Below are 72,089 nucleotides of genomic sequence, written 5' to 3' on the forward strand. Positions count from 1 at the left end.
AAGATGTTTGTAGAAAACAATTTAATGTGGAAAGCCTAAGCGTTTGAGGAAATTGTTTAATAAAATATACTTAAATGCATAAAGGATAATATTCAAGAAATAAACCCGCAAATATTAAATTCGTAAAAATCAGTTCGGAAGCCAAAAGACATATGGAATATATGTATGCACGTTATTGCAATATACGTATTTTTATGTGTTTATGGACTTTTCGAAGCTTTACTAAGTTAACTAAGTTAAGTTAACGTTCGAAACAAACAACAAACCGGCAAACGGTTCGTTATGTATCGGTAGAGCAACACGGCCCAGGAAGGTCTTGAGGGTAGCTCAAGCCGTTCGGCGGTACTCTGATCTCTCTTCAAATGTCGAATAAATCTTTCGCCTTTTACTAAAGATTTCCGTGGAGAGGGATACTCTAAGGAGTCTAAAGCCAATTTTTGTTCGCCTCGATTCCGATTACGGGATCGAGCCATAATCATCTCTACAAATCGAATGAAACAACCACCTTATCGAATGGCATTATAAAGTGCCGACGATGTAAACTGGAACGCAAACTGTGCTTTAATTTAAAAAATTGTTCTCAAGTTTAGCTTAAACGATGTTTGTTTAATTCTACTATTTTTTATAACTGTTTTGTCTAAACGTAAATTTTCCTACATTTATACATTATTTGTCGGTACGCAAACGTGAACAAAACTCGTACATGAAAGTTTATTCAAAATGATAGACTCTTGTTTCACATAATAATCTGGTGACATAATAACCTAATGTCAAAAATCAACCAAGTAAATAGGAAAAGAAAGTTATGAAAGTTTAAGTAGAGTCTCTTTCTAATTTTGTTTCTACGAATGATTAACTAAAAGGAAATAAATTTAATTTTTTCAAGAGACAATTTTTAACTTAACAGATGAATTTCAACAAAATTGGATTTGGCCCAAAAAGAGAGTACATTTCATCATACGAGTACAATCGAACGCAATAAGCCCAGAGCCCATTCTGCAAGAATACTCACACGTTATAATTGATTGCGCAATTTAAGATCAACCACTTGCTGCGAAACGTAATTAATCACATCATAACCAGACCACCAAGGCTCCGGGGATCAGAAATAAATTGCGACGCACAATGCAAAGACGGTAACACTTTGGCTCTGGTTAGAATTAGAAGCTTTCAACCTAAACTTTAGGCATCAAAACTACTGGCTTGGCTTAAAATCCCTCAAAAGCATAAGCCATAAGCTGCTTTGGCATAGCTAAAAGCAGCTCACTCCGTCAACTCTGCGTCAAGAGAAGATTGATGTTTCAAAAGCCCGCCACTGGTTCGTCATGCGATCCCAGACCGACCCATTGCTCGCTGCTCGTCTCCGGAAGGCCAGCACGGATTGAAAAATTAAACGGATTAACATGTACACGCAGAGCATAGCACAGCATAAATTCCCCAGCACGGAAGAGGATCAATAGCGCCAGCGCATATCGGCGACACGCTGCAATGGGAATTGTTTTTCATTTGTTTTTAATTAACTTTTCAACCCGTCGGCTGATTCGTGTGGTTTCTATCGAACCATGGCCGGCGATCGATTTGGCCAATTCGATTCATATGTGGCCGGGTGCATAATTTCATATTGATATCGTTACGATTTATGCAAATGGTGCTTCTCGGCCCGAGGTAATGATGCATTTTAATGGAATTAAAATCATTTTGCACGTACTCCGCCTTTGGGAAGCTGGGCCCAGATACTGCGAGCCATTCGATTAACTTACTACTGGGCATGCTCAATATTTAATGGTTTCGTGTTTTCATTAAACAATTAAAAAATGTGTTAATCAGTTCATTAAATTAGCCCATATTATATAAATTCTCAGTGTACATTTGAACTGAGAGTTTGTTTAACATACCAACACACGTCGAAATCGTTCTTTAATCGTTTTTATCTACTATTGGCACTGTTGGCACTGTTGTAGGAGCAAAGGATTTTCGAAGAATTCATCATTCACATACGTGAAATGGATTTTACTTTTCATTCAACAATCAAAAGGTTTAACAAATATTCGTTCGAACATTCTTTTATTGTAAACCAACGAAATAATAAGCTAGTGCGTTGTACTCGAAAATTAAGAAAAAAAAACACAGGTAAAAGAAGTATGGTAATTGCACTGCGCTTTAAAGCTTTTCCATTCGAAAACAATGATGCTCAATTCTTATCACTTAAAGTTTACGCAATAAATTCGTTTTATTCTTTTGAAATTCGATTCCACGTGTGGTATTTCTCTAAAGCAATAAAACCATTTCGTAGGCGAAAACAAGATTCGAACGCTCCCTATCGGAAAAGGGATAGCATTAGGCAAGGATCGATTTGAATTCCGACACCCAAGCCAGATGCACTTTGTTTCAACAAAATAGAAAAGGAAAACCTGAAGAATGCATTTTTACGACTTTCTACTGACTCTGGAACCGACATTCTAACAACGCGTTCCAGCTGGAATTGAAATAGTACCGCGGTGTGAATCATTCAGCAGTTGAAATTTACATCGGTGGGGTAGCAGGCACAAAGTCCAGCATGAAGTGCAAAGTTCGCCGTTGCTTTGAACTTGGGATGTTAATATAGGACCAGCGGCATTCGCACATTATGTACGAGATGTCAATCAATGGAAGATTTTTCTTGCAGTTAATTCCGCTACCGCATGACAAAGAATGAAGGTTACAAACAGTGCGATTAGTTGTGTTGCGCCTACAAGGCATTCAGAAAAAACGACTCTAGCTAAATTTTCTTCTCAATCAAATATTCCGATCAACAATCAATTCAATTCACAGTCCGTCAAAACATCATTCGTGAACGTGCAGCAACAACATATCCAGTCAGCTAAAGGTCACAACAAGGTCCGAAAGCCTATAGGCTGGGACATTTTCTTCAAACCTCTTCACTGCACCAGGATGGTCGTTGTTTTGAAGGGAAATTGAGTTTTGGAAATTTAAATCATTACTAAAGTTGTGCCGAAACGAACTCTTCTTTGTATTCACTACTGGAGAATGTTCACCTGTTCACCATAAGCTTCCACAAGCAACATAATGTTCTTCGGCCTCCTTTTTCCAATGAAAAAGCGAAAGTAGCGAATTCCGTGAATACGTGAACTTTCTTCGGTGCAAAATCGAAAGTCCAAAAACCCTGAAAAGTAAGTTTAAAATTAATAAAACCCTGCTTCTTTTTCTTCTGCTTTGCAGCTTCACAATTGAAATAACAATCAATTCAAAATTCAAAGCCACGAAAACTTTCAACGTAACTTTAAAAGCAAATTTAAATATCTAAAAGACGAACACCTCACTAGTGCCATTCAGCACAGAGTGGCGAAATCATAAAGCTAACTGAAACATGCCCGAGAAACCAACCCTTGTTTCAGATTGTGCGAATTGCTCACCAGATGGCTCTTAACGATTCTGAGGCAGGCGCTGAGGAGCAAAACTCGGCTACAGGACCTCTTTTTAATAGGACTGAGCAAAGAAAGAAGGCGTTTTCAGGAATATTGGTAAATTTAGAAGTTTATCGATAAAAATTAATTGAAGGAAAATATGTTTATTGAACTAATGCCGCAGGATCTCAGGATGAGGATTAATAGGATCTGCCGCATGCTGAAAATCTGATCAATTGTAGAATTTGCTCTTCGGAATCCATCGAATAGTTACTGTTCACCGTACTAGTCTTTCCTACACAACGAGGGAGAAGATCTTAGCACCGGGGATCACTGGGGGAGATGTGGGTCCCGCACATCTGGAGTTTTAGTCGGTAGGAATCCGGCATACGTCCGGCACTGCCCCACGCATCTCGCCGCTACCGAAACCGAGCGAAGTTCATCAACCTTAGATATCTTTGTTTGTTTCTACTTGCGTTCGCAACACTGTTATGAATTTAATAACATTTTACTCAATGATAGAAAAACTCTTGTCGATTCTGCAGGAAAGAATTAAAAGTAAAACGGTCCAAACGGTGGAAGCTGATTTTACCGACAAAATGTGTTTGCAAGCAGTTAACGTTCAGAATGTCAAACCAATGATTGCTACTTGGTTAGAAATGGTCATTATGAAGTAGAATTCAGTTTATTGTATGACTCGGAGCAAAAGAACCTTCAAATTAGCTTCAACATTGAAGCCACTCAAATATTGTTTGTATTTCTTCGAACTTCGAAGAACTTCTAAAATATATTCAACGGCGTTTTACGCCTTTAGCAGCAATTTCCGCTCAAAAATTTCGTTTCCTTGTCGCTCTGTATAGCAAGGACGTGTTTAGCAGGACTAGCGGAAGAGAGCCTAAGACCCTATAGTATCCTTCAAGAGGCATCGGAATCCTACCCCATTACAGAGCAAGTGGTAATTTCAGTATTGATGAGTAGTAGTTTAAAAAAGGCGCGGACTTCATAGAGATACTGAATTTAGAATGCAACGCAGGGCAGTTATGGTTGGGGCTGGAAAAAGGCCGTTTTTACCTCTTTTCCGTTTGTCCACATCATGTTTGAAAAAAAGTACGCTGCGGTTGATAAAAATGTTAATAGCTTAAACCACATGCGGTGTTATTTTTTCCTAATTTCCAGTAAACACGGATTGTACAGCTCATAAAGCATTTTCACACATGCTCTTTACGATTCTGAGAATAGCTCCCCTCTTTAGCTGCTTATGTTCCCTTTTAGATACGGATGTGAAACGTGGAAATAAAATCAGGAGCTCGCGTGATCACGTGTTCAAACTCCAAGTAAGATAGCTTCCCATCACCATCCACATCCGCTTCTTCGATCACTTTTTCCGCGATTTGTTGATGCTCTTCAACCGTCAGCTCGTTGCGGGTCAGCGCCGTGATAACGTTCAGCAGGTCCGACTGGCCAATAAACCCATCTCGATCATAATCTAAAACCGGCACAGAAGCTTTTAAGGAACGCATCGGAATGATGTATTCGAAAGTCTGCAAAACAGCGTACCGTATATTTTGAATGCGTAGTACACTTTTATGTCTCTCGGGGCGTGCTCGCTGAAAACTGACAACAGGTCCAGAAAGTCTTCGAACGTGAGATTCCCGTCACCGTCGCGCGAAAACGCCTCACACATACGCCCTTTGAATGGGTTTTCCACCAACTCCGGCAATCGTTCGATGCGCTCCCGTGGCACTTGTATCGAGGACGCCTGACCTTCGGTCATTATTTGTGGCACCAGATCCGGACTAGCTTCGTGGAAGCGTTGGTGAACGCGAAGGATTTCTTTCCTCGTGAAAAACGTACAATCCTGATAGTCCTCCAACTGCTGATCGGTAAACGTCACAATCTTATTGCCCATTGCGTACTTCTTTTCACCGATGTTCCAACCTGTTAGCCGTTGAGATAACAACTAAAGTCCAATGGTGCGCCAGTCTGCTTACGAAGCTTGCAAAACGCTCACGTCACATCAAACATCACACTCTTCTTCCGGTGGTGCCACTCCTTGTTGGCGTGCCAATGCAAAGGATTGTAATGTCCTAATGACTTGTTGCTATTATGTTAGCCCCCTGCAGGAGTAAAAGGAAAAGATGTTCTCCAAGGTCCTTTTCCTACTGCACTCCGCTCCCATAGAAAAGCATGTCTCTGCCGCCCACTACAGCTCGACAGGCAGCGCTAACCCCCAGCTGGGTGTGGCGGGTGTTTCCGTGTTACTTCACAAGCGAAAACGAATTTATCGTCACGCAAAAGATAACAACCAAAAGGGGGCGAAAGGCGCTTTGACTGAAACCTTTTCCATGCATTCCTGGAACGAACGTTTTCTTTGATGGCCACAAACACACAGAGAGAACCGAACTCCGTAGGTAACAAGCTTTGGAACTGGTGTTCCAATAATGCCTATCTATCGAAATACTATCAAGACACTTTCTATTCGGAGGTTACGTCACAGTCACTTTATGACTTAATTTATGGCCACCCTGTTGCGGTGCTTACATTATTGGCAATTAAAGTTCCATCACTTATGCTGATAACATACAATGATTCCAAATGAATAGTATTTTACAGTTGCAGTTCGGATCATTGAACTAAGGATAGCCATTTTCAGGATTCCTCCGATCTTATTCCATTTATATTTTTAGAAAAATGATATAAAACAGTTTTAAAAATGCTGCTATCCTTCTATTCACTTCTCTAATAAAAAGGTTTTGTGGTTGTGGAAACAATGGTTGTCAAATATGTGAATTAAAAACCGACCTTAAAGTTACATGTTTCATGAATTTTTTCTAACAAAATGTTAAAAACAAGACCAGAAACAAAAAGGCACATTATGTGATTGACAAAACTATAAATATTAAAACTAAAATTCGCATAAATTCGAACTGGAAAAAATAACTGCTAGAAACGAATCATACTCATCAGTGGAAACTTGAAAACCACCGTACCGTCTGCTCAGAAAATTGTTTTGTATGAAATTTGTTGTGTTGTTGGTGTTGACACTGATACAGACTTTTTGGCTTAACTGATTAATCAGTCGTAGAAATGCACAAATGCTTACACTCACATGTATACCGTGTCTATCTAATACTCAGATGAACTACAAATGCTTTCAAACAAAGTATAAACGTTGGTTAAAACAATGGTGCCCGTTGCTGAATATTATGATTTGCTCTGTAATCTTATCCTTCTTCGATCTATCACGCCACTGCAAATGTCTATTTTCTTACATAAAATACACCGAGTCTTTCCAGGAGTATCCGAGAATAAGGAACATCGAGCTCGCTTCCATTTTCAACCCTTCCTATGTGTGGTGTCTGCTTTCAGCTAAACCATCTTTCCTACAATACATTCCGAAGATACCGGTAATTTTATGGGTTGAAGTTGTTTTACAAAGAACACTGATAATACACAGAGTTTCACGTCTTCTTCCTTATCGCTAGTAGAGAGTTTTCAGAAGAGTTTTCTTCTTGGCTGCATTAGGAATCCATTATTGCTTTGTGACGAGGTTCGATCTGTTTCCTGTTTTATAAGTTACAAAGATACGGATGGACGTCAAACACGGTAATTCGTCTCGCTTAGCGCTTTGCTAGCTTGCTCATATAGTCACGATAGGCCGAAACCGATTCCGCCAATTGAACCAAATACTTTTCACGATGTTTGTGCGATTTCGGATCCAAATCGGTGATCGTAACTTTAACTAAAAACTTCATTCCTTCGATAACGACTATGTGCTTGCGAGCTTCAGGACTCAATCTGCAAGAGAAAAAATCAAGTGAGTCAAAATGTTTCAATTGTAATTTTCAGAACTTTCTACATGCAAAAGGTATGTTATAATATAAAGCCCCTCAAAATTAAACTAAGGGTAGTAATACATACATTCATACATTTTCATACATTTTTCGAAATCTTCAACACTCCCATGTGATTAAGGTGATAAAAAAGCCAAGATATTTGAAGATATAAATTCGTAGAAAACCCGAAACGATAAAAACAAATACCAATACAACTAATTGCAGAAGCAATGAAAAAGGATCCGAAACTCTAGAAAACCAAATATCGGCTTTCGTAAATCCCTTCAGGAAACTATTATCCGTTGCCAGCCCTCTCATTCATTGATAGTTTTCGGGCAACAGACAACACCGAATATGCCAAGGTATAACACAAATGTATGTGTGCATTTCTTTTCTCTGTGTAGTTGGTTGAAAATACCGTAGAAATACCATAATGAACGAGAAAAGCAGACAAAAAAGGCATTTGTCACACAGACCTTGAAAAAGCTTTCAAAAACGTTTGAGGCTTTTATTCCGTCGTTCTGCGGATGAGCACAGGTAACGAAACTCGAAGGCATCGTTCTCGACGTTCTTTGCTGCCCAAATACCGTGTTCTCGTCCATACCTGTCTTCTTCTGTCCGATCTCCCATCAGTCGCCGAAAAGTGATCATGACCGAGCAATCTAACGCCGTCGCCCCGAACTGATACTTTTCTTCGGTGGACAGGTATTCGCTGCAGAACGACCCGGACATCATTGAGGCGTCGCTGTAGCCGACATCGTCTCTGTAATCGAGATACTTCTCGTACATATCGTCCACGTATCTGCATGGGCTAACACTGGATGAGGCCAATTTGGATGGGTCGAACGACATAAAATTTGACTGTAAAGGCAGCACCGAAAAAATAGAGCAAAATAGTCGACAATGCGAGGATCAATGTTGGTGTCCAGTTTTAATCTGAATGACTTTTAATTTGTCTTACCTTTACCAGCAACTGCACATCGAGGATCTCACGCAGTACACATCTGTTTGGAAGAAAATGTTGCTCGTTGAAAATGAAAGCATTGCAGCTACGTTCGTGGAGTTGATTCTTATCCTTCTGCAATGATCAAGGTTAATCAAAGAACGCTCGTGCTAAACGGAACGGACATGTGGTTTACGATTGTTCACCTTCTTGCGATCTTTTCTTATGGTCAATAGTTTTTGGTCACAGGTTTCGTCATTGCTGGAAAAGTCCGTCAGCAATACTTCTTTGATCAGATTGAGGAAGAATGTTTTTCGCCTACGGAAAGAGTTAAGATGTTATTAATTTCATCCATTTGGAAATCACTAGCATTTCAGTAACACAGAACATACTCTTCCTTCGTGCGTCCGTCGCGGGGAAACATTTCCTTCAGAATTCGATTAAACACGGACTTTTCGCGTGTCTCGTCGTACACGATCTTGCCGTTTTTGAGAAGTTTGAAATTGTTCTGCGGCGCACCGATAAGGCCCTTAACGGCGTGAAGAACACGGATTGGTTTTCTGCACCATATGAAGGGGAATGAAGGATTTACACGAATAAAACAAATTGTATTATTATTAATAAACGAGGTAATTATTTGATATTGTCCGGCATCCTTAACACTACACAACGTAGTTGCTCTTACACCTTTCAAGCATAAATTGTGCCGTATTACAGTTGAAATCGTTTCATCACCCTGCGGTGCAATGGACCTATTGCAGTTGCATCTGCAATTTCATTCTTACACCCCAGACGCCTTCTCACACAACAACATGTTCATCCTTCTCGGCCCCACCTTCCATCGGTCTTGTGCAGCAAGTCCTAAAAATATCCCGAAAAACGTTTTTCGAAATCGTCAATCCCGATTTCACTGTCTGCGGTACGTTCGGACCACCGTGGTTTTGTCTTCGACTGGGGGTGTACCGACTATCAAAACAGTAAGATATTGAAAATAAAGATTCGAAAGTGCGAGGATCACGTAAATGCAGCAGCAAAAAGGAATGCATTGCCCAACGACAAAACTCGCAACACGGATCGGGAGACCGGTTGCTCGGCGGATCTCGCTCGGCGGTGTTGAAAGCCAGCGCCAAAGAGTACCGAGGCCAAGATTTACTTGAAGGTGTATTTTAGTGTTCGCCCAAAGGCGAACTAATAATTGAAATTTATTTATAACCTTACCCTGCGGGGCGACTGGTGATGCGTGGATCACGCATACGCCGCAGAGCTAACGCACCGCGAAAAACGATGCAACACGCGGCACAGAAAGTGCATCTCATGTCCGTACCTCGACCCGTAGGTAGATGCCAGATAGACGCTCGGACCAAAACGGGAAGGCTGGTGGAGTACGAAAAATGCGACGCGAAAATATCACATCACACACAAGAGAGTGTCAGGGGTCAACCACACTCTTTCCAGACAAATTGAACTAGACCGCAATTGCAATACTGACATTTATTGGGCAAATTCATTTTTATTATATGTTACATGTACGACGTTTGCATGCCAAAGACTGATCTTTTCGTAGTCATTGAAGTAATATTAAAATTACGATTCACACAACTCGCTCGAATTGTACACCGTCGAGACTAACCTTTCATTATAACCAGAAAAAGAAACATACCTATGAACAGAAATCACATGCCTACTACCAAAATTACAAAACCATATCGATGAAATGAATGATTAAATACAGATAAATTTGTAAAGTTCATTCACTGTCAATTCACAACGCAACCGAAACATGCGAGGCGAAAGAAAAAATAAACTATTGGTGGATAGTCCGGATCGGAACCGATACCGCTCTCTCCTTGAACGGGCGATCGGTCATATTTTGTTAACGACCCCACGAATTCGTCACCCGGGCTCTCCCACCCGGGTCCGATGATGTGTGTAATAAATTGTTCTTATTTTAGGCCCTCCCGCCCCGCTTCGGTTGGCCACGGTTTTGACCCAACGGCGAGAGTGACATTCGAAAGTCCATCCGAAAGTCGTCGATACAGTGCGTCGTAAAACTACACACTGCTGCCCCGGCGACCGACCACACCATTTAGCAACAATGCTCGACCGGGCACTGCGCGTGGTTTTCTGCTGTTGATCGCTATTTTTGGTCACCCTGAAAACGAATCGATTTGCTTGCTATCGTGTCGCGAACGGAGTGTCGCGAACGATGAAGCGAAGCGCGCCCAAGGCAACGCACACGCGACAGGTTTGCGTTGCAAAAATATAGTTCGAAATAAGCAGATCTACGCCCGTTGCGCACTATTAGCAGGGGAGGACGCTTTCGACGCTGACCACGTTGCGGCGACGTGCTCTGTGCTGCGTGTGTGTGTGTCCACCAACTCAACATTCTCTAGTGTCCTGAAATAAACAGTTAACTACTCATCGCGGGACTTACCCAGAAAAGAGATCCAATGGGCAGTATTTACTAATTTTGGCTATCGATTTCTGTTGGAGCTGCGAACGGGAGACAAGATAGATGGTGGGAAACTTATTACCAACAGACCATTCCCACCGGACGCGCGTCGTGGGAGCATCAATCAACCCCTGCGCGACAGCTCACCTTTAAATATTGAAGAAAACAGTAACGGCACTTCCGAAGGTCCCCGGTCGCCAGGCCTGGGACGGGAATGTTATCACAGAGTTCGTACGAAAACCAACCTTGCTTCGGCTTGATTTCGACGCAGTATGTTTGATAGGGAGACAGCAGAGTGGACGCGTTCTTGTCCTAAAAAGAGAAACCAAAGGAAATGAGAACAAAGTTTGAGCACAGCCATGAAGAATGCTACATTGTTAAATGTTGTTTCGTCAAAGGCAAAACTATCTGAGCCTCTAATAGGTTACCGCTTATTATTAAGGCACGTTCACGTATACTGAGCAAAATGTGCAGCATCCTGCTCTTCGAGAAGCGAGAGATGATTGTGAATGTTTTAGCTTTCAATGATAAACAGGATTATTTTTCTAACGCATTTCCTGGTGGTTACTAACTTTATATATTACCTGATTCATGTCTTGATATCTAGTTAGATAGAGCCAGTTCGGCAGGAACGCCACGTCCGGGTAGATGATGCCATCCAGTTCTCGGATTTCCTTGTCTCGTCTAGCAACTGATAAGCGATAGGGTACGGTGAGTTTAACATACAGCGCGGTATTATAACCCACTGAAAGCCCCTATTTCTAAGGCCCCTTTCCGTACCTACCGGGTCGTGTTTTATTCAAGCGCTCGTTAAAAGCTTGTAGGTCCTGTGTGTTGAGATGGGCCAGTTTGAGCGTTGGCACGTAACAGCTGGAGAACAGGTTGGACATCACCTCAGAGTATTTGACGAAGCGCTCCAATTTAACATTACTCACGGCTGCAAGTAGCAAAAGGGGGAAACGATTAGTTTATTTCAAACCAGCAAATTAGCACAACGCCCAAAAAAGGTACCCTTGCCATCCCGCGTAGCGATGGCCGACTTGCGCAATCGCAGGACGTGTTTGTTGTCCGATAGGGATAGCACAATGTTTGCGTTGCCCTCGGCGCGATACACCAGACAGCCTTCGTCGATCTGCAGCAGAGTGCGCGCCAGAACGTCACTCGGTTCCTGGGGCTCCCTGTTACAAACGGTGGATTCTCGAGCGTTGAGAACCATTTCCTGCCGCAAGCCCGGAAGCTCAGGGTTCAAACGATGAGGAAACAATATTTTCCAATGGTTTCTGGCTTGCTGGTGATTGTTGCACCGCAACGTTGTGCTGTCGCAGCAGTAGTTGCTGTGGCTGGCATTTATCTTTCCCATGATGCACCGCTCGAGACAAATGCTATGCTGTAGCTGCGGTGAAGCAGATGCGGTCGCGATCCTACTTCCTGCGGTCCGTCGGCCCCTCTAGACACTTTGTATTCTCGCTTCGTCCTTGCACTCCGCGTTTCATGGTCATCAATCAACTAGCGATGGAGGCAGGATGGTTGGCTGGGAATCGTTGGTTGTTGATGCCAACCGTTCGATCGACGGCGCAGTGCCCACTGACGAGATTCATGTTTTATTCACGGCAATCGATGAAAATTCACGGCGTCGCGCCACCGTTAACCACCGCACTGGCTGGCTGGCTGGCTATCTGTAAAGGTAATTGAATGGAAACACAAAATGAAGTGCACGCACACACACACACGCCGCGCGATACCAACACACACCGCCACTTGGTCGTAAAATAGTCAAAGCCCATACTGGAACTGAACCCCGAAAGATTCCAAATTTCCGATCCGATTAACTTTCTTCTCACGCCACGTCAACTCAAAGAAACCTTGCGACAGTTTCTGGACCCAGCCAACGGTACATCCGCTGTTGAGGAGGAGCATCCTGCAGAGTTAAGTGCTCAACCCATTTTTTGGTTTGGCAACAGGTTCGTCGAGATTACTCATTGATACTGTCAACGGTAGACACAACCACTTTGGCAATTGGCGATAAATAGCTATAAGGCAAGGTTCAGTGATGCAGTGATTCCAAAATTCAGGCAGGGTAGTGATTCAGTCATTTTGGCTAACAATTTTATTCAATCGATGTTATGTTTTCATGGCAGAGCTTGTCTTCAGCTCTTCCTGTAAAGAGTTGCCCGTTTCATCGCCACCTTATCGGAGCCGAAAACTAGTACGAACTGGGAACCTCTGACTCCACGAAAGTCTCCTTGGGTGTCCCAAATAGGATGAGTCACGCTGACGCACTCGCAACCGTGTCTATATTGGTGGCATACCTTAAGCAAGGTTCTTATCGCTGAAATGCGATTGGTATCGCAACCACCACATCGACACAACGCCCAACGAGGTGGATTTACTAGATCGGGTGGTATAAAGCAATAAACAAAGCCCCTATCATCAGTCCCCCTCCATTTGATTTCATCTACAAATGAACGTGCTATCTCACTGGCTGGCGCCGTAGCAAGATTTAATAATGGTTCGCGTATCTTGTTTGCAAAGTTACACCGCGTCGCAACGATTCGATCCGTCCAAGTCACATGGGCTCCGTCATGGGTAATGGTTGATTTGCAAATAAAATTCAGTCCGTAAAATCCGTCCAGTGCGTGTTGCTCGCGAAAGTAACTCGCGCGATAAATACGATAACAATCGTACTAAAAACTTGACCAATTATCGAAATTGCTCGTACCTTTCTACAATGTTTTAAGGGCAAACTCTGCCTGACGGAAGAGCAGAGCGATATACTGGGTACTACTGGGTTGTTCATTAAGTTTTGACGTTCGCTAAGAAGGACACATTTTTATGGTTTGAAACACACTTTATTATTCAGTATGGTCTCCCTGAACATCAATAAATTTGTTCCAAAGAGACTCCAATTTATAAATTCCATCCTTGAAGTGAGAATCTGGAAGAGCATTATTTGATCAAAAACGCTTTCTGTGCATGATTTTTTTTGGGCTGGGAAACAGATGGAAGTCACTAGGGGCCAAAGCTAGCGAATACGGTGGATGCTTAGGCAATTCGAACATTAATTCATGGAGTTTTGCCATTTTCGAAATACTCTTGTGACTGGGTGCATTGTTCCATTGTTAGCGAATGTGGCACCCATTTTGCACAGAGCTTTCTGAAACCTTATACTTCAGTTAAAATATTGGTTATACCGCTCACTGGCTGGCTAGGACTTCTACTAAATCTCTTTCAGTGATTCGGCGATTTTTTTGCTTTTAAACCTTTCAAAAATAAAAATTCAATCACTGCGTTGTAAACAATTGTAATTTCATCAATTCGTTGTAAAAAAATACTGTGACTCGTCGATACTAAATGGCTTGTAAAAAAAATTTAATGACCGATTGAAATGAAACTTCAAATACGTTCATATGAAGAGTGTACCAATATAACCAAAAAATTAGGCTCGTAGCAGCGCCCTTTGTTATCGAGACTCCCAATTTAATGAACAACCCAGTACTATTATGACGTGGCTGACGCTGTAGTCACCAGATTCGTGCACATTATCTGTGGTACGACATGAAGCATCCAAAGGCAGCACTGTAAAGCTTGTTCAGCTAGAATCAGATACTGCACTGGACATGCACAACATGTGTGACTTTGACATCCAATTAAATCCATCAAACTTTGAATGTTTCACCATTTCAAGTAGCATTCTGGTGTCGTTCGTGGAACAGCGAAAGCATGTGGACCATCCTGATGGGTTATACGTTACTGTTTACGGTTGCTCATGTAGGTGGACCGCATCTTGTAGTAATAGTGCGCCCTGACTCAACTTTTGCGTCCATATATTCCACAGACCAAGTTCGTGATGGAGTTTAACAAGCTGTTTAAACCGTGCCCTCGCTCGAGCTCGAGCAAGCCTTTTCCGATCGATACGTCGAAGATGGAGATCTTTCTCTCGGAGGACGACGAACTGACACTGAACGGAGAGCTTGTTTTCGTCAGCGACTTGGTCTCGCCGGTCGGGGTAAGTGGGGTCGGTCCGTTGCTCCGTTGCGACCTTCAAAATTCAAAAATCGCTCTTCGCGGCAGTTTTCGTTCTACACGCAAAAGCTAGAACACGGCGAATGGGTGCCCAGACCGTACAGCAAACGGGTCCTGGACATGTGCTCCGTCGTAACGTCCCCGATGGAAATATGGTACAGCATTACGCGCCACATGAACCGAACTCGCTGCCCGTTCCCGAAAGGTGTAAGTGATTGAGGTGGCCGACTCTTCAAACGAATCACGGTGTTTTCTCCACGATCGTCGTTCTTCTTCCAGCACGTGGAGCGCTTCGATATGGTAAGCCTGGGAACGTTCGGTCTCGACGAATTTATGGAGCAAATGGTGGGCGAATGGAAAATCTTCGCCGAGATGACGCTCCCTTCACCGCTGTTTATGGAGGTTTCGTGTACAATGTGTCAAGTGTCAGTGGTAGAACACTAAGTGATCGTCCGACAGACGAAAGGCAAACCTAACCTGTATCCCCGTTTGTACCGGCACTATAAAGCATGCTGAGAGTAGATCCTGCCTTTGATGACACATTTATACGATCATTTTTTTTTTTCGCTTTCGGCCTGTCAAGATGGGTCCTCTACAGTCGGAGAGGCCCCGCCGTCAGTGGGTCTCGCAGATTAAAATCGTCATCTTTCGAGCGAACATGCACGGCACCATGCGACGTCCATTATTAGCAATCGGTTTCGACGTAAATGCATTTGCCTTGGTAAAAGTAGAACATTGACCACGGCGACGTCGACACGGGGCCGGGGCCTTCGCGCCCCGTACGCCGATCGGAACAATGACGCGCTGGACATATTCTGACGAGCGCTAGAATGGGGATGCGAGTTTTTTCTCCCATCCGCCGAGCTTTTCATCACCACCATTTTCCAGGTCGAGCAGCGCCATTAACGGTGTTTAACCAGTAATCGCACCGAGAAGAACGGTACGGTAATCTCGCTCCACCACCGTTCCGTTGGTCATTACCGACACAGAGAGTGCCCCTCCGTAATGGGTGCTAGGCCTCCAAAAAGTAGCTCGTACGCGAGAGAGGGATCCACGGAGATCCGCGGCGGCAGCATGGCATGACAGCCCCGGCCCCGTTTCGAGTGAGCCATGCGTAATCGCGATACTAAAAACCGTGAATATCCGGCTGCTGCGCCTGAGGAGTGCGAAGGTGCGCTTTGCTTTTGCTTTCTGCCCGTCAGCACACACCAACACCGGCCCGAATCGCCTAATTGCTGCAACGAGAAATTCGATTCCGGCGCTTCCATAATTCAATTACTACTCTCTGGCTCTCTCGATCACTCTGCCGCGCGATCGATCCGCGAAATCGGCATTGACCATTCGCACCACCACCGGGTCCTCGATATGCCGATTTCGAATCGAACCAACCAGAACACCAAGCCCTTTTGCGTACAGTTCTGGGCACTTGTTTCCGAATTTTCTATTTTTTTATTTAATACTAAATATAAACATTTTTCTAAATACAGCGTCAGTCGAAAAATGGTTACTACACGGTTTGACACAAAGTAATCAGGACTTTTTCAATAGGGTCATTTCTGGTGGTGCCATCTTGATGTGGGTATATTTGTTTGATAGGTACATCCTTTCCAGACTTCCAGTCAAAATTTCATTAAATTTGGTCCACTTGGTACAAAGTTATTGTGCCTAAAGTGACAGTATGTCTGTGGTGTCGGTACAAGAATGAGCACGAGCCAATATCAAGTGTTGTTTTAAACTCGCTAAAACGTTTACCGAAACGTTTAGATTGATGCAAAAAGTTATTACTTTGTGATCCGTGATTACTTAAGTGATTACTTTGTGTCAAACTGTGTAATAAAGATTTCCAGCGTTCGGACACGAAATTGTGCACATTTAATGCGGCCTTTAATGCTGCTAACTCTACTGCCGCAACCATCACTGTGTTTCCAATGGTTAACAATATTTGCCTAGAAAACACACAGCGGTAGCTGCGAAGCACCTCGGGACCGTGACGAGGTGCAACAAATTGCAAATAAGATCAATAACGATCGTTAAGGTAATACCTCGGTCTCGGTACCGCTGCAGAAGGCTACGCACTACAAAGCCCTCTATCGAGCGGTTTGACTGTACTGCAAGAGCTAGAAGATTAATGAAGATTTAGACAAACGGTAGTCCAAATGTAGTAAATAAAGCATGGTCCACTTAGAATCGGGAAAAGTTGTATGTCTTCTAGCAGTGCCTCTGGTGGTCGGATTTCAAATGTTTTGACAGCTATGGCTTTAGTAAACATTCGACTTTCAGTGCTGAAAGTTTCATCTTGGTTACGCTGAGTTTATAGAAAGTTATGCTCAATGGAACTCGAAAGAAGAAAATTAATTCTGCACACTCACGTCGAAAACCCCACGGGGTTGAAAATGACAAAAACACTTAAATTCGCAAAATCAACTGTATATGCTGTGCTTTAACGTTTCCGGCAACCCAATAGATCGTAGACCGAAAGATTCAGAGTAGGTGTCGTAGTGGAACATACGACCGGCAGCTGATCTGGAAGGTTTTGAGATCAATTAAGGCAAATCCTGGACTCTCGGTTCGGGATATTGCAAAAAAATATCTTGCCAGCCAAAGTACTGTTCAGAGCATCTGTCTACGAAGAGGCTACTGTTCTTTCCTTGCATGTAAGCATCCAAACAGGACACTTAAGCAAAACCTAGCCGCTAAAACACGCACTAGAAAGTTGTACGAGAAGGTTCTTACGAGGTAAAAAGGATGTTTGCTTATGGACGACGAAACGTTCGTGAAAATGGATTTTGGACAGCCTCCTAGACCAAAATCTTACCTCGCCACGGCACGGGGAGATGTCCCCTCTAAGTTCAAATTTGTATTTGCCAATAAATTTGCACGAAAACTAATGATCTGGCAAGGAGTTTGCACCTGTGGACGGAAACCAAGGTTTTCATCACAATCACGACGATGAACTCAACGCAAGGAAGAGTGTCTCAAAAAGCGAGTTATATCATTTATTAAGTCACACAAAGGTCCGGTTGAGTTTTGGCCTGATTTGGCAAGCTCCCACTACACCACGAATGTAGTTCAGTGGTACCGCGTGACAATAAGGTGGATTTCATCGCAAAGGATATCAACCCACCAAATTGCCCTGAACTCCGCCCAATCGAAAATTATTGGGCAATAATCAAATGGAAGTCAATATACGCATCTGAGACATGGACACTATCGAAAACTGACGAAACCCTCTTAGCCGCGTCCGAGAGGAAGATGCTCAGATTGATATTTGGCCCCGTATGTGAGGAGGGACAATGGAGGAGCCGCTACAACAGCGAGCTGTACGCAATGTACGACGACCTCACTGTCGTGCAGCGTGTGCGTCTCGCCAGGCTCCGGTGGGCTGGCCATGTTATGAGAATGGCGGACGACGAACCAGCCCGTAAAGTCCACTTAGGCCGTCCGGAGGGACAGAGGGGGCGTGGTAGGCCCCGTGTGAGATGAAGAGATTGCGTCGACCGGGACGCGATATCGGCCGGTATCCAGATATGGTGGACGAAGGCTCTCGACCGCGAGCGGTGGAAAGATTCCTTAAAGCAGGCAAAGACCGCTCGACGGTTGTAGCCGGATAAATAAAAAAAAAAAAATTCAAATGGAAGTTGAAGAAGACTGGAAAGGTGATGTAGGATGCTGCAGAGATGGCAATAAATTGGAACAAATTTGCCGCTGAGCTGGACCAAAAGACTGCGCAGAAAATAATGGCGCGCTCGCAGAATATTGAGAAATATTAAAGACTTATTTCCAATGCGGTGAGTCTTCGACTCAAACTGTTCGAAATTTTAAAAGCTCATTTCAATTAAGCTCATTTCCACCTTGGTGGTTATGTTAATAAGCAGAATGGTCGTATTTGGGGCTAGGAAACCCCACAAGTCGTCCAAGAGAAGCCACTGCAAAGAGGGACTGCCTGTTTGTTGTGGATTTGGGTCTGGCGGTCTCATCGGCCCATTTTTCTTCGAAAATTAAAAAGGAACCGCCGTAACCGTCGACGGGGCACGCTACCGAAAAATGTTGCCTAACTGGTTCTTCGGTGAAATTGAAGCTAAAAACTTGGACGACATTTGGTTTCAACAGGATGGCGCTACGTGCCGTACGGCAGCAGCCACAATCGATGTTTTGCGCCCCACCGTCGAAGTCCAAACACTAGATCGACCACCCTATAACTGTTATCTGGCTCATAAAAATGAGTAGCTTGGTACAGTCTAACTGTAGAATTTACATGAACGAAAGCATAGCATTTAAAGTCGTCAAATTGACCGTTTACTCGACTTTTAACAATGTTTTCATATTGATGTCAGACTGACTTCAGCGTCCCACCAGAAAGGGTATTCTGTTGTGATGGTTTCGCTCCAGGACCCTGTCCAGGTTATTGTTAAGTATTGACGTCACCGATAAATAAGGCAATTAGTTGTGTTACTACAATAGGACCGTACAGCAGCACCCCACACACAGTACGTACATTACAAACGAGTTGCACTGAGACATGCACCGGCGCAAGTACGGAAAGCGTGGCGACTTTGTTGGAAACCTTGAAGACAACCGTTCCCACTCACGTACTTGGCGCGGGTCTTCGAGCGTACTCAGTCCAATGTCGTTCACCGTACACACACGCACCTGTGCGGCTCCAGAACTCGTCGGCGTTGCACGTCTGCCGTAACCGAACCGGAAGCGGGAACCACAGAACCAACCCGTCAACAGCGTGTGTCCTCCAAACTCCCTGACCGGAAGAGCGCACAACGCGGAAGAAACGGGGTAACCCCTGTAGCACTCGGAGCAAGTGCCGGACGCGATCAGATTCACAAACTTCCGACCCACGAAACGGGGCAACAAAACTTTACGAAACGATTCCGCGAACTTTCCACCGCAACACAACGACCGCGACGACCGCGCAACGGAGCTCTACACACCAATCAAGATACGCTGCGAACTGCGGAAAGCGGAAAAGGTCTCTCTCGGCTGTCCGCGGGCTTCAAACCCGCGTTACGTCACCGTACTGTGGCCGCCTCCGGGCAACTGGACCGAGCGAGATTGCCTAACGGCGCCGGGTCCAGGTCTCCGCTGCCGCTGCGATGTGTCCACAGCTGCTACGAGGTGAGAAAGAAGTGCCCGAAGTGGCCAAGAAGTTTAGCAAAGTGTTACACGCGCCTTGCAAAAAGACGCTTCGCCGTGTGAGTCGTCGCTGGCCGCACGTCATCACACACGCGCTGTGAATGATGAATGTGGAGCACCCCAACGAACACCTGCCTGCCTGTAAATCAACGTTTTCTGTTTCATTCATTAAAAAGAAACCGGGGCGTAGGTGGTCGTCTAAGCGCCAATCGGGACACTATCGTCACTGCTGCTCCAAACAGCTCCTTTGTGCTGCACGCTTTGACGTAGGTTCACGACGACGACGACGACGACGAGTACCTAGAGCCACACATCCTGTATTAACCGGAACACTATTATCCCGGATATCCGTAACGGTTTTTGTGACAAGGCTTCCACCCTTCCGCCCTGCTGGGAAGCGACTCATTCGTCTGCTCCCCAGACGGAAGCCTGAAAACATAAGGTTGCTCAACGTACCTCGTAGTCGTAGATGAATTGCTGGCACGTCGATGGCGCCACTAGCAACGTGTCTAAATCGTCGTCAATATTTCCCTACGTCAGTCAATCGAGTTGGCGATAGAGTGCCTTCAACAAATAAAGGTCGCTGGGTCGCTCTTATGCATGCATATGGTTAGTTGGTACGTCGATTGGGAACGACAAATGAAGAATCGAACCACAGTCGGAGAGGAAAGACTGACAAAAAGGTGCTCTTTAAAAGTAGAGATTTATCACCGGGGACACATCCGACACATGGATTCCTAGTTGATGCCCAAAGTGTTGCGCCTATGGAAGGTACATGTACCACGGTGTCTAATCTCATACCTCGGTTATTTTTGCTAAAAGTAAAAAGACCAAACTACAGATTTGTGTGAAAGATAATATACGTTATATAAGGTTGGCTTAAAAGAGATCTATTATTTTCTCCGTAGGTGGCTTTAGTTAGTAGTCGTAGCATCGCCCAGGAGCTAAAGATTAACCCTCAAACAGTTTGGCTTACAATTAGTGTAAAGCTGGATTTAGAAAGAAGCTCCATGTTTGGGTGCCACACCAATTAACATTACCAAACGTGATGGATCGAATTTCCATCTGCGAAGTTTTGGTAAAATGGAATGAAATCGACCCTTTTCTTAAACGGATGGGTACTGAGGATGAGAAATGGGATACATACGACAATACTGTGCGAAAACGATCGATGGTCATAGCTTGGTGAAGCAGCTCAAATGGTGGCCAAACAATGACTAACGGCTAGGAAGGTTCTACTGGGTATATGGTGGGACTTGAAAAGAATCGTTTATTATGAGTTGCTTCCGTGTGGCCAAACACTAAATTCAGATCTTTTCTGCGAACAACTGAACCGTTTTAAGCTAGTGAATTGGCCAACAGAAGAGGTCCATCAAGATAACGTAATGCCATACACGTCTATAGTGTCAAAAGCTCCGGGAACTTGGTTGAGATGTTTTAATGCATCTACCACATAATCCGGATCTGCCTCCAAGCAGATACGACCGAGACTTCTACAGGGTGGTCAAAAACGCGTGCACATTTTGAACTACCCATTATTTCACGTTTAAAACGTCAAACTTGATTCTAAAAAGTGTAGACATTTAGTAAACACTTCCACATTTACGAAATGGGTCACTTTACGCTTGAAGAAAGCTGGGAAATATTTAAAACCTACTTCCAAAGTGGTAGGTCTAATCTCAAACTGTACGATATTTGAAAAGCACATTTCATGTAAGCTTATTCCCACCTCGGTGGTTATGTTAACAAGCAGAATTGTCGTTTTTGGGGTTGTGAAAACCAACACGTCGTGCAAAAGAAGCCAATGCACTCCCTACGAGTGACTGTTCGGTGCAGATTTTGGTCTTGCGGCATCATCGGCCGCCGTATGAAAGAATGAAGAAAGAGCCGTCGTAACCGTCGATTGCGAACGCCACCGAGAAATGTTGGTTAATTCTTTCTTTGGCGAAATTGGTGCTGAGAACTTGGTAGACATTTGGCTTCAACAGGATGGCGCTACGTGCCATACAACGACAGCCACGATCGATTGTTTGCGCCGCATCTTTAAAGATCGAACATTCAGCGGAAATGGTGATGTGAATTGGCCTCCAAGAAGCTGCGATTTGACGCATTTGGATTATTATCTTTGGGGAGCGGTGAACGATAAATGTAATGCGAACAAATCGGCAACTATTGACGACCTCAAGACCCAAATTCAAGTTGCTGTTGCCGAGATAGGACAACAGACAGTCGAAAATGTGCTCAAAAATTGAGTCGACCGAATGGGCTACTTTTAATATTTCCCAGCTTTCTTCAAGCGTAAAGCGATCCATTTCGTAAATGTGGAAGTGTTTACTAAATGTCTACACTTTTTAGAATCAAGTTTGACGTTTTAAAAGTGAAATAATGGATAGTTCAAAATGTGCACGCGTTTTTGACCACCCTGTATGTGAGGAGCATTATGAAGCTTTAAAATGGCAACAAATTTAACAACAAAACGGTGCACATTTGACGCCAATCGAACCATCGGAAGCATCCTAAATAAAGTTTTGAATTTCACGCAAAAATATAGTAATGGATTCCGTTTTTTGCAAACCCAATATTATCCCATTGCTTTTACTAACTTTAGAAGAACGGACTGGGCGGTATTTATGAAACTTGATATTGGTATTGGAAACATGGTAAATAAAATAAAAAAGCATCAGTTGGAAAGTACCCTTCATGACCAAACTTAAAGTCCACAACCATGTACATGGATCGATTAATGAATATCTGAAAAAAAAACATTTATGCGTACCTCTCCCATTCTATGTTTGATTTTACAATGGCGAGGTACACGTCGACTGTACGTCGAGGAATTTGCTAAACTTTGAAATTCAAAGCCCTTTTTCGACGCAAGCTATTAACAAGATGTGGTAGTGTTTGATAAACCAATCCAAAACAATACTATAAACAACTCTAAGAGGATAAGTCCGGGGCATGTTGAAGCAGCAGCAGAAGACGTCACACGAAAGCGTGTCACCGAGTTCAAAAATCCCTTCAAGTGCTAACGGGCGCTACTGTCGAGTACACTAATAAACCGCACTCTAAATACCAGCGAACAACGGGCATGTCACACGGCAGTCCTTGTCATGCTGTTCGAGCTGTTTATGCTCGTCGCTTTGCAACACAACCAGCGTGTGCAATTTTTCCGTTTGATGAAACGCTAAGGCGAGACGCAGATAGATAATTTAATAGAGAGAAAAACAGAGACAACGGCCAGTTAAGCAAGGTTCATTTAAACACAATTGCAGGGTGGTGTGGTGCAAAAACCGAAGGCAAACACATCAGAGTCGGCCGTTGCACAGCCAGCCAGCCAGCCAGCCAGAGCTTCGCAGCAAGATGGCCGCCTGGGCGCCACGTTGTTGACCGGCAAAAGTGCGTTTCGAGAGTGTGGCGGAGTTTTGTTCTCCCCTCGTAGGTGGTGGTGAAAGAAAGAGGCGCATTTTGGGGTGGAGGGTGGACCGTTCGGGGTGGGCAGATGAAAATTTGAATAGCAAAATATGCACGACACGCTTCACGGCGGTAAGTATATGTGCAGTCTAATGAGCGACTGCGAATCCACCCATAGGTGGTGATGCGGCGAGGAGCGTGGATGATGCTATCGTAGCATAGGCCCCCCCCAGCCGTCGGGCGCAGGTTCGGGGGAAAGTTTAGGTGGCCGCGCCAATGTGCGTCTGTTTGGAAGATCGAGCGCTTTTTGAGGGCAGCAATAAAAGCACATAAACTCAATCAAAGTACACAAAGAAACAAAACAATGACGAAACACACGTGGGGAAAACATTACTCATTGGGATAAGATCGCACCGGGGTGGGTGTGGGTGTGCTGGCCACTTGCAGCCTCCCCCGCTACTGGCCCTGCTTCCGCTTCTTCACAAAGAGGGGCCGCCGCCGCCGCCGCCGCCGCCGCCGCCGGTGTGTACTAGGTGTGTGCGTTGAGAAACGAACTTTTAAAAAGATGGCTGTACCTGCCGATTGGGACTTCCCAGTTTAGCGGTTCATTCATCATTACCTTGTTTTGACATCAGGTAAATGATTTCAGGTCAAAAAAAAGAATATTTCGTTTTGCAACCCATCTTTGAAAGGGTTAAACTATGCCAACTTTTGTGCCCGAAAATGAAGTTTTGCGGGGATTATTATTTTTCTGCCCCTGTTGAAGAAAACTACTTTGGAATCGCACCAAATGCTTGTCGAGACTTGTATTTGGAAGATCGCAGTGCTTTAAGTGGTTTAAAATATTCCAAAATGGCGATTTTGACTTAACAAAAAAGAAGCGTCCAAGGACTTCAAAAAACGGTTTTTCTGATGGGACAGAAAGGTGTGGTGTTTCACAAGCTCCTAAAACCTGATGGAAACGTTAATTCCGATCGCTACTGACAACAAATGGTCAATTTGAACCATGCATTGATCGAAAAACGACCAAAATGCAATTCTAGGGGGTTCCAATGGGGGCGCCTGGTGGCCCGTAGAATCAAGCACCAGGCGCACCAAAAAACAAAACTGTTTCAGGATACTATCAAATCACTTGGATGGGAGCTGCTAACCCTCCCCGCGTTATTCACCAGACTTGATTCTTTCCGAATATCATTCATTTTCCTCGATGGGACACGTATTGGCTGAGCAGCCTTTCGTTTTTCTACGAGGTAGTCGAAATGGGATGACTAATTAGTTTACTTAAAAAGTCGAAGAATTCTTTCGCCTGGGAATCCACGATTTAGCAGAGAGATAGGAGAAATATATAGCTAACGATGGCACATACTTCGAATAAAATAGAAATTTGCATAAAAAATTTATAAACATTTTTTTGTGTGTTAAAAAAGTTCGTTTCTCAACGCACACACCTAGTATAGTCATTGGATTAGTGATGCGCTGATTCAGATCGAACAAAGGCCGATGGCGGCACAGGAAAGCGCGGCCCATATTGCACACCTATCCGTGCCGGAGACCACCCACCACCACCCACCACCCTCGGAACTCCGTTCCGGAGCATCAAGTTGATTCACGCACGTGTGCCGCGCACGGTTGCGCTTGTCGTTGACACACAATGCATCGTCAACGGTGCGTGGATCCCGCGGGTGACGAACACCACCCCCCAGCGGCTGGTTTATGCACCAAAGTCTACTTCTTGGACCGCGCCCTCCAGTTCGCAGAGAAATCGCTATTCTTCCAACAAGAGCAGCAAAATAAATTTGTCAATCTTCCGTGTATCTTATTCTGATTTCACTCTGATTTCAGTATCTACGTGGTGTGTCCAAAAAGTTCTGACAATTTTGTATTTACGTAGGCTACGTGTATCCAATTTTCCTTTTTTTTCATTTTCGTTATGTTGCTGTCACATGTCAGTGACTTATGGTAAAAAAGTTCGGCCATTTTGAGAAATCAGTAAATTTTTGACAGCTGAGGCAAGATTTGGCTCATCGGCGATTTTTCTTTACTCCGAAAAAAGGATGGTGCAGAATCTTTTTTAAATTTGTTGTGAAAAATGAAATTAGGAGTACGGATGCATTCGAAATGTTGACTGTAGCTTATGCTGAAACTATTAAGACCCAAGGCAGCGGTTATCGGTGGTTCAAAATTTTCACAGAGGGCCGAGAAGATGTGAACGTCGAAAAGCCATGTTTGGTCGAATGTGAACAGTTTTGCTTACAGTTTTCTTCGACTGCAGGGTCGTGGTGCATCCTGAGTTGTTGCCCAAGGGTAGAACGGTCAATAAAGAATATTTCCCGCAAGTTATGCGCAATTCGCCCGAAGCAATCCGTCACAAACGTCTGGACTTGTGTGAAACCCAAAATTGGCTGTCACGCCCCTGATCCCAGATCTGCCCCCTTTTGACTTTTTCCTATTTCCAAAACGCAAATTACCGCTTTTTTGGTCAATCACTTTTAAAGAGGACAACCATCGAAGATGAGCCAAATCTTGTCCAAGCAAAAGAGCTGTCAAAAATTGACTGATTACTCAAACTATCCAAACTTTTCACCATAAGTCACTGACATGTGAAGCAACCTAACGTCACAAAAAAATCGAACATACGTAGCCCGAGTAAATACAAAATTGTCACAACTTTTCGAACACACCTCGTATTCTGATTTTTCGATGACTATTTCAACCAACATCATTATCTTTGTTGATATCGTCTTTTCGGCGTCCAAAACTATAAAAAAAGCGTTTAGAAATGCAAACACAGCTCAGGTTGCCAGCCTGAAGTCGTGGAAATGCATTTAGAATGCCACGAAATTAGTAACATGCCAAAGAATATGCCCACCGCGGACTGCGTTGGGTTACGTAATTTGATGTTAACTATGTGTGCATAATTATTGCACGTCCCAACCACGCTTCTCTTACAGCGTGGAAAGGCTATCTTTAGACCTGCCCCAGCTATTTTATTTTCAACTTTCTAGCACCTTCCGAACTCTGGAGCCAAATCTGGCTTCCTTATCGCGTGCGGCAAGCACGTGAGCCTCATTATCGGCGGAGCTCAGGGGTAATGAATCCGTAGTAGCGATCGCTAAAATACTTAAGCTGTTACCGAGCAGTGCTACCGAAAACCGCCAGGCTAGGAATAATGCGCGCGCGAATCACAACAAAGTGGGTGGGTAAACCGGGCGTAGACAGGGCCGCAACCGCCGGTCACGACCCAGCGAAAAGCCACATGGCCACTTCGATCTCACGTTTCGCTGCAGCACCTCAAGGGCCGCGGCCACCGAGATCAATAATAGCCGACAATGGTGTGTGGACCCCTAACGATATCGATCGTTCTCAGGCCGGGTGACCCACGAAATATGACACTAATGCTTGTCGGCCGTGCAGCCTTACCTCCACCAGCACCACCAGCGCATACCGGGTGATTAGGGCCGGGTTGTCTTTTCGCATCGCTACTCGCCGGATCACGACGTAAGACCAATGGATAGTTACACTACCGAGTAGACAGCAGTAAAATCGATCGCGCTTCGCTACGGTGTTGGCTGGCGCGATTTCTAGGGTTCAACAAACCGGGCCCATGACCGAAGAAACGGAATGTTGGAGTAGAACGGACCCGGCCATCGGTTTGCTTTCTGCCGTGGCTACACGTTTCACCTTCAACTTCGCGCAACTCGGACAACCACCTACCAGAAGCCGGTAATGCATTCGTCGTTACATTACTGCATCGAACACAGCCAAGCGGCCTGCCGAAAGGAGCTAATGCTTAAAAGAAACTATTCTACAAGCAGCACCCGGAGAACCAGTAGGCACATTAACCCGGCATGGTATCGACTTTCCTTTTCGAAATCATTTTGAATCGAAACCAAACAGATTTATGAACTCCTACAATACTGGGAGGTAGAGTAGAGCGTGTCTAATCCCCAACTGGCGCAGGAAAAGTGTTAATTTTTGGTTTATTCAAAGTTTTTCACTGATTTTGTTCGTTGTATTGGAATGCAATTTGGAATGAATTTAATAAGACTCTAATGACTCCACACCAGTTACGAAAGAGATATTAATGAGAGTGAAGTTGAGTGAAGAACCTTGTCACGGGAACTTTCAGACAGTTCCTTGATTTATGGTACTACTGCGGGCAGTTTTTACAGTTTGTCAAATAGCTATAACAATAACTATTACTATCATAAATACGGACTTCTGAAAAATTCTTCTAAGATTAAAACAAACTATTATTATTATTGCCATCATTAATACATCGTCACATAAAGTAAAACTTTTTTTATCTTAGAAGAACGGACCGGGCCGTATTTATAAAAGTAAAGTTAATTTTGAACAATGTTAGTACTAATATTTATTGGTCCGCTGATATCGAGCGACATATTAAGTTGGCCTAAAAGAAAGTTATTATTATTGCGTAAATTTCAACACTATCCGGCCTATGACAACAGGTCTTCTGTTGGCAGATTTTGGCAGTTTCTGGTCAATTGTTAGCTTCAAACGGTACAATTATTGACAATAGAGATCTGAATTCAGTGTTTAGCCACACGGCAGCTTATAGTAAATTATTCCTTTCAAATCCCACCACATACCCAGTAGAACCTTCTTGGCCGTTAGTCATTGTTTGGCCACCGTTTGAGCTGCTTCACCAAGGTATGACCACGATCGTTTTCACACAACATTGTCGTGTGTATCACATTTCTCATCCCCAGAACCCATCCGTTTTAGAAAAGGGTCATTTCATTCCGTTTCTCCAAAACTTTGCAGATGGAAATTCGGTCTATGACGTTTTTCGTGTAAATTGGTGTGGCACCCAAACATCAAGCTGGTTTCTAAATCCAGCTTTGCGCAAATGGCTTAAAACTATTTGATTGTTAACTATTTGACATTTTCAACGACGGGTCTGCCTGTGCGAGGTGCATCTTTAACATAAAAAATAACTGAACCGGGTCGTCGAAACCAAAATTCCTCGTAGCTGTTAAAGTATCGGCACCCTGTAACTCACAACTGAATGGAACAAACAAAAACATTGAAAGTATTCTTTGAAGTCTAAAGTGTCAGCTTCAAAACGAGCATAAACTTGAAACTGTACGACCGATACTTGGTATCGATCACTAAAACTATCTACCAAGAAAATAACGGATTTCTTTTTAGCCAACCTAATACTTATTACTTGCCATTAACAAGTTTAATCTCGCATTATCGCTCTCTGCCACTCTAATCAGCCATCACAGTCCGATCAACCGAACTGCTGAACTTGCTGGTAGCAATATTGCAACGGACGGAGTTGTTATGCATTTCATTCCACTTTCGTCCTATTTAAAACAAACCCTTCCCGGACAGGATTGAAGGGTTGCAAATGGAAATTCTCTTTGTGCACAGCAACTTTTGCAACACCGAAAGAGCACGCCCGAACGTCCACCACATCATGAATGAGATTGGCAATTCAGATGGGACTGATAAGATCTTCGTTGCGTCACTTTCCGCCGTGGGTCATGTTTAACTAAGCGGCATTCATTCAATTCGAATACTTTGTTGTCTCAGTGCGTCAATCATGAGCATTAGGATTTTCAAACACGATTTGGCCAATAACATTAGTGAGAATCCGCATGATGATCGTTAAACATGAGATCAACACTTTACTTTTAACAAAGCATTATCTTTGGTCCAAAACAGCGATGAGTGGTAACAACTAAAGTCATTAAGCTGTATAAGAGGTATAAATCCTAGGTCAAACGACAACACCTTTCTCAGGTTTCAATAAACTCGACTTAGCAAAGTCTTGGCATCTCTATTCCTTTGGACCAACGCGTCAATGCAGATACCGCGTAACGGCGCAAAATTATTCAAACTATTGCACACAGTTTGACAAATGGGTGAAACGGTGGTGTCTCCCTTTCGTGTTCTTTTTGTAAATGCACCGCAATTTGAAACAGCAAACTTTCGTAGATTTACATTATCCACGATGTCAATCAATTCTCCGCCAGATGGTCAGCTGAATCGGCGCGAACTGACCGGTCAACAACTCGACCACCTCTCGCGTTGTATGAATAAAATATTGCTTCACACTGGCGCATTGTCGCGCCGTCTCGGTTGAGCTCTGTGTTCGTATATTCATGTTCGTCACCAACTCAGCATTATGAAGATGGGAGGCGATTGAATTTATTCATTCAATTGCATCTCGCAATCATTCACACACGGCGACGGCCACGACGACGTTAGACTTGCAAATCCTTGCGCTAGGGTAAAATCTTCTATGCGCCAGCCGAGCATTCTAATCCGCAGCTTGTTGTTGGTTGGAACCAAGCCATAACCCGCGAGTGGTTAACGCCAAAACTTCAAGAATCCATTTGGAAACTGCAACCTCCCGCCAAGCTCATCCTTTTGGCCTCCTCTTGGGGTCTATCGCTGTGGAGGGGCCTTTCTAAGGTACTGACCTTAACGAGCAACAAACTTGCCCCACTATTGGCAATCGTTGCAAGCTGTATGGTCGTGTACAAACATGGGTGAGCACTGTGTGCCGTCAAAGGCTGGCATACAAACTAAGGCAGCTATAGCTGTTCCCGTTTACTCATAAGAGTTGACAATGTTGGATAAGATTGTTGTGCCATGCCGGCTCGAAGTTTGCATATTTCCATTTAACAAAAAAAGACATGGACCATGGATGGATGGATTAGTTGATATCAGTCATAGTATGGTCCTTAAAGTACGTTGCAAAAGTTTAAAAATTTATTTTATATGCGACGACGCGACGAAGAATTTAATACTTTAAATGCAAATTAAGAAGCATTTTTTACTCTCGGTTTTCGACAGTATTTTCATTGTCACGCAATTTGCCATTTATACGAAATAAAATATAATGTCGCATTACTATGGCTTACAGTTGTGCTAAGTATATTTTTAATAGGAAACCATAACTCCGCAAGGCAACAGGGGCACATGTGCTATATTAAACAGAAACCCACAAATGTCTACGTCATCAAGATTTGAGGAATCAACATGTGTTGTTTGATAAAAGACCGGTCATTCAAGAGCAATCTTTAGCGGCCTGCGGTTACCCAGTCACCGCGTGTTTGGATTAACCGAAAACCAAAAAAAAAACATATCGAAAAGCCAAATAACATAAACGCTTTTTTTTAAACAGACCATGAAAAAAAGCATAAAGAAAAAGCATAAACAATGCCATTTAATCTCTCAGAAATGATTATTTTCGAACATCCAGACAAAGCAAAAAATAGCCGAGCGAACGCGCCGCGGCAACCGAGTCCCTGAGCCCATGGGGAGCTTAAACACCACGAACTAGTGTTTTTGAGCAATCGCAGCCAGCACGGCACATCGGCACCGCCTTTCTTCCTCCCTTCTATTGTTCCGATCCTCTCCAAAGTCGATCTGTCGGCGGTGATTGTAAATGCAAACGAAGCGCGCGATACGAATACATTAACCTCGCCAAAAGCTGGCAAACTAATGGCTGGCGTCGCGCATTTAGCCGAGCGCGATTTAGCCATCGAGGTTCATGTGAAGAGGGGTTGGCTGTGGCAGAGTGTGCTCTAGGCGAGGCTAGGCTCCCACAGTCAATACAGACACAGTTTGCATATACACACACCAACCAAGCTCTCTATCGGTGCGCCTATGCTCTCGCCTCCGTATGCTCCGTAGCCAACCGGTCGTCGTTGCGAGCTGCTCGTCGAAAATCGCGACCATCGTTAGAAAGCTTCAACTGGGGCGAAACCTCTTTCACTTTGTCCAGCACATCGCGGGCCGCCGCCTGGAAGGAGCTCTGGCTGGCCGAGTTCAATAAACGCACTGGGCGATAGAGAGAGGCTCACTGTTCTGGGGCGAGTATCATTGCGGAAACGATCGCTGCTCGGGCACTCGGGGTGAAGAGACAAGCTCACAATCTGGCTGCCATATTGTTTCGGACGAACCCTTTTGCGAGTGGTTTGGAATCTTCGTCTTCGAGTGAGAATTTGAAACAAGATATCAAAAAGATGATTGAGACAAACGCACTGATCTCTGGAGCTTCTGGAGCTAATGTTTTGAGGAAAGTACAAATAATTTATTATTTGCGTATACTATTTGAATTAGTAACCTTTCCGGACCCTTTAAGAAAGCAAATGTAAAACTAAAAACTAATGAAGAAAACCACAATCTTAACTAATTTCGGAAGATAGATGTTTTTACTACGTGAACACCTTTTTACCAGTTCATTGGTTGTCTATTGCCTTAAATCCGTAAGATCCGTAGCTTGCCGATTTGTTAGTCCAAAGGATTTTAAAGTAAATTATTAATTATTATATCTACATTTTTATTATTATCAACACATTGCATAAGTTTAATCGGTATTATCTGTTTATTTCTTGTATATATGGTTTTCTGACGTTGGTTGACACTTTATCGAGATACTCAGTACTGACCGAACCACAGCTTAACTGTAGATCTGAAAACCTCGGTGGCCTTAGGTGGACCGAACGAAACAAACGGGGAATGTTTTCCGAAGCAATGGGTGGCGCACATGTTGGTACACAACTTTCTTGTGGCCGTGTGATGCACTGCTCGAGTAAGGACAGCACCCCAGGAACCGCACCATTTTACAAACAGATGACGACGTACGACGAGATTTACTGTGTGATGGCCTTTCGTGGCCCAAAGCATGCATATGCACCAGCGTCACACAATGTTTTTGTTGCCCTTTCACACACACATCATGATTATCACTTGTGACTTTTTCGAGCGAAAGCAAAAGGCACACCCCGTATGTAAAACGAGGGCAAAAATGCACAATCAATGCAATCGACAGCAGCGACAGTAACGGCCTCTGCAACTGCAACTTGCTTTGGCAGAGAACAGACGAACGGTGAAGGATTTGTCTTTGGGGACGAAGATGAGCAGATTTTTTGTAAACCTATGCAATATACCAACAAAGGAACTACCTCATCAACAGGAGGTAAGAGATTCGCTTAAGTTTAACATTTTGTAACATTGTTGGACAACCTCCAAGATATCTTGTTCGGTTGGAATTTTTCTATGTCTTTAGAAGCAGAAATTAACCAAATAATTAAAATGCCAAATGGCCAACTAGATTGACTACAGAAGACATCTTATAACAAAGCATTCGAAGGCGGCATTGAGGTAGATTAAATCCAGCAAAATTAGCTAACAAAGATGTACCATCTTCACTGGCAATAAATATTTTAGTCATACCAGACACCTATAAGGCCACCACCTGGCTTATCCTATTTACGCAGATGCGCCTGTTCAAAGTACAAATGAAACGGCAGCATCGTTACCCAGTTCAAACGCTTTATAACGTTCCGTTCTGAAATATGAGTGCAGCAATGAGCGGAGCTGCCTTGTAAACGTCGATCGTGAGATCTTGTTCAATATTTAAGCCAAGTTCGCTTTTTCTGGCGGCACCAATTCGCGGAACTAAGCTATGAATAACCTGTGTCGAATACCGTTAAGTCGAACGGGCTGCCGGGTACCTCTACCTCTCTCTTGGTCGCCTTTGTCTGCGGCACGTCTGTTCGACTGTTTTACTTCGTTCAAGGTGAAGCAACTCGCTGTATCCTTGGGAGTGATGAGAATGTTTTGCCATGCACAGAAATTAAGCCACTCGCTATTACGGCGATCGGCTTTGGTGCGCGCGCCCAGCACATATTGGAAAACCGTTTCATATGTCGACAATTGGGAGCACCGTGCCCACCGGGTGTTTTCTAGCGTCTTCTACAAGACTCGACATTCGTGCCACTGGAACTAGCTCTCAACAGCGCCCTATCACAACCTCTTGACGGTCTCAAGCCGGGCAGACAGATAAGCAGGAAACAGGAAAGACAGCACGAAAGGTGTGCACGGCACGAAACTGAAGCGCACGACGCACGTTCCCCCGACAATGGGGGGAAGCATTGTCGTGCACTCACGGAATTGCATTCACAATCCGATTGCCGGCGATTACCGGTTCGGAGGTTGGCAGCTTGGCATCGGCGTGTACAACAGTTCTCATCATCGCTTCAGTTATGGCTTTGGTGAAGGCGTTTTGTGCCTTCCCCACCACCTACCGAACGCGAAGGAAGTTGGCCAAGTCACAGGCACAAGGCACAGCGCCAGTCTAGAATTGAGAATTGAGTGCAATTTGGTGTTAGGTGCGCCTGTTGCCTTTTCTTCACGATTTGGACCAACCAAGGGAGATAGGTAGCGAAATATTGGAAAATGGTGCAAACAGTTGTTTGAAAACAAACAAACAGCTTGTTTGCATCAGCTCTAGTAACATTTGTTCCGATCCAGTAACCGAACTAGACTAGAAACGCTTCTATTCTAATGCAATTCTTCACTTCAAAACTGACCTTTATGGCACAAGGGAGTTGTTTTACGGTTAATCTGTCACGATAGATGGTTATTTGCACAGGTGTTGCTTAAGAATGGCATGGTTAAATGTTGAAATGGTCCATTGGCATGGAATACGAAATCCCAATCGTGCAATTTTTTATTAGACCGAATCTTTCATCCCTAATAAGTTAATCTTTCTGCTGGCAATCATCAGCCCTCGTCCATCATGTCCGCTCTCCTTGTCTACTTTCAATTCCTGAATAGGGCAACGTGGCAACAAGACTAAACTAGTTTCTGTCAATACCTCATGTTTACTACCGTTTATGCCGCGCTGAAGCAGTTCGTTCATTCTACTTCTGATCCCCATTCTTCATACGATCTAATTTTTTCCCATCGGAAATCCGCATGACCGCATGAGCCACGTCAAAGCAGACCACCTACATGAGGAGTACAGAAATGGTTTCGTTAGTTTTCCCCACATTGACGTTTGACTGCGGCCATTCTGTACGCATTCAGTAGTTGCACATCAAGTCTAGAACGAGCGTTGCTCGGCGATCGGAGCATTACTTTCATCTGTCCGCTGTACATCGCAGTTTTTCTTCGGGGAAGTAATAATCTTACGTTATATGACTCCAAAACGCACCACACAACTAACTTACGAAACGGAGTTTCGGAGCAAAAGACTGCGCTACAAAATAGGATAACATTGTTAAAACATTTTGCTTCAGCTTTTAGGGCGCTTTCACGTTAAGGATGATACGAGAATGTAAAGATCTTTAGGGTAACATGGGCGTTTCGGCCGTCTTCAAAATCCACATTAAACCGTCCATTCTGAATTAAACAGCTCTGGCCGTAAATGTTTCATACATCCGGCGGAAGCTCGGAAAGGATCCGCACCACTCACAATCGAAAGCATCGCAAAACGGAGGACAAGTTACTAATTCTTTTTTCTATTATTTATCAGTTGAACAACGTGATGGTCTTTGCGGCCTCCAACGGATCATATTCTTAGGACATTTTCCAAAAACCGGCTCACATAGGGGACAAACGCAAAGATACAGTCTTTAGTATTTTTGGTCTGGAAGTTCGCTGCTCGTACACCGAATAATAAATCCTGGATGCGATTTGATATAATTGATGTGTGCTAATTGTGTTGGCTTGGCTAAGGGGCATGGCATCGATGTTTTTTGGTACTTCGTCGCAGTCCGCTAAATTATTTGGAATTAACTGCATGACCCCATAGATCCATATACGATCCCAACATACATTACTTTGTATGCACGCGAAAAGTACTGATATTGACGCTGTCTTTAACGATTTTTATGCTCACTGCGCATATAAATAACAAACAAACTGAGGTCCAATTTTCAAGAATCAAACAATGCTCGTCACTGGCACTCTGGCCTCGATCGACACATAATTGTTCTAACAAACGCTAATTCAATTGATACGTTCGAAATGCCATCAGGCGCATCCTTCGTTCATCGTCCAAATCGTTCAACTCTCAACCATCGACAACAACATTCAATTGTCGTCGCTAATCAGTTTGTTTATTTAATTTTGGGCTACTAGAATGGAGTGCGATTTTTATTCCGAAGTGGCTGGCTCATCGATCTTGGATTCGGGTCTCTGCCTGGGAGTTATCGTGTGCACGATCGTATCGAAAAGAAACAGGAAACAGTCTTGCAAGAGATGCTGGTAGATCGAGAAGCCCACATGCAAACGGGGCGCCATGTACCACACTCGCATTAACGGGGCTTGTTGCGTCGATCGTCGTCGTCGTCACTACTCACCGGTCGCTGCCGTATCTCCATCTAATCTTAATGCACTTATCGAGCCGAGCCGGTTCAATTATTCATTATTCACAAAACTCGTTTTGTTGCCGACCAGCCGTCCGCCGCCCGGATGCAGTCCATTTGAAATGGAACGGGCGGACGAGTGGTGCCGCTAAAAAAAAGGGTATGTTTTGGTTCATCGAAATACTATCCAGAAACCTCACCGCGGCGGCGTCGCGGCGCCCAGACGCGCGGTTGCATCTCGATCATTTATTGGTGCCGCCCTGCCGGCGAATCGAGCGGAGTCGGAAGCGCCCTTACGCCCACCGGGAACCGGGCCGGCCTTTGACGACAAGATTAATGACATCGATTTTCCGACGACGACGACGACGACGTCCCGTGCCGCCGCGGAGTCAAGTCAAGAAAGAAACCTTCGGTCGCTTCGTTCGCGGCGGGCCGACACCGCAAGCGCGCTCCCATTCGAAAGTATGGCGAGAAAACGGTAAATGTGGCAAAGAATCGGGGTTGCAATTTAGCAGTAATCCAGTTCGCGCGGTTCCTGGGCGGTTGTCGCCGGGAAATCTAGCGCTCCCGGGGGGGTGGTAGCGGAAGAAAATGCGCTCGGAGCCCGGAGTCCCGGCGGGCCTCCGGCGAGAGATCTTCAGAGAGACAGTTAGCGAAGCCCCTACTGACTGACTAATGGATTCGTTGCGTTCGATTACCACAATTTCCTGCCACCACAGAGCGCCGATAAAGTTACATGCTGCCCTGCGAGCGCGCGCACCAACGGTCATGCGCCAAACATATTGCTTCTTTGTTAAAAATTGGCTGCAGCGAGCGAGCATAGTTAGTTACATTGAAGCAAGACCGCGATGAACTGCAACTCAGTATGCTGATGAAGATCACTTTGCAACGAACGCCACCATCAGAGTAGGCCCGGCCCTGAGAGAGCTGTGTCATGCTGATGTGACGGGCCGCCATAATCGGGACGTTCTCTAATATCCTCGATGTTAACGAATTTACGTCGCACAACGTGAGGCAACACAGTTAGAGCAGCTGAAATTACCCTAGCAAGCCGCGGAAGGCGTATCGAGGTCGTATACTAGGTCGAGGTACTAATAAAAATGTTTTTGAAAACTTTCAAGTACAGACAATATCGGGCTTAGTTTGACATAAAGTTTGTCATAGCCACTTTGTTCCATTTATGACGCACGATGAGCATAGAACAAATAACCATCGTCGTTCGAATGAAAATCGACGCAAATCTGCGTTAATTATTAAATATTTGTAACTAATTAAATGGTTTCATTATTTCTCACGTTTACGGGACTCTGTATGCATTATTCACCAGTGTTTTGTTGATATTTTTTATCTCAGACATTTCGGATCCGAACTTAGCCTAATTCAGTTCAACAGCTTGGTGCAACATCTGTCTATAGACTGTGCTAAGACAGTTCGAAATACGTTCGGCTGCGATGTCTGCGAGTTCAACTACGATTTATTTAATGTGTGGAATTTGTCTTTTACATGTAAGATCGTAATAAGTTGCGAACATTCTCTACACTTTAGCTGAAGACATATTTTGGTAAATGCTCTCCACAACTTCTAAAATTCTTACCGCATTTTCGGCAGGTTCATGGCCTGCAAGAGCGATTGGAGTGATGTTTCGTCGATAATAAATTGACAGGATGTTCCTAAAATTGCCATTTTGATTGATGAACCCATCACATGTATGTATTCGTATCGCAAACGAACCAATGCATCAAGTCACAAAAGCTTTAACTTTCGTTGTTTGAAGACTGGTAGATCTCGTGATGCAGCTTTAATAAGAAGATATTGAATTTGTAAATCATATGATAAGTTGTGAGTATTAAGTGTGTGAATTAATTCGTGCCGGTTTACAATAGATAGCGTTACTCACTAAGAAAAACAAATATTTTTTAAATGAAATATGTGTTTGATAGCCACTGTCCTCGATGTCAAACATTTGATTGAACATGTCAAACTTTGTTCCTGGTAAAGCGTTTTTGCGGCGAGTACTTTTTCATTACCGCTTGCACGGCAGAAAAAAGGGATTCTCGTACCGAATCGTCACTGGTTATGAAAAGAGGAGTTATTACAAGAATCCTAAACCCAAAAAGGCCTTAATACAGCTCCGTGAACCAGGTCCAACTCCACCACAGAGAAATATTCACTGCGCAAAGGTTATGCCGTGCATATGGTGGGATATTAAAGGTGTGGTGTACTTTGAGCTTTTAAAACCCAATGAATTTTTCTATGGACAATCTCATCAACAACAAAAAATGCATTTGAACCAAAGCTTTGGCCATAAAACGGCAAGAATGGGATAAAAGACATGTTAAGCTGATTTTCGAAATGACAAACCTCGACCCCACATCGCAAAACCGGTCAAAACCTATCTCGAAAATGTCGGATGGGAACTGTTACCCACCTGCTGTATTCACTAGATATTGCTCTTTCGGACTAGTACTTGTTCCGTTACATGAGTAACGATTTGTCGGTAACGATGAGTAACGACACGGAATCGATGAACTACCTAAAAGATGGCAGAAAGTAGTAGCTAACGACGGACAATACTTTCATTTCATACGTTTTGTTGTTAAAGTTAGACCACAAATGTTGAATAAAAGCGGCACGAATTAATTCACCCAATGATTTACAAAAAAAAATAATTTATATAAAAATCGGTCTCTTATGAAGCAACTATTTAATCAGATCAAAGACAACGCTGCAGCGATTTGTTGGTAAAACCGATTGCTGTCAAAGTAATAATGATCAAGAAAGTTCATTTTCCTTGAAAGGAATTCGCTCAAGAAGTAAACAAAACACATTTCTTCATCAAATATGTTTGTTTCCAGCTGAAATTATTTGTAAAATCGCCATGTGCGAAAACCTTCGAGTTCGGCGGGGAGGAAAAAACACACACCCTCTATATCCAAAGCCGTGTTTACATGTTCTACTCTCCGCGGCGCAATAACTTTGAGGCTCGGTTTACTCGCTACGACGCAATTTCGACTGTATGTTCCCCGCCGTCCTTCCCACGAGCTGCTCTCTGCTTCGCTCGCGGCCAGATTAACTCTTTTTCTTGTTTTTCGACGCCCAGCCCTAGGGAGAAGCGCGACGACGACCCTGCGTACGAAATCGTCGAGCCGCAACTTTTCTTCGCGTCATCTCACCATCAATACTCCGCTTCAGCGAGTTTGCAATGACGGACAGTCTTTCTAGCATTTAAGGCCTGGTTTGCAGGTCCGGGTCCGCGGAGCGTGGAAGAGCGCCAGAGAGCGACGAGCGAGGCTGCAAAGAAAACAGAGAAAAAGTTACTCGTAACTGGACGCAAAGTGGGCAACATGCGGAGATGCGGCGTAACTGGAATACCAAATTATCGAGAACAGAAATTGATGAAAACAATCAAGCCCTGGCGGTGGTGGTGGCGCGTCGGCAGCCAGTTCCAGCACGGGAGAAAAGAAGCATTGACCGCCGGCACGCATACCGCGATGCTTTCAGCATAAACATAGCACCAATACAGCGGCAAGAGAAATTCTCTCCATCCCCACGAAGAAGGGTTCTTCTGTAAGAGCACAGTCTTCCCATCAGTCCCAATTCGTGGAATGGCCGATAATCTCCCAGTATTCCGGACACACGCGGCACAGTGCGTCCAGCCACCACCCAACCCGCAGCACTGACTGAATGAGAGACGAAACAACCATGTCATAAAAACACACACATTTCAGCATAAACACGATCAGATTTCGAAAAACCGACTGCCTACACACACGGGACAGTGAAGAACGAAGAACCGATCGTCGGAGATCGGAACGGTCTATGGCCACCACAAGTGCCGGCTTCCGGCCGGAGGCCATAGAAGCAGCGGAAACCTAAGACACATTTTAGCCCAAAAATCTGGTGAACCGAAAATCTGGGAACAAAATTTTATGAAACCGCGAAGGGTGTCGACGCCGACTGAACCAAGCGGATGCTGGAAAAGTAAGCCCGCAGCGAACCATAACAGGAGTCACATTTCTAGAAGGACGGGTCGAAAGTGTAGAAAGCCAGCGCGCAGCCAGCGGTTTTGGCGATTGACACCATGCCGTGCGCCGGGTTGCGAGAGTTTGGGAACCCGTATAGACCCCGGAATGACGCAAGACAGAGCCCGGCGCTATGGTGCGCATCGTAAGACCCGTAACCCGATGCTGACTTGGCGCGTACAAAAATACTCTTCTCCGGCCGGACGCTCTAGAGGCAATTAAAAAGGAACCGTACATGTCAACTGTCGACGACCGTAACCCGATGTCGTTCGGAAGCGACCGCCTTGAACCGAAAATCGCTCCGGTGGTAACATCCAGAACGCTGATGCTGCACCCAGCGTGATTTATTTTGGAAACGGTCTACGGCCACCCGGAAGGACATTCCTTATTTAATGTAGACAATTTTAAAACTACATAGTATAGAAAACCCAACAAGACCATCATCAACATGAACCCATGCTTGGACCACCATTCGTGTTGCATTAAGGGGTCGCTGTTGCTAGTGATGTTTCACAATATCTGCCCTCGGGTCATAATATTCTCAGCAGAAAGAAGAAGAGTTTTCTGGAATTCAACCATGCAAAAACAAAAGACTGAAATTCAAACCGTTACTTCGCTGATCGTTTTTTCCCCAAATCGCAACAGGTCGATGAGTCAATAAGTAATAAAGCTAGCATGACAACTGCCCTGGTGTGTAACTTATCTGCTTCCAAAAGGGTCAGGAAGGAACAATACCTGCTTAACTTATCGCAACAGATTAGTTTTCTCGCGGATCACATGAATGGGACACATGATACCTCGTACTAAGGATAATGAATGGTTTCACCAGGTTTTAGGAGCTTGTGATGTATCACACCTTTCCGGTCCCATCCAGAAAGTCGTTTTTTGGAGTCCTCCAACACTCTTTGCTTGTTGAGTCAAAATCGCCATTTAAAAAAATGTTACATCTTCCAAAAGCAAACCTCGACAAGCATTTGACGCGATTCTGTAGTAGTTTTCTTCAGCAGGTAGTACAAGCTACAAAACTCCACATGGTCTAACCTCTTCTAAGATAAGTTGCAAACTAAATTTATGTTTTTTTTTTCGGCCTGAAATCATTTGCCTGATGTCAAAGCAAGGTAATGTTGCCAAAAAAGCATAGCTAGAAGAAGCAAATTGACAGCTAGACAGCCATCTGTTTACAAATCTCCTTTCATAGCGTTAGACCTGATATTACAGTGAAACACAGATGAAGATTGCAAATCGAACAAAAAGAAAGTTGTCACTCAACGTAGCCATTTTTCCCCCTTTATCGTTAGCGAACTGATCGATGAGGTGGAAGCGATGTTAACAGTCTGTTTATCTGACCACTTGTGGCACGATGCATAACACAGTTAACAAACAAGCGATACTGATAAACATCCCCAAAAACGGCGTGACACACTACCAATTGTCAATCGACTATTGCGGTTGCCAGAGAGTACGCCAACAGAATCGTCCTACTCCTTGTTGTTGTTAGCCCCCCTTCACCAACGTCTTGGCTTGTTTTTTATCTTAATTTGTTTTCTTACGCTCATTAATGGGCGGAAATTTATGACCGCTCCTTGACCGATTAACTTTCAGTTAACGTGTATGACTGATGTAAGTGCACACACACACACACACGCTGCTCCTCTGTCACTGTCAGTTAACCGTCTGTGGGCTTTCTGGTTTTTTTTTTGCGACATTTTAACGCAATTCATCTACACACCATGTCGAAATGGCCAATACGTGGCGTGGCGTAAAAAAAGGAACAACAACCCATACCAAATCGATCTTCACACGCACGTCTTCTCGGCCCCGGCCGGACCACAGCTATCGGGTGGCAAGATGCTGACCGGCGGCGGCCATATTAGTGGCCACTCTCTTTGCTAATAATTTAAACCGCGTTGCGCCGCCGTGGTACTGCGCTGATGAGCTGATGCGATGAGCTTAAAAAAGGCGAATGACCACCAATGGCCGCCAAGTTGACGGCGGCGGCGGCAGTGCGTAATAATCACCCGCCGTCCGTCCGTACGCTAGTGACACACCACGTGTGTGTGCGTATGTGTGAGTGGTTGTGAACACACGTTTTTGCATCAGCAGCTGAAAAACACGTTACCCAATGAACCGTCGCGCCGCGAACGGATAAGAAGGCAAACTTTTCAGCGTCGTGAGTTGCGTTTAAAAACGTCGTCATTACGTTTTTGGCCTCCCCAAATGGGGAGAGTTTTCTTTCCTTCATTCGCTTACGGAATTTTAACACACCATGAAAATGTCTATCGCCGAGCGTCAGCTGTCGAGCATCTCGATCTTTGTTTATGAAAAGTGAACGTTGCACAGCTCGAATGATCGAAGATAGGCACGGTTCTACATAAACATTTATGCTGCATCCCTAATTGTCGGCCTCAGACCAGTGGATTGAGCATAAAATAGTTTCCTAGTCCAAATCGATCTCATCTCATGCTGTTAAGTCGATCACATTCTTTGAAATACGATCGAAATCTTCCGATTGCTGGACGTTTTCCACAAATGAGTGCTTGTAACAAATCACTATCGGAAGCCATAGAGTCACTTCTTTGTGAGTCCTTGCCTACGACCCATAGTCGCTAACTCCCTCAGAGTTGGGGCTCCTTTCAGTAACTTCTTAAAAGAGTCATTTTCTTTAGTGAGCCCTTGCCGACCCCCTCAGAGTCCTCTTGTACTTCAAAACCCCCAATGAGTTTACGTCTCTCGGAAAGGCCAGGGTTTGAAACGCCCAGGAACCCTGATTGACAACTGGTATTTGAATTAAATTAAAATTAAAAAGAGACGAATGTTAGGCTATTACAGTTCAGTCTCTATAATACAAAAGAAAAAAAACTATCGGAAGCCACATAATTCGGTAAGATCGGTTCGACATTCCGCCATTTTTCATTCAAAAATTTCGTATGCAAGGCATTCCGTGGACTTGGGCACATGGATTCGCGTGTTACGGTAAACCTTCTCACTTGCATTATGATTGTTTTATTGCTCCACAACCTATCAACACAATCAAATCAAAATAAATTATACCAACTTTATACCGGTAACTGAGCGAAGCATTAAAAGCCCGGGGATCATAATTGTCATTAAGGGGGGACTCTCTGTCGAGCATCGTTTTATGCGTCGTGGCGGTTACTTTGTCTTATCTGATAGTTTTCCTTGTGTTACTTCTACTCTACTCTGTGTTGAGTATATTCAGAAACCAAAATATCAAACCACAAACCATTTGAACCCGTTGAGAATTTATGTGTTGGGCTCCGAGAAAAGAAAAAGACCGGGAACACCAACAACACGCAACATCGGTGACCCGTATGAAGACGCACAACCCGCATTTGATCGAGAAGCGTCGCAGTTCCCAGCATAATCTATGCTGAACTGTTTACGGCCTTTGTTTCCGAACTGTGCGTGCGATGCGTGGGTATGGGTATTGGCTCATGGTGCTTGTTTTCAGACGAAGCTCCGGTTTCTGACACACGAACAGCGTTTAAAACGTGCGTTCAGTCATGGGCTTCAACAAATGTAGAAGAAAGTTCTACTCTCGTTTAGTTATTTTAGCTTCATCTTTGCAAGAGTAAATTAGGCGCCATTATGGAGTTATTGGCACAAACTATTCGAAATTGGGAATTTTGCTATATGCGCCAATTGTAAGGCTTCAAGTTTATGCACCCTCATGTAGCAATCTTCCTACACGGCAACTAAATAAGCATCCTCCATTAAAGTACATCATCGCCACACGGAATTGCTCCTCTCTTATACAATGAGCAGTGCGCAGTCGGGTGGTAGTAGTTGAAGACAACGTTGCCGTATCGCCATCGATCGTGTGATAGGTGGCAAGGAGGAACACCCGAGATTATTGCACTCTCGTACACCATTTTTGCGTTGTATAATGTCAGTCATTTGCCTGGAAGTGGTTGCGAGGCGATAGTTGTCAGTTGTAGGACACGGCGCAGCGACCATCTATCATTGCAACTTCAAATTGCCCTTCCAATGAACTTTGAAAAATTATTGTAAAAAGAACCCCTCGGTACACAGGGGGTTGGTAAACATTGCCAATCGAATCCAGAGATTGCTACTCTAAACAGTCTATTTCACGTAAATATTACGTAAATATAGTAATGACGCATGTTATTTGTTGACAAACAGCTATCAAAATGTGCTTGATGGAATAGATGGGGTTTAAAACCATTACGCTCTCTCATTGTCACCGCACCGATCAATGGTTATATCACAACGAAGGGAATTCATATGCAATTAATTCAACATGACAACTGCTAAAGAAGTATAGGTTTACGCGGATGAACAGTTGGCCCAGAAAACTTGGTCAAACTAAACGTTGTTGGAACGCGTTACCTTGAGTGGCTACTAACATTACTTCGAATATATCCATATTGTACTGCGCAATACAATGGCTCCATTCCAGATTTTAATTGTATCTTGCAAAGCATATCATTTGCACCTTTGTAGCGAACGAGATCGTAGCAACGAACTACAGAGATGCTGATCACGTGCCAGACCAAAATGGCAAAACAAGTTACTTGTCAGACACATCAGAAAAGTTTAAACCTAACAGCAATGTACGTAAATCCGGATCCAACGGCATACTACATAGTTCTGTAATTCTGCAGAAGCAGGATAAAGAAACAAAGAACATATCTTTGACAGATACAGATACTTTGTTTTGAAATAATATCAAGAAGAAATCTGTGAATTCGAAGACCAAGCATCAGTGAGAATCAGATGCCTTCATCGTGAAGCAGTTGACGCCTTTGGGATCTTCCTACGGCACTTTATACCTCACTTGCAGAAGTGGTTCAATTTTTACTGAATGGCAAAAACAGAAGAAAGAGGAAAGCTCCATCATCCCCACCGTCCAGGTGTCAATCTTGAGTGACATTCGCGCACTGGTTGAGTAGTCCACAACCAATTCCCTGTGCGCCCGCCATCGCTGGCTTTTACCGTCAACCAACCTAATTACACTTTCAAGTACCGTAAAACCACTAACGAGCTTGCAAAAGAATAGAGGCCCCCGACAAGAAGAGGAGTGGATCGGACCATCGCCGCACGACGAAGGCGCGGCGACCACGGTAAAAGCTAGAAGGCTTGGTCAGGGTTGGTATCCATGTTCCGGAACACGTTCACATAGCCGAGGCGCGGTTGCAGTCTTAGAAGCAGTGATCGTTTGCCATCGTGAAGACGAGAAGATCGCTCACGTCGCAGCATGTAGGGTGCGCAAACATAGGTGCTTTAGTGAAAAAACTAGCAATAACAAACAAAAACTAGTTCCGTTCACTAGAAGAACAGTTAGGGTACCAGAGTTCTAACTGAGGTCTCAATTACCACCAATTGCCACTGACTCCGTCTGGTGTATTGCGGACTAATGTCAAACGGTGCTCGATAAAGTACCCTTTCAGGTCGATTAAAGCCGGAGACGACGAAGCATAAGTCTTCACTGAGGCGTTCACTATTGCAATTCTTCGTCGTCGTATCTTGCGGTGTGTTCCTGAGCAAAAGAACACTCTCGCATCAACTCTGCACCGATGAAATTTTAAGTCTCTGCTCTCAAGATCTCGAAACGAAACATTGCTTACATTCTCATTTATTTGAAGCATTGCAACATTCGAGCAAGATTTCAAGAAGCCGATGAAACCAGCTGATGAATTTCATAAGCAAATCCTATAACTCCTGACGATAGTATTCGAGTCATATCGATATTTAAGCGTTGCGAGTGTTGTGCAGCTTTATAACTAAAACATCTGTTAGGTCTAGAAGTTAATTCTTGCGGTTTTTATTCAACAATTGTGACCTAACTATAACAAAAAAAGTATGACTACTTTAATGAAAGTATTGTCCGTCGTTAGCTACTACTTTCTGCCATCTTTTAGGTAGTTCCTCGATTTCGTGTCGATAGAAGAAGGAGCGATCCCCTCAGAGACCTATTTTTCAATACTTTCATAAAAAGTGAACCCCTGTACCGTACGGAACGGAACAAATACTAGTCCTGGGGAATATAGCGGGGGGTTCCCCTGGGGAACAGTTCCCATCCGACATTTTCGAGATAGGTTTTGACCGGTTTTGAGATGTGTGGTCGAGCGTTGTAATTTTGTAAAACTCCGCTTATCATGTCTTTTATCCCATTCTCGCCGTTTTATGGCCAAAGCTTTGGTGCAAATGCTTTTTTTGTTGTTGATGGGATTGTCAATGAATAATTTCATTAGGTTTTAAAAGCTCAAAGTACACCACACCTTTCATATCCCACCATATGCATGGCATAACCTTTGCGCAGTGAATATTTCTCTGTGGTGGCGATGGACCTGGTTCACCGAGCTGTACCCAGGCCTTTTTGGGCTTAGGATTCTTGTAATAACTCCCCTTTTCATCACCAGTGACGATTCGGTACGAGAATCCCTTCTTTCTGCCGTGCAAGCAGTCATGAAAAAGTACTCGCCGCAAAAACGCTTTACCAGGAACAAAATTTGACATGTTCAAATGCTTCAAACAGGTTTTGTTTACACTTGGACGAAACAATCTATACTGCGTTCGATGCGTAATGACAGTGACTATCAAACTCGTATTTCATTAAAAAAATATTTGTTTTATTTAGAGAGTAATGCAATCCATTTGGAACAGAACTCGAGCCCATCGAAACCATTAGCGATAAAGAGTGATAGGTGAGCACATTGTAAATTTTTTATTCTATTTTTATTTATTTTATTTTTTTAGCATCTTGCCCAATTACTACTACTGTTACTGTTACTACTACTATTACTACTACTACTGCTGTAGCCGTAAAACATATCTACCTTCTAAAGTTGCAGCATTTTGCCGTCAATTGGATCATTGATGCCGAAAGTCGTAGTTCCAAAAGCCACTCGGTTACGACGAGCATGGCCTCGATTCCGTTCGAAATATGTAACTGGGTCCCGGGGGCCGTTTTGCATGCATCGCAACCAAACCGAACGCGAGCGTTCGGAGGTTCCGAACCGAGAAAATTTGCCTCGACAGTGTTGGGACCGCGGTGGCGATCTTGTAGCTTCGGTCCCAAGGCACCACCACCATTCGCGGTGATGGCTTGAAACAATCCCACGGATCCCGCGTGCCATCCGCCGCGTAATGGGCCGCGAGAGCTCGTAAAGAACATTTCTTTTCCACTGTCATTTCTCCGTCCGGCGGGGCGCCCCGTGAGTGTTCCGTTGAGGTTGACTGCGGAAAATGGCCTCTCCGAACACCGTGTGTCTCTCGAGTGGCACACACAAAAAAGGTTATCCCAAGAGCGCGGCGGCTCGTGAATAAGCCACCAAAAGGAAGGAGGAATAAGGTTACCCAGCCCGTTTCGTTCCAGAAGGGACGACGACGACGAGCTGGCGTAGTCTTTTTTTTCTTTCTTTTTGTAGGCCAAAAGGGCTCGCCCGCGACCGGTGGAGACCGGTCGTGTCGTCCCCCGCAGTTGCCTCTTTCTGCGCACCCGGAGCCGTTGGCCCGATCATCAGGGTCGGCCTGATTTGCAATCGAAGCCACACGGCACGGCACGGCAGCTTGGCAGCGCGCGAGTTCGATCGAGAAACACAACCGACCAAGATCCGCGCGTGATCGGGCCTCGGGCCGGGAACAAAAAAGGTTAGCCCGCGAAGACGCTGACAGATGGGTCCCTCACGGGTCCCTCAAGTAGAAAGGTCAACAGGCCACAGTCGGCGCGGCCCCGGCTGGTCTGTTTACCAAAGCAAGAAGGGAACGCACATCCACAAGACGACCGACCGAGACACCTCACCCCGGGACGGTCGGGACGGGAGATGAACACGAAACAAAAAACCCATCCCTTGCCTCGCACCACACAAACAAGTGAACGAAGAAACTCGCCGGAAGACATTCAATATGCGTGCCTATGTCTCTGGGATGCGACTTTGCCGTATTCCGCCGATCCTAGAGACCTGGCTATGTTTCTACCTGCGACAGAGCATAAGCTACACGGCAAATAGGCCAGCCACCCGTATCCATGCCCTTCCCAAGCGTTCAATATTGGCTGATGACGAGTAGTCTAGTGTCTAGAGTGACGACGGGGCAGAGCAAGCACAAAGAGACCTGCTGCTACGCCAAGAAGACTTGCCGCGGCACGAACGAACCTGTCTCACGCGGCTCGAAGTCTTCGTCTTCAGACGTTCCCGTTTGTCCCCGTGGTCTTTTCGTAGAACTAGTTTCGAAACTCTACACTTTACGGCCCCTGCGTCGCGTGTATGAGTGTAGAGTGTTTCTGTTTGGCTGTTTTCGTGCCGATGTCGGCAACGGAGTCGACAACAGCGGAGCAGCATATGAAGGTGAGCGCACCGTAAAAAATGCATCCACAAACACTCGAAAGCCTAAAATGAACCTACACCAGGGGCGTCCTCAAGTGTTGCATCGAAACCGAGCGACCGGCTTTTCGGTTCCGTTCCGTTGGCAACGCGTTGGATTCATGCTCGGTTTCCCCATTCCGAGGGCAACCCGCGGGCAACCATATAAGGCCCCAAAATAAACCATATGCGCGCGCGCCCTCGGAGCGGTTTTGCTGCTGCTCCACACAAGAACGCTTCAACGTGCTCTTTCCGAAACGAAAGCATAGATTATTATGTGTTGGTGCGCCTGTTGCAAGGTGTACCGATCCGAACTAACCCCGTTCGCTTCCAACTAGATTTTTTGGGGCAAACTGACCACGTAGATGCATTGGATTGCCACCCAACACCTTCTATGTAACTAGTAGATTCTGTGGCTTATTCAAGTTAAGTCTTAGCCACCTGAAACACTAGAACACTAGAATAATGAAGGCGCACCTTTTTGTGAATTTTGATTAAAGGGTGATACGGACAAAAACGAGTAAAACAAAAAAATGTGTAAATCAGTCAAAAAAAATTATTAAAAAATCAAGTTATATTTCTTTTGAAAGCTCATTCTATACAGAATATGTAAAAAAATATCATTCACTCCTCCGTCTTAAGAAATGCGAATTGCCGAGCTTTTCATTTTACTCCTTTCTTCAACTCTTGCACCGTTTTCTTGGTCGCTTTCTTTGCTGCAGAACGCCAGTTTTTTTAACTCCATCTCACTGACAACTGTTTTAAGAGTCTTTTTGAAGTTCCGCTTGTCGATGGCCCAATATTTTTCGATTTCGAAAATATTTTTATTTAGACACTCTCGGACATAAATTTCCTGGTTGATGGTCCCGATCGCGATGAAAATGCCACTTTTTAAACCATAGGAACAGAAAGCCCGCATACGAGATATTTCTTTGCGAATTTCGACAGCTTTATGCCCTTGCAAATCTCTCCTAGCTTTCCACTTCCAGTTGCAAAAAAGTACTCCTGTCCAGGAAGCTGTTTAAGGTTTGCCTAGATGTAGGTTTCATCATCCTGCACTACGCAGACAATTTCGTGATCATCTTTATGCACAGATTCCGCGATCGTTTTCTGGCCGACATGTTTTGCTTGTCGTCACGATTTTAAGCCACTACTTTCTTCTAGAATGCTAGAGTAGCTCGTATTTTAGTTCATCGTACGGTTGAAGACGATACTTCCAGCTTGCCTGCGACATCTCGGACGGAGAGTTTCCGCTTGAAACAACTGATCACCCGTTTCGTCGTTTTCGTGGTCTCCTGTTTCCGACTTCCACCTGATCCAGTCTTTCTGACTGTCGTCAAACGTTCTCCGAATACTTTTAATACATTGGGTTTATTTAGCCACATTCATCAATTTCACTAACTTGGCGCGCGAGTAATTCGGATTTTCGTGCTGACGGTGCAAAGCTTTGAGACGATGCTCCTCTTGTTTCGACGCCATTTCCACAAATGAAGGGCAAATGTCAAAATCGAATAATACGTATGATTCTAGACAAAAACATCTTTTAAATGAAATATGTACAGGATTTTTTGATGCGCTATGACAAATACTGCGTCAAGTTGAAGTTGACTCGTTTTTGTCCGTATCACCCTTTAGCATTTGAATAATGTTCAAACGGTATTGCAGTCGGTTGAAGATATGTAGTTTCGTATCTCGAGCCACCTCTCCAATTCTAGACCATCGAGACCATATGTCAGTCCGTCAACAGCAGCAGCAGCAGCACGGTGCAGGCGCAACTGCACATCCTTCAGTCGATGCCGTTCGATGTGGTCGGTTAACGTTTTTCGGGCGAAACGAAAGCAGACACAAAATTCAACTAACCGGCAGCTGCAGAGGAAACGTTTATTTTCCGGTTCTCTTCATTGACGGTCTCTCGTTCGGCCCGAAAAACATACACAACCACAACAAGAGCGATGGCCGCCACCGCACACACTCGCATGTATATGCTCCGGCATAGCAATGTTCTTTTTTCCCCTTTATGCTTTCCAACTGCTCAACTCCTCACTCTCCTTGGCCTCCTCGCTGTGTTGGCCTTTTTTTGTTTTTATTTGGATTTTCCATGGCCCCGAGAAGAGTTCGTAAATGTGTTTGTCAACATTCGGCGCGGCGGCTGGTTGTATCATCGACCAAAACAGGTGGCTCAATAACTAAGAAAAGCAAACATGCAAAATAGGCAAATAGCATTGGAATTATCTATCTTAGAGTAATACGTTCCCCCATCGATCATTATAAGGCGCAATTGATTGATACATTATTTCAACAACACTAATTGACTATTTGAACCACATCAAATATAATCACTGTTTTACATTGCCGGAACATTTTAATGAAGCGAAGTGCAGTGCATAAATGAAGATATAAGATATCAAAATTCTACGCCTGGAACTGGGAATGGAGGAGTAGATGAATTGTAATTCTAAAACTAAGAAACCATATTAAAAAGTGAAGGAATTATTATTTTAATAAAACTTTATTACTTAATAACCAACCTACTGCCGCAGATTATTTTATTTATTGGTCCATATCGAACTAATTATGCCTGTTAAAAAGGTAGTTAAATTTATTGTTCAATACAAACGCATTTATAATATCATCGTCGATCAGAATTACGCCTCAATTTGGAAACAGTTCTGGCCCCTTACTCTGGAGCAAGCTTCTAACGAACACGGAGAACACTTGAACACATCCGTAATGGCGACGGATTATCGCAGATCGTGCGACATAACAAGTACAAAGGTGGTGATAAATTCGATGAGCACATGCATCTAAAACATGCAATAGCATACACTCCGACGCCACCCCACGCCACGGAGCGGGTCACGTTTCAGGTCCGTACGTCCGTAGCGCGCCTTGGCGGACGGTTAGAAGCTGAAATGATTGGAGTACTGCGCGTCAGCAAGTGTTCTAGTGCCATGTTTTTCCACTGTTATCATTATCTCGTTGAAATCGGTAAAAATAGGACTATAGCTGTTGCTGCACATATGGCCTGTGGTTACCTGGGACAGAAGCAAACCGAAAACTGGTTTTCCTACAGCCGTGCAACACGAATTGTTGTTCACTCTCTGTACTACTTTGATGCTTGAACTTTTATTTGAAAGGTTAATTCATTACATTTTTTTATGAAGAACAGATTTGGTCAAATGTTCAGCACGATTGGCTTGGCAGTAGCTCATTCGGTCAACCTATTTTTGAGTACATTTTCGATTGTATCTGGTCCTATTTCGGCAATAGCATCTTGAATTTGGGTCTTGAGGTCGTCAATAGTTGCTGGTATGTTCACATAACATAAATATCGATTGTGGCTGTTGAAACCAAACGCCGTCCAAGTTCTCAGCTTCAATTTCGCCGAAAACCCAATCAGCCAAAATCCGCACCAAACAGTCACTCGTTATGGGTGCATTGGCTTCTCTTGCACGACGTGTGGGTTTTCCAAACCACAATATTGCTTATTAACACAGCCACCGAGGTGGAAATGCACTTCAATGAGATGTGCTTTTGACGAATGATTTGGCGACCTACCACTTTGGAAATAAATTTTTCATATTTTTGAATAAAATTTTCTGCAACCAAAACAGTATTTTATACATAAATGAATCTATCTTTCAAATGAAAGTTCAAGCATCGAAAAACATTAAGCCGTTTTTTAAAATAACCAAATGAAAATGTGCACGGATTTTTAACAACCCTGTATTAAGTATAGCTAGGCCAGCTCTAAGGATAACTTCTTTTGATAAATAATTTTTATACACCCTAACAAAAGATTCACTCACAATGCGATTACGAATATAGGAAAAAATGTTTAATAATATTTCATATTCAGGCACAAAACGATGCAAATGTATCGAACAAGATGGGTTTTAATATGAAATGACTGTTGGAAGAAATAAATAATGTAGAACTATCAATCTCTCTTAATCTTTCTGTGTGTCGGGCTGTTTTGAATAAAAGATTATCAGCCTGTTTTTGGTCCAAACACCAAACAGATGAACCGATTGAGCATATACACCCGTGGTAGCCAAACAGTTGGAGCAAAAAATTAGCATGCTCCACATCCTATTTACATACATCCAGATAGGAGCTGCTGCTGGTAGCGGTACTGGACATTTTGCCCGAGGTTTGACCTGCGCCGACGATGCCGACGTAGAGTTGTTGTGAAATTTGAAACGTTGAGTAGGTTTACCACATTTTGAAGGTTGCAGAGAACTTTGACGGCCGCCACGACACGATTTGGGCCGCTGCGGTCAGGTTTTACAATTTTGTTATCATTTCGTCTCGAAAGTTACTCACTTCGGGACCCTCGGATGCCAGGGGTTCTCCTGGGCCAGGTTGCAGCGGGGTTGGTTGTGGTGAAACTTTTCTAGTTTGCAATCCGCGAACCTCAACCGCGTCGAACTCTGTCGGTGTGCCAATCAGGGCCCAATCATCTAATCGAAAATCCCTTTCGCCCGCGGCGGACCAGAGTTCCGTGACCTCCCCTCCCTGGCCGTTGTGTCACGGTCCAGGGGTCCTCTTTCTTGAACTGGATAATTTCACTTTCCATGCATCGCGATGTGCGTTTTCAGAGTGCAGCAACTCCAGTGCCCAGACGGCCGACGTCGCAGAAACGTCGCCGCCGTCGTAAAGCTGCCTGCCGTCGGCCATCTGTGGGTGCCCCCCCGCGGGTGTGCCCAATCCCTTTTCCATCCCAAAACCGGAGCGCTCACACACACTCTCAATCAGGCTAATTTATCGAAAACTCGTCTCGTCGGCTTTCGAGTTTGCGCGCGACGCGGTTTCGCCAATTGTTGCAAACCAATCAGTGTTTGCGTTGCTTAGAGGGGTGGTTGTTATTGGGCTTTGCCGTCCAGCGGGAAGGTTGCAACCTGGAAAGTGTAGTAAGAGACTGCACACGACTGCAGCTAGATGAGGGGCTGCAAAATTGAGCGCTCATTATGTGAGCATCGACACAGCTCTGCGCCCTCTGGTCTCAACGATCACCACAACTTCCTGGTGCCAAAATCATATGCAAACATTTCCTTTCTCTGGCGGTGAAGTGGTCCGATATTAGAAGCTGCATCATCGTAAGACTGCTACCAAATAATCCACCATTACTTTAAGACAGGCTAGAATACACCACGCGAGTCGTGATTTTAATTACACAGAACAAACAAATGAACCTTCAATCATTTCTGCAACATTTCTTATCCTGGCAGCGCAACTGGTCCGCAGCTACACAAAGTGCAATCGCCTCGCTCGCCAGAGACGACAGCCCGCCATCCTTTCGAAATACGTTGGCCGTGGCGTTTCTTTCAAGAGACGCTCTTATGGACTCCACGAGAAGTGCCACTGCGCGAACCAAACCGGATCATTACGCCGATCTTCGGCTCTGGTCCGGTCTCGGGGCGGCCAGCTAAAAAACAGAACTCGTCCAACTCCAACTCGAGTTAGCAACTCACGACCGGCAACCGGTGAATAAGCACCGTTACTCACGAATGGAAAGGTGAAACGGTGTTCACCGTGGCTTTTTAGGGTTAGAAAGGTGGTCTTGGTCGATCGCCTGGGGCCTGGCTGCTGAGGTGTAAATTGAATTCAAGTACGAAATGTGATCATTTATTTATTTATTTAATTTATTTGAAAATTAACGTTTGCCATTTCGGAACCCCGTTCGGTACCGAATGGACAATGTTGAAACCTTACATGTTTTCTGGACTCATCGTTCAATAATAACACGTTTGACGGCCATTTCCCCTCCAGTCCGTAGTCGCTATCCTTCGTCACAATACTAGAGGTTGGCCCGTCCGAAGAACGAGAATCAAAATGTCGCATTTTATGACCCAAGCCTCAAACGACGCTGCTGACCGTGACTCACTGCTAACAGCATAGATCGCCCGCGCCCCCCTCAAGCAGGATTGGACACCGAATCGTGATGAACGTCGCAGTACGTCGCCTAACGACCACCTCTGGCGGCGATCCTCTTGGCTTGACTTGGAACGGAACACTCCACCGAAAGCTTGATTTAGATATGGTTTTAATGCACCATAAAACGCGGCGTGACTGACGCCCCGTGCCGATGTACCCCCCTCGTGTCGGATTAATCGCTTTTCTAAGGCCAAAGCCTTCGGCAGAAATCGGAATAGGAATATGCCAAAATATCCATCAATTCCTCCTTTCTGTCGTTCTCTCCAAACAAACGAGAACGGTGTGGTTGAGTATTGTTTTCTTGGGTCTCTCGATTATTCTGCTAGTCACTTGCTTTGTCTTTGCGTTACTTGTTGAACTTGTCCCAAGGAGTCCAGTCCAGAGCAAATAGAAACGAAGAAACTACTGTGCGACTAGTTTAGCTTTGGCGAATCTTCTTATGGAAACGTGGCCGACCGAATGCAACATTTGTCCCACTGTAGCGGGGCCGTAACGTATTTTGCGGGCCACAAAACCCAACCTCCTTTCGAAACATCGACATTCAAAAGCAAAAGGGGCACCCCATCGGTCCAACGACCCAGCGATTGGCGTCCGTGGCAACATCCAGGGTTCAGAGAGCTTGGGTTTCGGTTCGGTTGGACCGTTTTTTCTGTTTTGCGAGAGAAATGCTTTCGTTGCCAGCTAGAGTCTTGGTCTTGTCAAGTGGGAAAGAAAGTTGTCCGCCGTCGGTGGGGCCAGCCACACGATCCGAAAGTTTTGTATCACGTTTTTAATGGGTTTGTCTATCGTTTCTGTCTGGCCCGACGGGGCCCCCACCCCGCCTCGGGAGAGGTCGACTCGAGACACGAACTACCTCCTTGTACTCAATCAAAATCAACTTCCTATTGGCCTGTTGGGAGCCTGGCCACTAAAGGGTTGTAGGGCTGCTGCTGCTGTACTGTTTGACAGGCGCAACAACGCAACATGGCATTGGGCAAAAGAAAGGCCAACCCAAATACACACAATCGCCCTTACAAAGCCAATTCATCTTCATCTTCGCAGATAGCGAAACCTGTAGCGCACCCTTAGTCCACCGTAGACAATGAGGGTCCAACAATGGCCATGATAATCACCAACCAATATTGGATGCAAATTATCGCGCGATCTCGATGTGTTTTAAGAGCAGTAGAAAGCAGCACTTGAGATGAATGCTTCTCGAGCGGAGCGCTGAAGGAACGTACGCAAATCCCGTACTTGGCCAAAGCTTTCCCCTAGAATGCTTTAGCTTCTGACGAAACTAAATCCCTTGAGACACGCTGGCGGCGTTCGAGGCACAGAGCAGCGCAATCGCGACAACCTCGACGAACCCCAACGAAAAGAAGGGCCCCCCACCAGCAGCCGGGCACCTCGTTTCTAAGGTCTTATCATTTTATGTCACCGATAAGACCAAACCGCGCACCAGCATTGGCCGCGATAGGCCAGGGCAAGCCGTGAATGGAACATGCGGTGGTGCGCCGCCAATTTCGAGAGCCAAGGCGTTTGTTTGTTGCTTGCCTCTGCCTCGGCCGCCGCCGGTTGTTTATTTGCTTTTCTGCGTCGAACGTCTTTTCGATAAGAAGAACTAACGCAAACAAAGACGGCGGCGGCGGCCGTTTATGTGCCATCGTTTGTTTTTATTGCCATTGGTTATGCTTTTTGCAATTGCAAGCCTTTGCGCTGCTATCAACAACGAAACAGGACGCCGCTATCCCGCTCCAATTGTGGGGGGGGAACGACGACGAAAGCGAACTGCTGCTCAGCATGTTTTAATACTCAATTACTGTACTCAGTAGTGCGGTACTTTCTTATATGTGAACAAATTTCGGGCGAATCGTTCCAAAAACGTCAGCACTGCGTAGCGATAGCTACGGAATGCAGCGTAACTTCGAGCGATACTCAAACAAGCTTAAAGGGCCGTTTACACGTTGCGATATATCGCAGCAATCCCTTGTATGAAACCAATTGCCACGATATATCGCTACGTGTAGACAGCAAAAAAGGAACAAATTGCTTGTATACGACCAGATTGGCAGATCAAAAAAATTGAATGCGCCGAGCATCAATTTCGGTCCAATGGATCCAATCTCCATACATGTGTGCGTGTGCTGACGGTGGATAGACATGTGTGCGTGTATTGATGGCGGTTTGGCATGTTGTTTTGAATGTTTTTAAAGCAAAAGTTTAACGTGAGAATAATTGCCTCGCTTTAAAAGCCATTCCCTCGACCACCGTGACCGATTAGTACTCTTGGTACGTTCTTTTTTTTGCTTTGTAACCGAAACGCACAATCCAAAGGCAGACAAGCACAGTGTTTCTTCCATGTCTGTTTCCATGACACTGAGATCTGCGATTGCAAATCGCAACGAATACATCGTGGCGTGTAGACGCTCCACCTTGGCTGCGATATATCGCTACGAATAATGGATAGAAGGGATTGCTGCGATATATCGCAACGTGTAAACGGCCCTTAAAACAATGAAATCGGATTTTGTCCAAAGAAATCAGCTCCCAGCCAGGTGCTTTAACTGTATCTTGAAGCAGTTTTGCCTTCTATCCAGGCGCATTGTCATGGAGCAACGATACCTTACCGTGTCTTGTAGTCGTTTTTCTATCAATGCATGGTTCAAATTAATCATTTGTTGTCGGTAGCCATAGGTATAAACGGTTTCACCAGGTTTTACGAGCTTGTGATACACCATACCTTTCTGGTCCCACCACACAGCATTGTGTTTTTGACGAATCGATCTAATTTTGGAGTCGAAGTTGATGTTTTCCCGCACAGACCCATAATTTTTTTCTCAAAATAAATCCCCTTCAATCACAATCCCCTTTCCATCCCCTTCAATCACGATCCGATAAAGAAATGACTTCCTTTGGTACCTGACGAGCAGAATTTCACATTTGGTTTTTCGGTTTTCGAATTGTTGTTGCGTTCGCATGTCATTTTCGTCCGAAAGTTCTTGTAGTTCAGCGGACTTGTAGTTCCTCGGAATTTTAGGAGTCCTCCGACACTCGACCTTAAGTCAAAATCGCCATATTTAAATGTTTTAAACCACTGCGATCTTGCGATCACCGTAAGCTTTCACAAGCATTTGATGCGATTCTGTTGCAGTTCTCTTCAACTGGTAACAGAAAAGCAATGATCGCCTCAAAAACGTTATTTTCAGGCACAAAAGTCCACATGGTCTAACCTCTTCAAAAATAAGTCAACTAACTACTCAAAATAAATAGTCAAATAAACTTAAATCTATTTTCATTTTCGATCTGAAATCATTTGCCATTTGTCGAAACAAGGCAGTGTTGCCAAAAAAGCCTAATAAGGAGCTAATTTTTACACAATCCTATGTCATAGTTCTGGATTTCACCCGTTTCCTAAGTCAATCCAAGCAAAATGAAATTTGTTCGCCTGCGCAATATGCCTTCCAGCATGGCACCAGCCAACCTGTGACGGAGCGAGCAGGAGGCCATCAGGAGGACGCCACTTGGAGCCATCTTGTTAGAGCAAACAGAGGAAATTGCAGCTTGATTGAGTAAGTTGATTGATTTAGGCGGCAGACAACGTGACTACCGCTCGCCGCATATGCAACGAGTGCAAAACAGGACTATTTTGACATTAACTCATCAGGGGACCAAATCTCTGTCCGTGGCAGTTGCAAACCGTTTGCAACCCCCCACTAAATCTCTGTTGGCACGAACCCGACCTGGACCATATGGAAACGCCATTCATTTTTAACGCATTCGAAGTGATTTTGGAACTAAACCCAAAACAATATATCTTCCTTTCACGCGGATACGAATCCGCCCTCTCTCACGATGTCCGACCGCTCCAACTTTCCCCGCGCGTGTGTGTTCCTTATAAGGGCTAATTGGAGAAACCTCTACAAATCCTTTGTGGCCGACGGCGTGTGGCCAGCCAGCCACAGGATGATCGCATCGCTCGCCAAAACCTTCACCAGGGATTTGATTTTCTATTTTGCTTGCCGGGCCGCGGGGCAGGCTCTGTTTTGCTCGGTGGCGTGTTGTTGCGTGAAATGGATCATTCGGACACTCGCTTGTGCTGGTCTCCGGGCGCATTTTGCTTCAGATGCTGCCTGCCGGGGCCTAGGGATCGCCTAGGGAACCGTGGTGACGCGTACGCTGCACGATGCAGCTGCCCGCCCCAGAGCAAAGGATGAAAGTTAACAAACGGTCGGAGATGGATTTCTTGCACGCGCTGAGATACGAGTAGAAAAGAAGAGAAGAAAACGCGTCCACGAATTAATTTGCACGGCCATGCAAATTAGCTACTGTTTCACAAACAGCACCACCCGAAAAACCGACGACTCCCTGACAACCGAGTCCGAGTCCGAGCGAAGTGTCTGAGGAGAGGTCGTTCCGGGATGGGGGGGGCACTGGAAGAAATTTCTTCGCCTTGGCTCGCGGGACCATGACGCGGGACCGAAGTCGTGCCACAGCCGGGCTCCACAGTTACACCATCCAGACCCAGTACTCTCAGACCATAAACAGAGACGCAGACGTACCAGACACAATCGAACCAGGCGCGACCTGGCGTGTGGGGGGTTGGCACATAACGAGGCGGAGCGAATGGGGGGGGGGGGGGGGGGGCATAAAAGACAGTGGGAGAGAAAGTGGTACTTTCTTGCATCTTGCCTCGCAACAACCAAGACCCGACGATGGCGCGGCGTTGGGTACCTTCCCCGTTGAACCGTGAGTGGTGCTGCTGCTGCCATGAGCTTTTACATTGACATGCCTCGCCTTTCGACCGACGGAATATCTGAGCGGAGAGTGTGACCGGACCGGAGTGTCTCCTCCGCCAGGGCGGCGGGGCGTGCGTGTTTGTGTAACGTATTTACTTTAATGACCATTACTAGTTTCCTGTCGTTGCAGTACGATTTTTGCTTCCTTAAGTTGCGCGCGTGCTCCGAAACCGTATCCCCATTTCTATTCTGCCGTCCAAGAGTCTGTCGTCGATCATTTCATTCTCCATCTTTCGAAGACTCCATGCTCCATGGAAACCTCTTTTACTATTTAAGGGCTCAGCACACATCCGAAGTGCGTTTTGAAAATGAAATTTCGGAACGTCAACACGCGTTGTCTTGCATTGGATTGTATGGGCCACTTCACACAGGCAACGGCGTCAAGTTACGCCGTCGAAAGTAAAATTCATAAAACACACAGCATTGGGCTCGCAAATTTGTCAAGGTTCGTATAGTTGGAGGTGTGGTGGACGGGGCGAAATATTTCGGGCTGTTGTGTTTTTCGACAGATTATTTGTGTTTATATTTGCAAGTTCAAGATCCATTGAGTTTTGATGCGAGAATTAAAACAGTTTTATGATGAATTTGTTTTTGAATTACAAGTAATAATTAAGTTAAAATTGCTTGTGATACAAAAAACCTCAATTGAGTAGTCTTCGATTAGTTTTAAAATAGACAAGGTGTCTCAATGTTTTCCCCCGACCGACAGCGGCGAAATACTTTTCTCTTGACGTTCCCAAATTCGGTACATTGGTGTGAAGGCGTCGGTCTCAAATTTGGTTGATCCCAACTTTCAGCTCGCTGTCTGCAGACTGCTTTATTCCTTGGCCTACGAGGTAACGATGCCACTCTCGACCACGAAGAATTGCTGACTTGCAGCAGATCATCGCTGCAGTTGATTGGTTTCGATCACCCCCACACACTGGTTTCGTAAGCACAGTCTCTTTCTCTTCCGTCTCGGGGTGCAGCCCCGATATGGCGGATTCGATCGTGGGGACGAATTTAGCTTTCTCCACACCGGAAACGCACCCACAACGGGGTCGAAGGGAGTAACCTCCCTATACTCCCTGTCTGAATGATATGGGGGATGAAAAGGAACGAGCTTGATAAAAACGCGACCTGGACTTGTTGGTCTTCCGTTTTCACGATGTTAATCGAAGCATGCCGGGAGTTATGTAAGTGAACATTTGTTGCAAACGGCAAATATCGCCGATGACTCATTCGCGGAAACAATCCGCGACGTAAATCCGCGCCGACATTTGCAAGCACCCCGCTGCCGATGGTTTCGCCCAGGATCTTCACGACCGAACGGTAAAACCGACTTCGGTCTAAGCATGCCGCGCAGAGTTTGCCTCTCTAATGGGCCCTCTACCCTTCACACGCCTCACATTTTCGATGAATCATCGTTCCACGCGCTGGTAGGCGATTAATGGTCCGCAGCCCACCGAAGGCCGTCCATAAGGCGCGCGCATCAAACGCACTCACGGGGCACCACATCAGCCAGCCAGCGACAGCAGAAGCAACCTTTTAGTCGCCAGTTACTGGCTGAAGGAGTTCTAGCGGAGCGGGATCTTAACAACCACCGAAGGGCCCACCGCAACCACCTCTCACGGCACGGCCTTTGGCGTTTGGTGTTTGTCCGTCTGTTTAACCTTTCGGTAATCGAAATTCCTCATCCTATTCACACCTTTGTCTGGGACCATCACTGGGACCACAGTTGATACGCGTTCCGAAGAGCCACCATGTTCTTGAAAGACCAACGTAGCTCACCTAACACGCACACAACGGCGCGAAGGATAGCGACGTTTCACGAAAACTGTGGAAACTCTCTGTCTCTACATCACGCGGCATCGATGAGGAGGTTCGTCTCCTATTACACACCGCCGAGGCCACCATTAATTTTTCTACTCCAAACTAACGCTGGTGATAAATAAGCCACTTGAAAACAGGCTAAACGTAGTGTCGCCAACGCGCTCGGGTTTCCATTCGTTCAGAAAAAATTGTAATTCAGTCAGAGGCCGACTGGGCCAACATGTGGCCCTTTTTGGGCCTGAAAGCAGACATTTTTAAGTGCCCAACAGGACGGACTGTTCGTCCCACAGCGTAAGATTATAGAAACGGAATACCACCTAAGACTCGGTTACGATTTGTGGATTCGAGCCAGAACATACAATGCCTCTTATCAAAGGCCCAACTAATCACTCCACAAACTCGGATCTCGGTGTCTTCATCTACGGTGTTGCGATTTTTCTAACGAATATTTGCAGCACGGCGGCGTGTCGTACTATTCTTTGCTATACGACCAGCTGCACAGTTATGGATTATGGGTATCTGGGGCTCTGACGGACCATCAAACAGGACGAGGGCGATTACAAACATGGGAAAAGGCCGACTGCTGCTCACCGGCTGCCCTCTTCGTTTACGAGGGTGGCCATTATGCTGCTGGTGGTTTCGATTTTTCTTTAATCAAATGTGCTTCACCCTTGGGTATGCACACCCTGCAACTGCTATCTACACACACACACACATCCCTGTGTTTAGCCCTTTACGAGGAACAGTAAAACGTTCGGAAATAAAATCTATTTTAATGCACCCTCTCCTGCTGCCGGCCGGTAACGACGCGCGGTGTGTCCCGTATACGGTGTGAGGACGCACACCCTACACTGCACAGGACCTTCCACGGCAGCTTGTAGCTGAATCTAATCGCTCTTTGTGTGCAAAGGACAGACACGGGGGTGCCGTCAAAATTAGAAACCATTCGCACTGCCGTCAAAGTTAACGGACAGAGTCGATGACGGTTCTGTTAATATAGCTGCTCCGGTAAATTGTGGAATGAATATACGCGCTGAAGACAAGCGATAAGTTTCAAACCTCACACGGACGAGTATCCCACGAATCCCATCAGATAATAATAATATAATATTGACGGATCCTCATACGGCCATTAATGCAAAACGATGTTCTAGTTGCAAAACGGGAAGCCAGTAACGTATCGCTGATGATGAATTGATCATTGTTAAATATTACTTTTGAAATAGCAAATCTTTCGTGCGAGCTACGAGATACTTAATTTGACATGTTTTTAATAGGTGCTTACAATTCCCGCACGGGGTTTGACTACAGTAAACGGCACAAAAAGTTCAGTTTTGCCTTGTTCTTCATACATAAAAGGCAAGTTGCGTCCGAATGACAGTTGAACATCAAATCGTTCACCGATCCCATCATATAAGATCTGAAATATTCGATCGGAAATTCAAATGTCTTAGAACTTTTTGAACAGCCCTCGTATACTTAATTCTTCTAATTTTCTTTTAAAGTATTTAATGATCGACTCAAAGCTTCGTCAAATATCGATCGAACGCCTTCGTTCATTCGTCTGATGTTCATCGTACCACTTCGTAAACAGTAACGTGTAAACTTTGACCCTATTCATGTCATATTGCACCATTAAGCACCAAAAACGATGATGCAACGTACTACGTACATTGAAGGGTCCAATAGTATAGGGTCCTCTGCAGTGTCCGCTGCTTCTGAAAGTCATTTTTAAGATAATGAACTATCCGTGCCACAGCAGCTTCGTCCCGATAATGCGCGGCCTTTGCGCGTTACTGGACGCAGAAAAACATGCACAAGGTAAACAACATGTGTGCGCAAGTAGTAATGTGCCTATTGTTCCCTACATGGCTCTTGACCATATGCGCTGCACGCACGCACGGACATGGTGCTTCAAATATGGTGTGCGCTTTCAATACATCAACCCCGCAACCCGACGGAATGGTGTCAACGTTGTTGTGTGTAGGCCAGAAATAAAGGAAGCTGCATTTGTTGAGCATTCATCGATGCTTTCGATGGGAACATGGCCCGCACTAGAGTTGCTTTCATTAGAAAGCTTCAACAAGTTTTTCTCCAAACTAATCTAATGGCATCCGCACCAAATACACCAACGCCAAGGCCAACAAATGTTGGTTATGGCCGAATATCCTGCCACGAATACGAGGTTCTCGTGTTTTGAATGAGGGGAAAATGGTATCGAGTGTAAAACAACCGATGAAAAATTTGTTCAACTGTCGAATTTACAAACTCACCAAGAAACTCACTAGAAGAATGATGCTGGAAAATAGATGAACTATTCCGAGCACTATACTAGAATAGTTATTATTATTACTGCATTTCTGGCATCAATTGAGGCCTTTTTGGACAGTTCCAGTCGCTAAAGAAAACACCCTTAAAAAACTCAACATCAACGCGCGCGACCACAGGCCCTCTTGGGCCCAAGTATCGATGCTTGGCCGCTTGCCCGCCGATCGTCCACCATTTTGGACGGTAAATGCGACTGCATTTTTTTCAAAATGCAATTTGAGATAGGGAGTTACGGTGACTTGCACGGGGAAGTCCGGGAAAAAAATGTCTCTCCGGGCTGCGTGAGAACGACACCACCGCGAGTCGGAGAGAGTCGAACCGAACCGAAGAAACCTTTCAGGAAGAAGTGAAAAAGAGACGCGACCAGCAGAGCAGACACATTGAAAATCGAGTTGCACACAGGAAATGGGCAATGAAACATGCTGCGCTCTGAGAAATTAGGGTCCTGTGTGCAGGGAACCGTTACGCGCGTTGTACAATGTATTTATCAACCACTTGCAGAGCGTGTATGTATGTCCTCTCCACGCCGTGAGTAGTCGCGTTGTTCTATCCCCGCGCTATACAATGCTTACCCCGCTTGTTTTTCCGTGCGTCATCCATTTCCCACATATCATCGACCAAATTACCTATACTTTAGGGCATAATAACTTCTGCACGCTGCCCTTCATCGTCACGAGAGAACGCGGCCAAGTTTTACGATGTACAGCCAAACGCTATGGAGACCACGCGATAAGTTTTCGGTATCGACAGGGTTATATTATTTAAAAAAACCCAATAAAAACTAGCTATAGCAAAGTCTTTGGGGCCGGGTGGAAAAGAACATTTCTATATAAGTGATAGTTGTCTAGGTAACAACTATGCGTTCGTTGCCAGTTTTTGGCATCCTGTTCCATTCTTTTGGAACAAAATATGCTTCCAAATTTGTATGTATGGAAAAGAACTTAAAAAACGGAGGAAGATACAAAAAACGAATCAGCAACAACTGTAAATTTTCGAAATAAATGTTTGGTCATATTTTGGTGCGATTGGTCCAGAATATCGTACGAAACGTCGCGGTTTAATCAGTTGAGTCAAGTCTGCCCTAATTGGAAGGAACGGAAAAAACTCTACATGATAAGCGGCCGTGTGTGAAAGATATAATACTAGGGCCACTCATTGCCCTATAATAAAACGCACCAAAAGAGGTGAACTGACGTGTACTTGTACAAAATCGCTACGTGTCGCGCACATAAGCTATCTCGAATTTGTCCTACGTCTGACCATCGGAGCGCACTTGGTTGTGTTATCATCTTTATCTACGTCATAAAAGAAAACATCACATCGCCACGCTACAGCCTTAAACGCCTTAGTTCTTTTGTTTACACACTCCCTATATGAGCGCAAAACAAAAAGTGCACTCATGGTGAAATAAATAACCGCCATCACCGTGCGTGTCCTTCCGCAGTGGTGTGAAGAAACATCTGTCCACCAGCAACTGGCGAGAGAGACAGAGAGGTGGTCAGAAGTACTTCCATACAGTTTTCAACCGTTCCCCGTAGATTTCACTTCGTACAACCAGGATGCGGGCACTTTCGTACACGTTGTAATGCCCATCTGGGAGTAATTATTACCTCTCGCGCGCTATATTGCAAGGGAACCCCGCGGGAACAACTTGTAAAGAAATGCCCACGGCCGGGCGCTTCGGGTAGCAAGTAGGACCCACGAAGCACTCTGAACCCCGTGGGGTTCGTCCGGGAAGAAGCACACACGAAATACTTTAGGCAAAAAAATTGATCGTAATCGTAACAATGCCATTCCAAGGAATCTCCCGAAGGCTAGGAACGGGAAGCCGTATACCTTCTTCGTTCAAGCAGTATGCAAATTAGGAGTCCCTCCAGGTCCCTTTGTGGTGAGCTTACAATTGACCTGTTTCGTTCACCAGGGCCCGGGAGTCCGGCCGGTTCCGGCAGTTGATCCGGCAGTGGGTTGATTTTAGTCAAGCAACTCAACTGATATGCGTGAAATCGGTGGTGGACGAATTCTACTACGAGGCAGCCAAGCCATCATTTCCGTTTGTAGTATGTGGCTCAATATGTAAAAGCATACCATATGAATGCAAGCAACTGACTGACATTTGAATATCTGAATACTTATTGTTGTCTAGTTCCGCCGTGATAGAGAACTGGGTTCCATGAAGACGAAATGACAGTTCTTGACCTGCTTTGATCAAACTTTAAAGTTGTTTTAAAACTACCTGAAGCTTCCTGAGCTCAAAAAGAAATGGAAACCCCCCACATATCACGAAACATCATCGACTCGACCCGGACTCGACCCAGAACGGTTATCAGAGCCTTGGTCGTAACAATGAAACACTGAAACGAATAACGCCACTGGTATTTGCAATCGGATTGGCGATACCTCCAGGAAGCGGTCGCGGCGTCGTGACGATAAGCGCCACAACCGTCCCAAGTTGAAGCAACTTCAACAGCAGAATGGTGGGATGGTGACGACCTACGATGGGCGTTTGAAGGGAATTCTTTATCAACTTGCAAAGAAACATTTTCGCACGTCAACGAGTTCCTCCGCTCGATGCGTTATCGTCAGGACGGGCCATCAATCTGAAGCGCCCTATAATTTTCTTTCCTACAATCTTTGTGCACAAGCGGCATAAGATACTAGTGACGATGAGCTTAGAGTAAGCGAAGTAGGGAAGTGTCTTATGAGAAGCAGGCAAAAACATGTTAGAGCCACAAACACAAACATATTCATCTAAAACAATACTGCTCATGGCAACGAAGAACTTTCAAACCAGTTAAACACGTTTGCTTTCAGAGGGAGATATTGTGATGTATGAAAATAAAAATGATCAGGCAAAGGCCATCATAATATTTGTCAAAAGCATTCGGCAAATATGCCTAAATTTAAGGTAACACGCTGGAGGAAGTGCACAATAGAACGACACAATCTCCAAAGGCGGAAATAACTCGAACGCTGGCTGGATCATCGATTCAACCTTCAACGTAACACAAAAAAAGGCGAAGAAAGTTCTGGCAGATGCACCCCATTAAAGACATACTAGGGTGTTTATTAAGTTTTGCGGGTCGATACTAGAGGGCGCTGCCACGAGCCTATTTTTTTGGTATATTGGTACATTCTTCATATGAAGGTGTGTGAACTTTTATTTCAATCGGTCGCTTATTATTCTTTTTACAAGCCATTTAGTATCAACGTGTCACAGTATTTTTTATAATGGAAAATGTCAAGTATCGTGCAGTGAATGAATTTTTATTTTTCGCAGGGTTGTAACAGCAAAGGAAATTTAAGGACGTATGTCGAAAGTGTATAAGGACTCTTCGCCTTCAATTAGAAAATAAAAAGGGGGGTTTCTGAATTTAAACGTGATCGTACCAGCTTTCAAGACGATGAACTCTTAAAATCGTAAAAAATACAGGATATCGTATTGTAAAATCATCAAATCACTGAAAGAGATTTAGTATAAGGCCTAGCCATCTCATTGAATAGTATAACCCATATTTTGACTGAGGTTTTGGGTTTCAGAAAGCTGTTTGCAAAATGGGTTCGCTAAAAATGGGACAAAAACGCATTCGAATGCAACTTTCTTGACAACATTTAGAGTGTTTTCGGTAGGATAAAGTGGATTGCATTGAATCATCACTGTGGATGAGACTTGGGTCTATCGCTATGATCCTGAATCAAAACAAGAGGCTAAAGAGGGGTATGAACCTGGTTCTTCGGCTCCGACACGAGTTCGTGTCCAGAAATCACCCAAAAAGGTGTTAGCATAAGTTTTGAGGGATGCGAATAGAATTTTGTTGGCGGATTATTTGCAAACTGGTAAAACAATAAATTTCGATTATTATTGTAACCTATTAGACCAACTGAAAGAGAAAATTCGTTAAAAAAGACCTGGTTTGAAGAAGGGAAACATCCTTTTTCATCTGGGCAATGCACCCTGTCACAAGAGCATTTTGAAAATGGCAAAAATCCATGAATTAAAGTTCAAATTATTGGAGTATCCACCGTATTCACCAGATTTGGCCTCTAGCGACCTGAAAAACTCGTGCACAGAAGCGTTTTCCATGAAACGATGACGTCATAACAGCTGCGGAAGCATGTTTTGAAGGCGTTTCAGTTTTTCACTTCAAGGATGGAATTTATAAATAGGAGTCTCATTGAAACAAGTGTATTGATGTTCAGGGAGACCATACCGAATAATAATGTGTTGAAACACACATTATTATTCGGTACCATAAAAATCGACCCGCAAAACTTAACAAGCAACCTAGTACTCATCCAATGTAAGCCCCAAAACACGGGGTCGCACACGGGGTCACAGGGTGTTTCGCCTTTGTTACGTTTACGGGTGCCTTAAATGTGTCCATTCGTCCATCAATTCCCGCGGGTGTCTCCATGTCGCGCCGCGGCTACTCGCTGAAGGTTACGCTCAACAACATCATACACGTCGTCGGGAACCGTGGCCATCGGCAAGAGCACAGACCAGCCAGGGGTTGTGGTAGCTTGTTTGTGTTGGTGGTGGCCGTGCGCCCGTAAAGATAGTTTGGTGTGATGGCCATCAAACTGAATTACTTTTGGTTTTGGCCGCCACGGAACATACGCAACCCTCCGTGGCCTGGCAACGGGGCTACGCAAACAACCGGCAGGCAGAGCAAGGTAATACACCAATACGAACGCAACTGCAACTATGCTGCTGCCCCTTTCGTCGTCGTCGTCGTCGTCGTGCAGATGATAAACAAAATTATTCATGCATTCTATCGTTTCGAAGGCCTTTCTTGGTTGGCCGGCCATTAGTGTTCGGTTCGGTTTTCTTTCTTTTCATCCCACCACACACACACCACACACAGCATGTTCCCAGGAACGTGTGTTGTTTTGCGGAAAGGTTTAGAGTTTCTTTGCTACGAAATTTCATGTTGTTGTTGTTGTTGGACGGTTCTAAGCACTATGCTCGCGTCCGGAACGTCCGTCCGTGAGGGTTCCTAGGAAACCATCCGGCGCGACACAGACATCAATGGCAAAACAGACACAAACCGGTGTAAAGTGGATGGAGTTTGAACATTCGAGTCGAAAAAAAAGTGGAAGATTACTGCTCAAGTGCACATTTCAAAAACAAACTACAAGTCAAAAGGAATTGTACCTAGAATATAATTATTTAAAATAAACTCAAGAACCAGAACTGGGGAATAAAAATCTGGTCTAAACCGTTACAGAACGTTACAATTTGCGCCAGGCATAGGCAAATGATTCTGAACTAAAACCTTCTTAAAAACATTTCCAGCCAAACAACCAGGAAGCGGACAACGGCCCGCAAACACGGCACCCCTCTCTCTCCCTTAACCCCGGGGGCCGTCGGTCGGTCCGACCAAAACACAGTGTTTCTGGTTGCATACCTTCCCCGACAGGTGTGTGTTTGTGTCGGGCAGAACTTTTTGGTTTTTTATTTTCTATTTTTATTCTCAACTTCTGTTGTGCGTGTCCCTAATTGCCGCCTTTCCACTCCACGCCGCGAAAACCCCCGCGCCTCGTACCCGCGAACCGGTTTGTTTGGGAAGTTTGGCGAACCAAAATATTTGAGACGCAATAGTCTTCACCGGACGGTCCCGGATCGCTGAAGTGACGACCGCAAAAGGGACACGGCGGCGTTTGGGCCGTTTGGGCAAAAAAGATTCCCCACACGATTGTTGCGCGTTGCTGCTATCTCCGCCGGAGCGTGACGTGCCTGGAAGGCCTACACGATCGCTACCTTGCCGTTGAATGCGTACTGGACATGCATCTTGATCACAGGCGCGCCAACGCATCATCTGCATACTTCCCGCAACATCGGCAACTCTTTCTTGATCCAAAGTTCTTTTCAGCGATCAATTCAACAGTGCTTTGTCCAGAGGGCATAGTTTTTTTTTCTTATGTATTAAAGAGACTTTGAGCTGTAATAGCCTAACATTCGTCTCTTTTTAATTTTAATTTAATTCAAATACCAGTTGTCAATCAGGGTTCCTGGATGTTTCAAGCCCTGGCCTTTCCGAGAGACGTAAACTGGTAGGGGGTTTTGAAGTACAAGAAGCCCCGACTCTGAGGGAGTCGGCAACTATGGGACGTTGCCAAGGGCTCGCAAAGAAAAGTGACTCGTTCAAGAAGTAACTGAAAAGGAGCCCCAACTCTGAGGGAGTTGGCGACTGTGGGTTGTCGGCAAGGGCTCGCAAAGAAGTGACTCTGTTCCCGGAGAGGACCTTCCGACTCGAAATCGAAAGTCCAATCGTTCCCAGAGCACGGAGAGCAAAGTTACAAAAACCCTTCAACCTCCAACGCTACACTTCGTTCACTATATTTCCACGAATCTGGAAAACAATTCCAATAATCCATTATCTGCTCCTCTGCATTCAGAGATCGGTTTCGACGGACGCATTCCAAGGACGCCCCATTGAACAACCAAAATTTAGTAGCCTCCAAAATAAAAAAGAAACGACACCATTATATTTCATTTTTTCATCAAATTTATGCTGATTTTTATTACTATATATTATATGTACGATTTAATTATTTTCAAATGTATTTTTCCAGCTGTGTTCATCATCATTTTTCCATCATTTGGGGTATTTTAGTTTTATCGATAATCTCTGTACAAATAGTTTGCAATAATAGCAATCATAGTCATTTAATGTGTAATTATATGCATATATTCATATTTTCATATACGTATTTATATATTGGGTATTGCGGATGTTTGTATTTTTTGTGTTAATTCTTTTTTTTCATTCCATTTTCTCATGCTCGGTATATAGTTATATATATATATATAAGGATATATTTCATGTAGTGTCGGATTCTCCTTTCTTCCTGCTTTCTGTTTGTTTGTTTTCAGATTATACTGATTTTACTTTACTAAACCGAAGAAAAAAACTATTTCTAAAATAAAAGGCAAAAAATGAAGTACAGGAAATTACTACTTCCGTGTTCTTACTATGAAGAAAAAACTTAAAAATTAACCACTCAAGTTTTTTTTTTCAATTGTTTTCTTTTATCATGATGATAATCTTCCGTTACTCATGTTTCCTTTCTCGTTTGTAAGGATGCTCTTCTGGTCTTCTCAGGGGTCTGGGGTTTACGAAATCGTTCGTTTGCCTCTACTGATCACTCACGGTTGCCACTTTGTGAGCAATACCTTGTCTTGTCTGTGTAGTTAATGAAAAATCGTGTTCTACCAATCTCTAGGGCTTCGTTGAACCCCCTTCGCTTGCCTTCTGGTCGATGGATCTCCGGCATGTTTATGACACATTTTTGTTTAACTTTTGCAGACAACGTTCTGTTGGGCCGACTGGCAATGGTTAATTGAATTGTTCTGTGCTATTTATTTGTAGTAAATTTTTCAAATACATCTTCAAATTACGATCTCAAACAAACCACAAATCAATTGAAAGGATGATAATGATGCACTACGAACGAGGTCGTTACGAACACAATCGGACGGTACGGTCGGTACGGAGGACGGTACGAACACAATCGTTTGTAATTGCATGGTCAAAAATCACTAAGAGATGCTTTGTTATTTGTATTCACATTCCTAACTGGAGGTAATGTAATACAGTGCTCATCACGCAAGTTAGTGAGCACGAGTTTTTTTTGTGTTTTCGATAGTGTTTCCACGTACTGTTAGAAATTCATCTGGACATATTAAAGGACGATGTTCTGCGCCATATGTACACATGTCAAAAAGACCGTATCGCCCAACGGTCGTCGTGTAACTAACGATCATCTATCACTGGTCAAGGAATGGTGGAATAGATATTTATTGTTAATACAGGGCCCTCATGGGTTACACGTTTATTTTTTTTACGGTTCGGTATCTTTTTACATTTCTGATTTTAAAAGTATGAAATAGATTTACGCGATGCATTGCACCCATTGAATGAAAAGACTCTTTAAATTGCGGAGTATCCAGGGTTATGGTTTCGTAAATGTATTTCAAACATAAATGAAGTCAATCTGAAGTCTGTATGCACTTTTTGCGGCAACCTACGTACCGTGTGTAACATGAATGCAGTGCACCTAAGGTTGTCGTTTGTTCGGCACTACACCTCGCTGTTCGTTTGTGCTGTTTTGAGTAACCGCAAAACTCCTTCTCTAACAATGTTTTTTGCAGAAACACTTACTTTGTCTTAGGTGATATTTTAAAATTTCTGTTTCAGTTAGATAAAATTCAACCCTATTCCAGATCAGTAGTTATCTTTTTCCGTGACTTTTCTTAGGTTAATAGATGCTCATCAAATGTTCATAGAAATGGAGTAGAGATGACTTTCATTTTTGTATTTTACTCGTGTCCGCACCTGTCCCGATCCGCGAAAGACTATTCAAAATAGTTTAGTGGCCACAGTTGCAATTGCGTAAGTCTGGGATTAGTAACAACAAGTAAATGATCATAGTTTTCCGGTATTAGTACCTGAGCCAACGCGAACAGAGGTGAGTACGTTAAAATTGCAGCAGAATAAACACCAGTGCATATTTTCTGGGGTGTGGTTTGTAATATTCCCTTGTCCTATTCTTGCGAAGTACCACAATATTTGTATACAATTAGTAAACCTTTTGTCCGACACTGTAGTTTTCAAAATCTGTCGGTTTCCGTAGGGTGTAAGTGTTTTCCTTTCATTCTTTTGAAATCTCGTCGAGGGTACGAACAAGTTTTGTTCAATGCGTTCTCAGTCCTGGTGTTGATGGTTTTAAGCATGATGGTCGCTCGATTTTTCTATACATACCACACACGCGTAACAACTGCACCTAACCACGGATTTCATCCAGCTACTCTTTGAGACGTTGTGTTTCAGAAATGAATAATAGATGCACCCTACAGGCGAGTGTGTGGTCTTTTTAACAACAGTTGCAAAAAAACAGTGGATTTGGAATATTACAAAATTTACATTACGTATATAAATGCTTAAACAATGTTTCCATTTCCATTTCCTAGTCCCCTCTTACTGTCCAATCTTGGCCACACTGCGTAACCAGCGAGAGATAATATCTAAACGGACTCAAAAATCGCAATCGTATGCGAATAGCGTTAGTTACACGTTTGACGGCTTTATTCTTACGCTTTTGTACAAGTCGGCTTTAATTCCATTATCAGTTCGGTTTAACATAGTTAAGCCAGTTCGTCCTTAGCCTTGGCTTGCACACGCCTTTAACGTTTGTTACTGATTCTTTATCGTTTTGTATTTTTTTTTATAAAAGAAAAACAATACTGCGACACTCGATCTTATGCGTTCTAAGAGATCAATTTCAAATTGGGCAAACACTAAACGGTTCGCGTAGATAGTACACAAGCTGACGCTCTTTTCCTCACACCTATACCTTGGTAATATTTTTTTCCCTAATGGTTCGTGTGGGTTCATAACGCATTATCCAATATACTTCGTAAAGATAGGTGGGCGCGAGCGAATTAGGGATTACTTTTTTGGTCGCTTCATATGCTAAAAAAAAACTTCCCAACAAAAACGTGAGAAATCCACT

The 72,089-nt window shown here is 44.5% G+C and overlaps 3 protein-coding genes and 1 non-coding gene across 4 annotated transcripts; 2 read left to right on the forward strand and 2 right to left on the reverse strand.

The window, feature by feature from the left end:
• Positions 1-342: 342 nt before the first annotated feature.
• On the forward strand, positions 343-466 carry LOC128275800 (U5 spliceosomal RNA). The gene has a single exon (XR_008269338.1). It is a non-coding gene; the product is annotated as a U5 spliceosomal RNA (small nuclear RNA).
• A 4,206-nt stretch (positions 467-4,672) lies between these two features.
• Positions 4,673-5,313, reverse strand: LOC128273966 (calcium and integrin-binding family member 2). Its single transcript, XM_053012039.1, has 2 exons — positions 4,962-5,313; positions 4,673-4,890 (listed from the first exon to the last, which is right to left on the reverse strand). Exons 1-2 carry the CDS (start codon positions 5,311-5,313, stop codon positions 4,673-4,675), a joined length of 570 nt encoding a protein of 189 aa, XP_052867999.1.
• Positions 5,314-6,322: 1,009 nt separating this feature from the next.
• Positions 6,323-19,488, reverse strand: LOC128271400 (inositol-pentakisphosphate 2-kinase). The gene is made up of 11 exons (XM_053008895.1): positions 19,309-19,488; positions 11,647-12,311; positions 11,420-11,572; positions 11,220-11,326; positions 10,783-10,947; positions 10,618-10,676; positions 8,576-8,743; positions 8,390-8,501; positions 8,202-8,318; positions 7,845-8,101; positions 6,323-7,202 (listed from the first exon to the last, which is right to left on the reverse strand). The coding sequence occupies exons 2-11, from the start codon at positions 11,993-11,995 to the stop codon at positions 7,025-7,027; spliced, it is 1,665 nt and encodes a 554-aa protein (XP_052864855.1). The 5' UTR covers positions 11,996-12,311; positions 19,309-19,488; the 3' UTR covers positions 6,323-7,024.
• On the forward strand, positions 14,356-15,118 carry LOC128270580 (uncharacterized). The gene is made up of 4 exons (XM_053007991.1): positions 14,356-14,403; positions 14,471-14,641; positions 14,707-14,865; positions 14,938-15,118. The coding sequence occupies exons 1-4, from the start codon at positions 14,356-14,358 to the stop codon at positions 15,100-15,102; spliced, it is 543 nt and encodes a 180-aa protein (XP_052863951.1). The 3' UTR covers positions 15,103-15,118.
• Positions 19,489-72,089: the final 52,601 nt, after the last annotated feature.

The sequence above is a fragment of the Anopheles cruzii genome, chromosome 3 (genome assembly GCF_943734635.1).
Source record: "Anopheles cruzii chromosome 3, idAnoCruzAS_RS32_06, whole genome shotgun sequence".
NCBI classification, from domain to species: domain Eukaryota; kingdom Metazoa; phylum Arthropoda; class Insecta; order Diptera; family Culicidae; genus Anopheles; species Anopheles cruzii.

Excerpts from the sequence above, each read along its gene's own strand:
- LOC128273966 (XM_053012039.1), bottom strand. The coding sequence starts at position 5,313 with ATGGGCAATAAGATTGTGACGTTTACCGATCAGCAGTTGGAGGACTAT. Across the intron at positions 4,891-4,961 it reads CTACGCATTCAAAATATACG|ATTATGATCGAGATGGGTTT; the intron begins GTACGCTGTTTT and ends TGCCGGTTTTAG.
- LOC128271400 (XM_053008895.1), bottom strand. The coding sequence starts at position 11,995 with ATGGGAAAGATAAATGCCAGCCACAGCAACTACTGCTGCGACAGCACA. Across the intron at positions 8,502-8,575 it reads GACGGACGCACGAAGGAAGA|GCGAAAAACATTCTTCCTCA; the intron begins GTATGTTCTGTG and ends CTCTTTCCGTAG. Across the intron at positions 8,102-8,201 it reads ATGTGCAGTTGCTGGTAAAG|TCAAATTTTATGTCGTTCGA; the intron begins GTAAGACAAATT and ends CTGCCTTTACAG.
- LOC128270580 (XM_053007991.1), top strand. The coding sequence starts at position 14,356 with ATGTGGACCATCCTGATGGGTTATACGTTACTGTTTACGGTTGCTCAT. Across the intron at positions 14,642-14,706 it reads ACTTGGTCTCGCCGGTCGGG|TTTTCGTTCTACACGCAAAA; the intron begins GTAAGTGGGGTC and ends TCTTCGCGGCAG. Across the intron at positions 14,866-14,937 it reads GCTGCCCGTTCCCGAAAGGT|CACGTGGAGCGCTTCGATAT; the intron begins GTAAGTGATTGA and ends TTCTTCTTCCAG.